Genomic DNA, 71,861 nt, shown 5'->3' with positions numbered 1-71,861 from the left:
ATGCAATAAGCAACCATATTCGGCCACATGACCAGCTATAAGGTAACCATTCACAAGCATATTCGGCCACATGAGCAGCATTGCCAAAGATCAGTCACACAACAATCAACAGGCATAGACCGTATCTGAGCAAGAAAGGAAAGCTCAATAACAAACCCCAGAGGCACCTCATCAGAAAAATAACCACAGCAGCAGCCCCATTAAAATAAACCACTCCGCTTATCTTAAACCTCTCAAAAGTAAGCCAATACCTATCACATAATATAGGGTCATCCACCAAGTTGTACGAAAAAACTTCTATCATTACTTTCTAAGCTAAAAAAACCACAAGGCAACCATTATCCTGCATTGAAGAAAGGATACAACCTTTCAATGTATTTCAGTGCTCATATACACACGTGAGACATATATTGAAAGAATTTCCAAAATTGAAAAGGAGAGTAAAAAACCAGTGCCACAAATACCAAAGGGTACTCATATGCACGCCTATGATATCTCAGTAGACATATATTGAAAGAATTCCCTAAACTCAAAAGGAGAGTAAAAAATCAATGCTACAGATACCAAAGGGTCAGTAGAAGTTTTCAACCATATAACATTCATACTTTGACTTAGTATAGCCAAGACATGCATGAGTTCTACATCAAAAGTGAATCACAATACATCCATGAAGCTCGGATAGTAGTTCCATAGCAATATATCTTAAGTCACATGAGATTGAGTTGGAGCAGCCAGCTCCACAATGCTTGCTAGAGCCAAACACTCTAACAATACACACCCTTGCCGGAAAACCCTCACAATCAAAAGATAGAGGCAATCCTTCACTAGTACACACACACACACACCATAGAAGCACATAGGTACCAATGCTAAGTGAGCATGGAAGCGCACCTTTTATAGGGTACAGTGCTAGTAGCCAAATTCCTTCCACAGCAGTATGGCGGGCTCGATCTTCATGAGGGAGAAGAACCATCGGCGCTGCCTCGTACACACACACACAGCTATAGAGCAGACGCCGCCAAGAGGGAGCCACCGCGTCATCAAGAGGATGAGGATAAGGTATACAGAGTCACGCCAGCCAGCTCAAATCCCACTATCCCACTTAACTCCTAAAGTGTTAGGTACCATACATTAAGAATCCACCCACTAATTTCCCATTTAGAAATCTACCTAGTAAATTCAAACCATTATTCACAAGATATTTCCCAAGCCAATACTAGTTACTGAGACCAGTCCCCAGCTAATTATACATAGGAAGTGGCAACAAGCCACTCCTATATACCACAAGGAGTTAAACTACGTATAAACAACATGTGTGTGTGTGTGTGTGCGCGCGCACGCGCATGTGTGTGCGCGCGCACGCGCATGTGTGCGCTCGTCCTAACCTAGGCACCATACTGAATGAGTCGGCAATAGGCCCATTGAGTATGGGCCTACTGCCTCATCAAGTTGATGAGAATAGAATAGTCAAGTCTGAAGCCAAAGAGTTGTATCATATCAAAAAATCCATGAGTCTCATCGAAGCTATAAGTGACAATGTTAACATAGAGGATTATACTCTAGTCGGAGTTTTTAGGCTTTGTTAGCCAGTAGAGAATAATATGGATGTGTTGGGGTATAAAGCCCAATGTGGTCGTGCTCTTCTTCTCGCACTCTCTCTCGCGTCGCACTTCCGCTCGTACTCCTTCAACTGGTATCAAAGCTCAGATCGAGGCTCGGGGCAGCACTGCAGGAGGCTAGAGTCACCAACTCAGATTGGAGTGAAATTCGACAGGCGAAGACACGGCCCCAAATTTCATTCTGAAGTCATGTGAGTTTCATTCTGCTGTCAGAATTTCATTCTGAGGTCATCTCGGCCACCGTTCGGCTTCGACAAAGGTCTACGCAGGCCATTTTCGACTACGTGGTCTCGACGGGTGCAGATCCGACTCTGCAAATTTGGGGTTTTCGGCCTACGACTGCAGGTGCTGAGGATATCGACACTCCCAAAGTGTTGATTTGTGGATGTCTACACATCGAAGGACGGCTCACAGTTCTTGGAGGCATGTCACATACGACACGGACGCATCTACACACAGACTGTAGGCGACATCCACTAGTTCATCAGGTAGCTTGTGTTTGCTGCTTGATATTCCAGATTTCATCCTGACATTGCAGGTACTTCCACATGGGATGTATTGTCAGAGATGATGTATGTTTGTTGAGGGTTTGCTGGCTGTGAGTCACGCAGCAAACAACCGCCGCAGCGGTTACAGCATACAGTGGAAAATTTGTGGATGTATGACTTTGTGGGAAGTCTATGTATTGTCAGATTTACTGCAGCCTTTGTTGAGGGTCGAGTGAGGTTTTACTGAGCTAGGGGATTCTCGAATGTTGAGATCCTTTCGGTGATACAGGTCTTGGAGCGATCCCTCGAGCACCCTTAGATAGGCAACTAGGATGTATTGACTGTGAGTTAGACAGTTGGGATTGCATCTTTGCTTTACTACCGTTGAGGCATTGTTGCAGTCTATGCTTACAGGACAGTGACAGAACAGTCAGAGACAGTACAGGTGAAGGACAGGTTTACCCACAGCTTACAGTGTCAGAGAGACAGTGTTTTTGAGCTGTTTTTTGGTCTGTTTTTTAGTACACCAGAGCCATTTTACAAAGGAGACTCTGCCGAAATTTATGCAGAATCTGAAGCTTTCTTAGTTCATTTGACAAGTTGATATTGGTTCAGAGGTCAGTTTACAAGGGAAACTCTGCCGAATTTTTCCCAGGATCACAGGACACTGCTCTTTACAATATCAAGAAGCTGGATGGAACCAATTTCCCATTGTGGAAGAAGCAGATTTGGCACGTGTTGGTACAAAAGAAGCAGATAAAACCTATAAAGCTCAAGGGGATAAAACCAGAAGATATGGACGAAGATGAATGGAGCGAAATGGATGAATTGGCACTTTCTACCATTATGCTGACTTTGGCAGAAAGCGTTTACTTCAATGTAGCAGACGAGATGTCGGCTTATCAAGCATGGTTAAAGCTGAGTGATCTTTATGAGAAGCAGAGTGCAGCTTCACAGGTATACTGGCTTAAGAAGCTTGTTGACTTGAAGATGAAAGAAGGGACACCTATGTCCAATCATCTGAATGAATTCAACACAATCTATAGTCAGTTGTCAGCTCAAGGTGTCAAGTTTGATGAACCTGTTAGAGCTATGTTCCTGTTGATCACATTGCCGGAAAGTTGGGACACTTTTCGCACAGCTTTGAGTAATTCTGCACCTCCAAATGGTTTGAACATAGCAGGTGTAGAAGGAAGTCTGCTTACTGAAGAAACCAATAGAAAGACAATGGACAAAGGCAAAGGAACAGCCTTAGTTGTCAGGGGAAGGACCAAAGAAAAGTACAAAGGTGGAAAGAGAAATCAGTCTCGTAGCAAGTCCCTCAGTGCAAAAAGCAAGAGTGACATAGAATGCTACCACTGTGGCAAGAAGGGTCACATGAAAAGAGACTGCAGAGAATGGAAAGCAGAAAAAGGCAAAGAGAAAGCTGAAGACCATGGTGAGAAGAACAAGTCCTCAGTGAAGATTCAAGAAATAAATGTGACAAACACTGTTGCAGAGGATGACAGTCTAGTGTCAGGAGACATCTACTTCTTGAAGAATACAATGGACTCAGCTCTTCTTACAGCATCTGATGGAAATGCACTGACTGACTGGATTATAGACTCAGGAGCATCACTTCATGTGTCTCCAAACAAGGAGTGGTTTACCTCTTATGTGACCACTAAAGATCATGTTCGGCTAGGCAATGGGCAGACATGTGAGATCTTAGGTGTTGGAGATGTTCAATTGAAGTTTCAGAATGGCTCTTCTTTCACGCTGAAGAATGTGAGACATGTTCCCGCAATTACAAAGAGCTTGATCAGCACAGGTTTACTTGATGATTCTGGCTACGTCACCACTTTTGGACAGAACATGTGGAAGATATCCAAGGGTTCTATGAGAGTAGCACATGGAGTAAAGTCTGGAGGACTTTACATGATTTATGTATCAAATGTCTCTAAAAATGTAATCAATGTAACCGAGCAGCCGAACGTTTCTTTGTGGCATAGCCGGTTAGGACATATGTCCAAGAAGGGAATGGAAATCTTGTCTCGTTCTGGTTATTTGCCTGGCTTTTCATTTAATGATTTTTAATTCTGTGAACATTGTCTGTATGGTAAGCAAACACAGCAGCCACATAAGCATAGAAGCAGTAGAAGAGATACACAGTTGGCACTTGTTCATAGTGATTTGTGTGGACCTATGCCTAACCTATCTCTAGGGGGAGCTTCTTACTTTATGACATTTATAGATGATTACTCGAGGAAAGTATGGGTTTACTTTCTCAAGCACAAGGATGAAGCGTTTAGTGTTTTCAAAACGTTTGTGACACTTGTGGAGAATCAGAGTGGCAAGAAGCTTAAATGCTTACGCATTGACAATCGTGGAGAGTATGTTTCAAAGGCCTTTCAGGAATTTTGTGAGTCAAAAGGTATAAAACGTGAACTTACTGCTCCTTACAATCCTCCTCAAAAATGGTGTTGCTGAGAGGATGAATAGGACCATACAAGAGAAGGTCAGAAGTATGTTGTCTAATGCACAGCTGCCAAATGGGTTTTGGGGTGAAGCTGTATCAACAGTTGTTCATCTTGTAAATAGATCTCCTAGCAAGGTTTTGCAGAAGGATTCAGTGCCAGAGATGGTATGGTCAGGCAAAATGCCCTCATACAAGCATCTCAGAGTCTTTGGCTGTGAGGCATATACTCACGTTCCAAAGGAATTTAGGAACAAACTTGAGCCAAAGAGTAGAAAGTGCATCTTTCTAGGCTATGGTAATTCTGGTGAGATGGGGTACAGACTTTGGGATCCCGAATCCAGAAAGGTTGTCCGCAGCAATGATGTTCACTTTAATGAATCCAAATATCATTCTAAACCAGAGAGGGTTGAGGAGATTAGAAGAGTTGTTTTGCAAGAAGATGGACCTGCACGTGCAAGACAAAATGTCAGGGCTCAAGAGGAGCAAGGACAGGATAGAGTGGAACCACAGGTTGTGGCTGAGCCTGAGCCACCTATTGTGCGTAGATCTGGACGTGTCACGCGATCTCCTGATAGGTTTGTTCCATCTATGAACTATGTCATGTTGACTGATTGCAATGAGCCTTCATGTTACAAGGAAGCAGTGCAAATGAAGGACTCCGGGAATTGGGAATTGGCCATGCAGTCAGAGATGACAGCTCTGCATAAAAACCAGACATGGAAGCTAGTTAAATTACCACGGGGCAAAAAGGCTCTACCTTGTAAATGGGTTTACAGGTATAAGATCACCGCTCATGATAGTCAGCCAAAGTACAAAGCAAGGCTTGTTGCCAAGGGCTTTAAGCAAGAACAAGGCATTGACTTTGATGAAGTCTTCTCTCCGGTGGTCAAGATGACTACATTGAGATGCTTTCTTGCATTGGTTGCCATATTAGATTTGGTGTTGCACCAAATGGATGTCAAGACAGCGTTCTTGCATGGTGATTTAGATGTGGAAATTTACATGCAGGAGCCAGAAGGGTTTGTTGAGAAAGGCAAGGAAGATTGGGTATGCCAGTTGTTAAAGAGTCTTTATGGCTTAAAACAATCACCGAGGGCATGGTACCATAAATTCCACAAGTTTATGCTTTCTCAAGGCTACAAACGTAGTGAGTTCAATCACTGTCTATATACAAAGAAGGCTAAGCATGGTAGTTGGCTGATCCTTATTTTGTATGTGGATGACATGTTGATTGCTAGCAAGCACTTGGAAGAAATTTCAGCTTTGAAGTCAAAGATGGCAAAATCGTTTGACATGAAAGACATGGGTGAGGCAAGTCATATACTTGGTATGCGCATTGAGAGAGACAGATCAAAGAAGTTGATTTGGTTATCTCAAACAGAGTATATTGACAAGGTTTTGCAACGTTTCAATATGGAGAAGGGAAAGGCATTGAGTGTTCCATTGCCACCATATGTGAAACTTAGCAAACAAGATTGTCCTGTGTCTGAGGAAGAACAGGCTGAAATGGATAAGATTCCATATGCGTCTGCAGTGGGTAGTTTGATGCATGCAATTATTGCTACTCGCCCAGACATTGCATTTGCAATGGGAGTAGTAAGTCGATACATGTCAAACCCAGGCAAGAAACATTGGGAGGCAGTGAAAGGAATATTGAGGTACCTGAAAGCTACAAAGAGTATGTGTATATGCTATGGGAGTCAGGAGCTAAGTGTAAAGGGTTTTACAGACTCAGATTATGCAGGTGACTTAGACAACCAAAGGTCTACGTCAGGGTATGTCTTTACATTGGCTGGTGGAGCAGTATCATGGCGTTCTAGATTACAAGATTGTGTTACTCAGTCTACTACAGAGGCTGAATATGTTGCAGCATCAAAGGCATGAAAAGAATCAATTTGGCTTAATCGACTAGTAACAGATTTGGGAATCAAAGAAGAGATGCCTGTGTTATATTGTGATAGTCAAAGTGCTATACAATTGGCTCGCAATCCAGTTTATCACTCAAAGACAAAGCATGTGGATGTGAAGTATCATTTCATCAGGGAAATGCTCGAGGATAAGCAACTTCAGCTTGTCAAAGTTCACACCACAGAAAATCCTGCTGATCTACTTACAAAAGGACTTCCCTCAGAGAGCTTTGCGCATTTTCGGAAGCAGTTAGGTGTAGGGTAGTACATCACTTCTCTACATCTCTTGTATATTATCTTGTATAGTAGCTTCTGTCACACTTAAAGTACCACATTGGACTTTAAGTTGTTGGGGTATAAAGCCCAATGTGGTCGCCCAAGTAAGTGGGCGGGCCGCCAGGTATGTACACATATTCTTTTGTAAAAACCTAATAAGAACTCACTATGCTCTACACATTACAGTAGAGCGAGTTCACCATATCGTCGTGCTCTTCTTCTCTCACTCTCTCTCGCGTCGCACTTCCGCTCGTACTCCTTCAGGATGTCGTTCATAGTCAGTAGTAGAAGTTTTTCATGCTTTAACTAGTTTATATGGATAGTCCTCAAACGAACCGTCCATCAAAGAGTAGTTCGTTTATAGGTAAAATGTTCCTGGAATCATAAAAATCGAAATAATTACACAAGGGTAATGATTTTGGATTAACCTGCAACCTAAAACCATCAGATTCAAAGACTACAATAGCTGTGAGCAGGAATCTAATCTATAGACATGGAAAGACCACCTAACACATGTCGACCTAACAAGGAATTATAGATAGTGTGTCCATCAAAGCCTACAGACAAAAATCTCCAAAGCCACCGTCCTTGTTTTCCAGCTTTCTATGAGAACTTTGTATTTAGGACATGTGTGTTGCTATTTTTAGACAATTCAAAAGATAGTTGGCTTTAGACAAAGGACAATGATTAGCACGAAAACAACTCAGTCTTTGATTCATTTTGTACATAATAGTGAGAATGAGGTATCATTCTAGTGTTTTGTATATAAAATAGTCAAGAACAACTTATTTTGAAGTGAAAGAGGCCAGGTTCGACAATGATGAACAACAACTAAGCCAAAAAGATCCTAAGTAAAGATAGAGTCTTCACATGCCTCCATATAAACAAGACAACAAATTCATTAGCCTTGAATATGTATTACACGTGCCAACAAACCTATCAGTTGTTATCCATGTCCTACTTAAAGCCTTTTTAACTTACACCTAACATCCATGTAGTGTTAAATATCAGCAAGTATCCATTCTCAAAACAGTAAGCCACAGATAAAGGTGATGTGTGTGTGTGTGTGTGTGTGTGTGTGTGTGTGTGTGTGTGTGTGTGAGTGTGTGTGTGTGTGTGTGTGTGTGTGTGTGTGTGTGTGTGAGAGAGAGAGAGAGAGAGAGAGAGAGAGAGAGAGCTCCTTGAGGACTTCGAGCATCATATTACGAAAGTGGATAAAATCGATCTGCACTAAAACCAAATTATGGGCTTGTCTTTCAAGCCAAGAGCAAACTAAAGACAAGTGAAAACTGTAACTAATGGAGCTTGTAGTAGTACTAAAGAAGCAAGGTTAATCTGCATAACTTCTTTAAGAAATTTGTTGATTTTTCACATGAAGATGAGAAAGTGACTAGTGATTAGGTGTGAATTTTTGGAGAAGTGACTAGTGATTAGGTGTGAATTTTTGGAGAAGTGAAAGTCTGCATAACTTCTTTAAAGAATTTGTTCGTTCTACACCTGAAGATGAGAAAGTGGCTAGTGATTAGGTGTGAATTTTTGGAGAAGTGAAAGTTACTTCAAATCACCTTCAAGAAGTTTGAGACCGTCTTTTTTATTCTTGACAAGAGCTACTAGGAGTTTAATCCAATCGATGAAGGAGAGAAATTAGAGTAGAGAACCTTGAAGATACACTTCTACATTATTAGAATTGATAGTGAGGTTAGATCCATTTGCATCTTCAATGAACACTTTCTTTAGAGGAGGTGAGCTCGAGGGCAATTCTAGCCCAAGGACTAAAGAACATTTTGAAAATCAAAACCCATTTGATATAGAGTGGTCAATAAACTTTCATTTTTTCTTACTTGCCCTTTCAAGAAAGGGTCTGCTATATTTTATTGGATAGAGAGGAGATTTTTTTAAGGTGTTGCTTGTTAAATTTGGCTAAATCCATTCTAAGTTTTTCATGAATGACCGCCATTTTTGTTGAGTCACTAATGGTCCACATTCAGGCAATGTACTTGCCATGGCAAGGATCCTAAGAAACAAAGGAGAGAGTGAGATGGTAACACCAAGTTCCTTGAATCGATCAATCTGAAGATATTATGACTATGAGTCGGTACCCCTATTAGAGATTTAGGTCAGACAGCTAACCTAAACTTCTAATAATCAAATGCCTTTGCCAATCTCCATGTTCTATTTTGACAAGTCAATTTTGAACCTTGTGCCTATATGTGTGTGTTTTACACATTTACATAAATTACCCACAATTTGAACCTAAATATTTAAAAAGAGATTCAACAGAGGCTAGTATAAATGGATATATCTTCAAAATGAAAGAGGTATTGTAGCTACAACACGTGGTTTCTACATAAGATATTGACCGATCGTTGAATCCAAAGATAAAAGAAGCCAAAGTCCTTACCTGCAACCATCATGCAAACAAAAAAAAAAAAACATGAACGTTTTTATTTAAACATAGAATGCACGTATATAGTGGATCCAACAGTTGTCATCCACTTGTATGATCATGGCTAGTATATTAGAGCAGACATAAAGAGGCCCTTAAGCACAAGAGATTTAGTTCATCCTTGTAAATTACACTAGCTTGAAGATAGATAAGACACTAGCACTTAGGAAGCAGTGTCTCACATTTGGAGTTGAAAAAATTAGAAGGGGAAAATTCATTTTTTGGGATAGATCAAACCAATCCCCCAAGTGGAAGCTCCATGCGATAGTTAGAGATCATGATGAAGTAGCTTTTCTAAATGTCCACATGTATTGTATGTGTTACAAATGCTGAGAATATTACACTTGGCACCCCATGGATATGGACTTATAACAAGGTAGCTTGAATTGCGATTCGAACTCCGTACAACTACAAACTTGAAAAGGAACAATGGTAGTTCCTTTTGGTCCAGTGATTTCCCATACACATCACAAGAGCTCTCTCCTACTTTGATCGCTTATGTTTTGCCACGCTTACATCAGCTAGTTTTAATTTTTTCCTATGTTGCCCTTAGGTGTACAAATATAAAGAAGAGAATTTTCACACATTGATCGCTCATGTTTTGCCACGCTTACATCAGCTAGTGTGTAATTTTTTCCTATGTTGCCCTTAGGTGTACAAATATAAAAGAAGAGATTTTTCAAATGAGTTTTGAATGTTCAATGTCATAGTGAAAACATTCAGAGTGCCTACTTTATTTTGCAAACTAATAGTATGCCTCCTATTTGTTGAGTATAAAGGCTTGGGAGCAGAATGGTGTAACTGTATTGAAGCCACGCCCCAACAAAATTAAGAAAAAGGGAGATTTAAAGCATGTATACCTACTATAATTTACTAAATTTGACGTTGTTTCAACTTGGCCATACAATCTTGTCTTAGCCTAAATACACACTAAATGCATGCCTCCCTTTCACTTTTGGGATGGACACACATGCATCACACTACTATATGTCTAATTTTTTAAAACAAGGTCTACGTCAAATGGTGCTTGTAGCCTATTGGTTAAATGCCACTCTGTGCATGAGCTGGTTGGCGATCAATCCCCGCCCAAACTTGGATAGGGGGTCGAGGCTACCTTTTCATGCCCGCTACCCATTTTGCGCTCCCAACCAACTTCTGTTGGTTGGTTTCCACGTCTACATGCCCAAGCTTTTTTGTAAAAGAGTACAATAATCTCTTATCAACGCTATGCAACTTCAATTCAATTGCTGCGCATGAGAATGGAGGAGACTTGTGCTCTCAAACAGCAAGCATAGCTGCAAATGGTGTAGCACAAGGCTTCTTCAGTGCATTCGGCCACACACTTTTTTTTTAAAGTATGGCCGTAAGAGTGTTGAGAGAAAATGTTTGCAAAACCTCCTTTGCCTTTTTAAGTGAAGAAAAAAAAGGGTCCAACGTATTTTAACCGGTTGAAATTGTTGTCCTGGCTAGATTTTGAGCTTGTCTTTAAGAAAACTATGAAATTCACTCATTTTAGTGTAATAACCGGTAAAAGCTTCGAGTTTTGACCTGTGCAGCAACATGACTTTTAGCCTACAAGCATGCGTCCATGCAGCTGAAGGCAAAACAAGGTTTTATCTTGCATGAGCACTGGGCTACATGGCAAATATGAGCCAAAATTAGTACCTTCTTGGAGTTCAATGTCCACCTCGTGCCTCATAGTATGGCTCTCCAAACAATAAACATCTGTCCTTTTTGTTAAACTTGTGTAAATGAGATTAAACTTTCATTGTTTTGATGGGTTTTGTTTACTATATTATGAGATGGACAAACACATGTCGACACACCCAACGTTCGATTTCGACCTAGAAGATAGATGGGCTCAAAAGGACTCTATGTGTCCACCACCTCAACAAAGCTGTATAGTAAAAAGTTTAGAATAGATCCCTATCCAACCCTCTAAAAGATGCTCAATCTCTTTGTGTTATATTACGTTGCTTGATCCTATACTCGATTACATCTTATTTGTGTGAATTGTACATGGTTTCAAAAACCACACACTACAAGAGTTTTAAAGAAAAACTTTGTTGAAAAAACAAAGCCCAAATTATGGATAGAAGTGCAAAAAAAATCTTGATAGGTTGCTACCTCTAGGCGCCCATTACAAAAACAACTAATTATTTATTCTTGATTGTATGAATCTGTATGGTTTCAAATATCACACGACATTGAAGTCTCAAAGAACGTTGCAAAACCCAAATGTGGATATAAATCTTGACAGGTAAATACTTTTCAAGACACTTGTCTCATTACAGAACTAGTGTTCATTGATTGAAGCTACTGATATGGAACGTAACAAGCAGGAAGCATCACTAAACAAGCTTACACCCACGCACCTGCCTTCGCATAAAAATAGAGAAACAAAGACAAAATCTTGGGTGACAACCAAGATTATAACTATGTGATACAAGCACCAACACGGATTGTTAACCACAGAGTTGAACATCTCACCATATTGTGTGTAGGCTATACTACATAGGCAGACCTAAACCTCAATAGTTCAACATGGATACACTTGAAAGCAATAATGAAAAACTTAAGAGCCCAGGTCTTACACGGTCTCAGTTTTATACCAATTAAATGCTGAGGGACCAGACAAACTTACTTGGGGGTGTATGTCCAAAATTAAATTGGATTGAGATGATGCATTAGCAGCAAGAATCACTAGATTTAAGGAAGAATTTATACTAAAAAAAGGCATCTACAATGCCTGCAACAACAAAAAGGACACAGTAAACTAAGAAAAGACAACATGAAAGCAACAATGGACAGAGGAAATTTGCACACGGCGAGATTAGCACTAGAAGAGATTTATATGCAACATCATAGTATGAAGCAGGCGTACAGTACCCTTGGCATGGGTAAAGCTTTGTCAAAAGAAACTGCATACATATCTAGACTACAGGTGTAAGTTTTTAAAAAAAACAGACCCTTGAAAAGCACACAATTTGGAAGAAAAGCCATCATCCAACTGAAGTCCTCTTCAGGGAGCATCCAGAACTCCTTCAGTGTAGCTACATTTCTTCAAGGCTACCAAACCTGTACCTGCGGTTTATTCCCCTCCAAGAAAATTGAGTTTATTATCTACGCTTTTCAACAATTTGGTAAACAAAACTGGGTTTACCATTTTCTCCTCCTTCTCACGACCAGATTCATCCTCCAGGGTTCCACACATTGCTGCTCAAATATCTGAGGGCCAGCAGAAGCTCGTATGCAGCTATAATGCAAGAGGCAGCTTGCACTGGACTAAGAAGTTCAAAGAGAACTCTCAAAGTATGTAGACGCAGGTTATCTGCTTTTTCAAGAAGAGACTGTAGCTCCTTAAGCTTGGCATCTATCAGCATCTGAAACTCCACAATGTCGGTCATTTCGAGTTCGCATGTTTCTCCAAGTCTCAATGCAGCAACAGTATTTTGCTCAACCAAAAGCATCTGCATAAAAGGGACTTTTTGTCGAGCTACAAACAGAGGTGTGGCACAATAACGCACCAGCAGAAGCTTTCTAACTTGCAACAACTCGACCATCATATGCTCATTCATGGTAGAAAGGGAACGAGCGAGCGAGCGTGCATGTGTATTTTGAAATGAAATGTTCATTTACCTCTGCAAAAGGCTTAAAAGACCTATGAGGTAGGCCAAACAAATAGATAAGTAGAGCCAGCTAGTAGCATATCTTCCAAAGCCTGATCCAAGTAGGTTGTCACTAAAGGTACCATCACATGAACTCTCTCATGAACTGTTGCATCATGGCATCTGTTACTCTGTGAAGAATGTCATAGGAGGCCTCGACACCCTCGTTCCTCTAGCAAATAGCATCAACGGTATACTTATCATCATGGCTGCTTGATGCCGCTCAAAATCTGAGCTCAATGCCCCGATGGTAAAAAAGCTGTTGATGCGATTTGCAAGAGGAACGAGGGTGTCAAGATCTACCAATGTCAGTAGCTCTATTCAAGAGAGTCCCATGTCTTGCACACTAACATATCATGTGGTCTACTGATGGGAGTTGCTCTGTAAGGAATCTATGACCTGTCTCTGAACGGACCTTCTACTAGAGCCTGCCGAGCTTTGTAATAATTTGACTTCAGCACCCTCCCTTTCTAGGAATGGTCTTCACTAGGCAGCAAGCCGGGCAGTAGCAGCGGAAACCTCTCAGCAACAACAGGTTAATCTAGCAATGACAGTCTGCAACTATGAAGAAGAAGACACTTCAACATTAAAGCAAAGCCAGTCCCATTACAGTCCGGCTCATGACCATGCAATTCACATTTCAACATTGTAGAGAAGTATTGAGCCTGCCCGGAAGAGCTTGAAGCAACAACTAATGCATCACCATCCAGCCCAGAAATTCCAAAGTTTATCATTCTCTTGAGGATTTTTTATTGTGCTCCCAAAGTAAACACACATTAAAAACGTGACAGTAGCCCCCTTCACCTTAAGATTGTAAAAGAACAAGCGTGCAATTGATCAGAGGATTTTAATAGGAAATACTGTTTATTAATCATAACATGTCCACAGCAAAGAAATTGGCCCTCCCATTGTAGTTACCGGCGGATACAGCATTTTTGTGATGGCACCATTGTGTAGCAAACAGCGAGAAAATTTATACTTCCGAAAAATGTCACGTGTAGCTACTTCCAACGAGTTGGTCGGAACTGTAAAACTTGAATCGTCTTTAAAAAGTGAACAATTCAATCAAACAAAAGAGTGAAGGGAGATGGAGAAGCGGTGGAGCAAAATGCTCCCCCACAAAAGAGTTAGTGGATTTCAACCACCAATGTCAGTCCCCCCTGGCTTGATATTTGTTTATTGATTGAGTACACTGAGCAGCAAGAAGCTCAAGTCCCCTTTAGTATGTGTCCTCAGCTTTAATGCACCAAAGGTAAAATCTGTGAGTCAAGTGCCTACTCTATGGCCCTTACATAGACTCTAGCCTCAAAAACCTAGAATAAAAGCAATTATGTAACCTCTTCAGGTGAGTGCTTTGTAAGAGTGTGCGTGTGCGGGAGAGAGAGAGAGAGAGAGAGAGATGGTGAAGAGGGGGCAATCAGCCCCCCATGACTACCATGAGAAGAAGACCCAATACACAATAACCAGATGATGGAAGTGGGTACCCCCCTACCCCCATAAATAGGTGCCCAAGGGGAGATAGGGCAATGCCAGATAAAATCCCCCACGACCCAGCAAGAAAAGAGATATATGAGGGCGCCCGGACAAGGTGGGCGCCCGGACAGTGCAGAGAAAATGCATATGTAAAGGGGTGGGAAGCCCGGAGGCACGCTAGTACATGCATGCCCTAGACCTATGAAACAGCAGAGTGGTGTAAGTCTAACACCCCCTTGTCACGTGACACATCCAACCCTATGTGTCCGTGGACAAGCTACAGCACGACAAGGGTTCAGTCAGTCCAGTCAGTCTAGATTAGCAAGTGTTCTGGCACTTTAGTGAGTCTGTTCGTAGAACGTGCATGTCCAGACACTTAGATTAGATGCATATCCTCTAGTTGCACACAGCATGATCATCAGCATTCCCATTAGAATCCATCAGGGGAATTTTCCAGTGCATTTAACCTATTTTCCCTATTTTTGACATTTTTCACTTATTATTTTTAAGTGACTTTTGTTGGAAAGTAGGTAGGGCAAATTTGCTACGTTTGTATATATAGAAACCTAGCGCTAGCACTTTCTGGCAGAAGAGGTAGTAGGAGCACACGCTCAACAGGCAACTTCTCAGCAGAACCCCCAAGAGGCCTAGCGTTTTTGCTCCACAGCATCAACCTAGCGTTTTGGACCAGATCAGCCAACGTGTTTTATTCTTGCAGATTCCTGGCGATAGCAAGAAGCAGAAGCCCCAGCGTTAGCAGTTTCTATAGCAGTTAGCAGATTTCCACCGCAAAAGATCATTTTCAGCCCTTGCGTTTTTGCATCTGCAAGACACTTCAACGTTTTTGCATATCTTCGCGACGGAACCCCCACAAGCATCAGCGTTTTCAGTTTTCAGCAGTCAGTACCCGCAGTAGAACCCCTGAACCTCGCAGATCTCACCTTCCCGCAATAGATCCTCGCCGCACGGTCAATTTCCACAAGGTTTACAGTTTCAGCCCGGAAAACGCAGATTTCAGCATCTGCGTTTTCAACGCTCGTCGTCGCATCGTTCCCATCGACATCGACATCGACATCGACATAGAGTCAAAATTCAGCAGATAAAGATTTGTAGATTTCAGCCATTAGCATTTTCAGATTTCAGCCCGTCTCGTCGTCGTCGACATCGTCGGCAAGTCCAAGCATTGTAGAGATTTGTGCAATCATAAGTAGACCACTCTCGCCACAGAGAGTGGGGCCTTTGGAGGAGGGTTTTACAACGTCTCTGGTGTCGTATTCTCTTCTCTATCTGTCACCAACCAGTGGCAATTCCATTTTTGTTTATTTTCTCTTTCTTTGGGGAATTTCGTTTGTTTTACCTTTTGGAAACACCCCTATGGAAATCTAACTGCCCTGCATTGCATAGCCAGTGTGGAACTGTTCAGAGAGAGTCCAGGCTTGAGGGCTAAAGAGCACTAAGGTTGGACAAGGACTATGGTTAGCCAAAGTGGGGTCATTGGCCAGCCAAAGCGGAATCCTTTGCTACATAGGCTACATTTCAGTTCTAGGTGTGGCTGGAGTGTACAAAGAGGGTCAGATGACCTAGAAGAATGTAATGGCAGAAACTCCTAAATTTTAGGGACTGCTATTTTTGGACGGCAAAATGTCTTCGCGTCATTACATGCAGTTTGACATGGGGATCATTTTGTTACTCTGTGGCCAAGTCAACAGAGGCTGCAAGTGAGATATTTTTAGACCCGAGGGTCTAAAGCGGGAAAATGCACAAATGAGTGACACTCGGTACTCTGAGGCCAGTTTACTACTTAAAGAGAAGGCAAAAACGTGATTTTCAGCTACGAGCTCGTTTTTGAGTGCTGTTACAGGTGAGAGAGCTTCAATGGAGTGCTGGCTTTCCCTCTTATGTACAGTGCGGTGCTAGGAGTAATGCCCTGCACGCTACGCACTGCCCTCTCTCTCCCCTATGGCAGTATGTTATGCCCCTCTAGTGGGCTTTTCAATTGACCAATGTACAGTTGTGTGGGTTCATGCACGATTGCCGAGGCAAGAGCCTCTTGCACAGGTACTGGATTAGCTAGCGGCTAATCCCCCGCAGGTATAGGTGAATTCGGAGAGGTTTCACGTGCGAAATCCCGTCCGATTCAAAGGGCAAGTAGCCCTACAGGTGCGGGAGCTCGAGGACTTGCTATGGATGCGACCGGCACGCGAACCCGAGCCCGAAACAGTGAATTACAGCCTGCTGTGTATTTTTGCAGGTTTAGGGTTTCGGCCCTAAACGGACCCTAATACCCCCAGGAGGTTCGGGGACACGAGGGGACCGCTGTACAGGTGATCTGGCGCATTTTCAGGGCAGAAAACAGAGAATTCAGCGTGCTGCAGATTCTTGCCAGGTTTTGCAAAGTGTCCGTAAAAGTCATCTAATGCGTGGGGATACTGACTGTGAAGGGTCCTAGTACAGTTATGCTGTCGAAATTGGGCCAGAACATAAGAAATTTAGCCTAGATTGTGCGGGGCAACTTGTAGGGAACCACAGCTTTTATTCCCTCTTTTAAAGAATAAAGAAATACCGAAAGGGGCGCCTATTTAGGGGCCAATCTGGTGTCTGACTCGCATACAGATGCATTCTAGCATCTGTATCCCATTCCCCTCTCTTGTGTCATTATAGCACAGGTAGAATAGACGACTAATAATGGGTGAAAGCTAAATCAAGGTTTGAAGTAAAGGCTACCGTCCTTTTTGAAGTTAACAGACCGGTTACATGGTTCCATCGACGGGATTAAATCACTTTTTCCTCAAAAAGTGAGCCTTGGTCAATTTGGGTTAAAGACAGAGAGTTTGGGATGACCTTGAAAACACAGAGAGTTTGAAAGTAGATCGAGTGGATTTACAGGTGAGAAAGGCTACGAGAGTCTTTCTTTGGATACAGGTGAGAAAGGCTACAAGTCTTTCTTTGGATTTACAGGTGAGAAAGGCTGCGAGAGTCTTTCTTTGGATACAGGTGAGAAAGGCTACGAGTCTTTCTTTGGATACATGATGGATGGCAACAAGGAAGAGGGTTTCTCTTCAGAGGATAGACAGCCTATTCCAACTGCACATGAAATTGGCGAGAGTTCAGGCCAAGCAGAGAAAGCTTTGCAGGTTGTTACTGTTGTGACCATGTTCAAGCAATTGATGGAGAATCCAAGATTTATGGAGTTCATACAATCTTCATCAATAGCACATCAAGTTCAAGGCAGTTTTGGCATGCCAGGAACAATGTTTAGGGGTATGCAAGGCATGGTGCCCAACCCCATGTATGCAAACATTGGTTTGCACCCAAGATTTCAAGGCACACAAGGTCAGTTTGGGGTGTCACAAGGCAACTTGGGTATGGCTGGTTTTTCAATCCCATCAGTGAATATGACACCTGGACATCAACATGTTACTGGCCAGGGAGTACAGATGGCTCCCACAGGTGTACCCATTATGCAAACTGTCTCTTTTGACAATTTGGAGTCAATGGATAAGCTAAAGCCATACAAAGAAGATGATCAGTGAGTCCATGGACACATTCAATGGCTTTGATGAGAGGACAAAGGTTTGTCCTCTCATCAATGGCTTTGATGAGAGGACAAAGGTTTTCTCTTTCCTCGAACAGTTTGACAAAGCATTTGTTGGAAGGAGCATTTAAAGTCAGGAAAGCTGTCACTTTTCTGGAAAAAAAAAAAATGCAAGTCAGTGGTGGAATACACTGTTGTTACAAGGACAGACTCCTTCCACTTGGAATGATTTCATACAGGTACCGAATTAGCTAAAGGCTAATTCAAAACAGATACAGGATGATTTAACAAGATTTCTTGCGAGAAATCGTGTGTAAATCAAAGGACAAGTAGTCCTACTGATGCAGAAGATCAAAGGCTACGAATTGGTGCGATTGGCACACAAAACAGAGCCCGAAAGAAGAAAATACAGCTTGCTGTATTTTTCTGCAGATTTAGGGTTTTGACCCTATTTTATGCCTTTTTGTCCCAAGAGCTTCGGGGAAGCTAGAGGACAGTAATACAAGTGATCTGGAGTATTTTAGGAGCTAAAAACAGAGAATTCAGCGTGCTGAATTTCCAGGACAGGTTTGCAAAGTGCTCTATTATGCGTGGATAATCACTTGGATATGTGGATTTTTGGTTGTGAAGGTTTCTACTACAATTATGTTGCCAAAATTGGGTCAAAAAGAGAATTCTCAGCCCAATAAAAGTGACAGCATAAGGGTAGATCACAGGTTAATCTCCAAAGATCAAGATGAAGAGCAGAGAAAGATTGTTTTCGATGCTCAGTATGCAAATCAGTGATATTGCATAAAGGTTGAAATTGCCTGAGAGTTGGAAGATTCACGATGCGTTTCACGCGAGTCTTCTCAGACCCTGTGTGGGTGATGTGCCAGAAGATATGTCAGCTGAAGATCAGCCGGAAGTCGAGGAACTTGAGGAGATCTTGGTTCGGGAACAGATTTTGGCACATAAAGAAAGAAAAGAAAAGGCAAGGTTGCAAGGTGCTGTTTGGTAAAGTTCAAAAGCTATACACCTCTGGATGTCAAGTGGATGGAAAAAAGTGTACTTGCAGAGTCACTCAAAGTATGGGAACTTAAAACCTTGGTTTACAACCTACCTTGACCCCTTGAGATTCAGAGCTACATGGATTGTCAGTGTGACAATGGCTTCTGAAAGAAATGATGTACATGTTACTTAGACTCAGCTCAAATGAAGTGCATGTTATATGAATGTTAGAGCTGTACACATTGTCAGTTTGACAATTGCTCTTATGGAATGTCCAAAAGTTTGTTTAGTGCTATAGAAGTGAGTATTTCTTGTCAATTTGTCAAGGGTACAGCAATTATTTCTATTGAAGAGTACATGTGTAACTGCATTCTTAAACTGTCGGTTTGGGTATGCTCGAAAGGTTACTGGATCCAACGTGTACTAAAAGACAGTGGCAAAATGTGACGCTTCCATTTTGTCATTGGAAAGTTATGGACTCAAAGCAATGGCAGAGTGTGACGCTTCCACTATGTCATTGGGACAGGGTTCACACGCAGGCAATACATGTGTCAACGAGGTGTTGACTGTGAGCATCTATGTGTCGTACATGTGTCGACACGGTGTCCGAACACCCGAGTGCTGACTGTAAGTATGTACGACATAGGTGCAAACGAGGACGTTTGAGATTTTAAGAGGGGGGTATGTCACCAACCAGTGGCAATTCCATTTTTGTTTGTTTTCTCTTTCTTTGGGGAATTTCATTTGTTTTACCTTTTGGAAACACCCCTATGGAAATCTAACTGCCCTGCATTGCATAAACAGTGTGAAACTGTTTAGAGAGAGTCCAGGCTTGAGGACTAAAGAGCACTAAGGTTGGACAAGGACTAAGGTTAGCCAAAGTGGGATCATTGGCCAGCCAAAGCGGAATCCTTTGCTACATAGGCTACATTTCAGTTATGGGTGTGGCTGGAGTGTACAAAGAGGGTCAGATGACCTAGAAGAATGTAATGGCAAAAACTCCTAAATTTTAGGGACTGCTATTTTTGGACGGCAAAATGTCTTCGCGTCATTACGTGCAGTTTGACATGGGGATCATTTTGTTACTTTGTGGCCAAGTCAACAGAGGCTGTAGGTGAGATATTTTTAGACCCGAGGGTCTAAAGCGGGAAAATGCACAAATGAGTGACACTCGGCACTCTGAGGCCAGTTTACTACTTAAAGAGAAGGCAAAAACGTGATTTTCAGCTGTGAGCTCGTTTTTGAGTGCTGTCACAGGCAGGAGAGCTTCAATGGCGTGTTGGCTTTCCCTCTTATGTACAGTGCGGTGCTAGGAGTGATGCCCTACACGCTACGCACTGCCATCTCTCTCCCCTATGGCAATATGTTATGCCCCTCTAGTGGGCTTTTCAATTGACCAATGTACAGTTGTGTGGGTTCATGCGCGATTGCCGAGGCAAGAGCCTCTTGCATAGGTACTGGATTAGCTAGCGGCTAATCCCCCGCAGGTACAGGTGAATTCGGAGAGGTTTCACGTGCAAAATCTCGTCCGATTCAAAGGGCAAGTAGCCCTACAGGTGCGGGAGCTCGAGGACTTGCTACGGATGCGACCGGCACGCGAAACGGAGCCGGAAACAGTGAATTACAGCCTGCTGTGTATTTTTGCAGGTTTAGGGTTTCAGCCCTAAACGGACCCTAATACCCCCAGGAGGTTCGGGGACGCGAGGGGACCGTTGTACAGGTGATCTGGCGCATTTTCAGGGCAGAAAACAGAGAATTCAGCGTGCTGCAGATTCTTGCCAGGTTTTGCAAAGTGTCCGTATGCGTCGGGAAAGTCATCTAATGCGTGGGGATACTGGTCCTAGTACAGTTATGCTGCCGAAATCGGGCCAGAACACAAGAAATTCAGCCCAGATTGTGCAGGGCAGCTTGTAGGGAACCACAGCTTTTATTCCCTCTATTAAAGAATAAAGAAATACCGAAAGGGGCGCCTATTTAGGGGCCAATCTGGTGTCTGACTCGCATACAGATGCATTCTAGCACCTGTATCCCATTCCCCTCTCTTGTGTCATTATAGCACAGGTAGAATAGACGACTAATAATGGGTGAAAGCTAAATCAAGGTTTGAAGTAAAGTCTACCGCCCTTTTTGAAGTTAACAGGCCGGTTACACTATCTCTCAGTCTCATGCACCTTCATTCACAGTGTCCATTCACTTTGTTTGTGTCCATTGCACTCTCTCACTAAAGGAACGGAAGGCTCTCCCTTCCGTAAGTAAAAGGAACCTTGAGCACAGTTCGGAGCACTCATCTTGAGCAAAGTTCAAACATTCATTCTGCTGCACCTTATATTGGTATCAGAGCTTTGCCAGTGTTTTGTATCACTCAAGGAAAGAACCACAAGAATATCACAAGAATTTTTTTTGCTTGTTGAGGTCGCACGAACCCAAGTTCACTTGGGCGTGTTGATTCCTAATCGTGTTTTTGAAGAGTGACAGGAATCACAGGAAAGAAGGGCTTGTCCAGCCTCCCCTTGTGCCTCTTTTCACTCATTGAGAGCGGACCGTGCACTTAGCAGCCAGCCAATCGACGTGAGGTGGGAAAAAGAAACCTTGGTGTGAGCGCAAGGCCGCCAAGGGGTGCGCCCGCGGAAAAGAGCAAAACTCGGGTGAAGAGAAGATCCTTCTCTAACACAGATTGCAAGCGAAAGAAGAACCTCAAGACCCGCAAGAACCTCAAGAACTCAAGACCCGCAAGAACCCAAGTTTCTCGTGAACTTAAGAACTCAAGACCACAAGAACCCGCAAGAACCCACGACTTCAGTGGATGGTCATCACGCGAAGTGGAATGGATACTTCGCTTGGAGGTGATGAGCATGAGAGAGGCGAAGAAGAGTTTTCCCCACCAGGAGGTTTTTCCGACCCTCCCCCTTCCCCATCTACGCCAAGGATTGCACTAACTCCTATGGAGGCTTTCGACAAGAGGATGATGGACAGGAAGTTAGAAAGCGAAGAAAGAATAGCAGCCATAGAGCGCAAATACCAACAAAGAATGACAGCCATAACGCGTGAGAGCGAGCAAGCACGCTTGGAAGCCAAAGAAAGACAAGCCAAATTTGATCGCAAGAACAACGAAAGACAAGCAGAATATGACCGCGAGAACAAAGCAAGACAAGAGAAGAGCGATCAACACATGAAAGAGTTGTGGGGACTTTTTTCTCAAGTACAGGTGCACTTTGCACAGAATCAGGAAAAGGAGACTCTCTCAGTCTCTACTTCTTCAAAGCAAGACACACATGATTTTGCATGATGATTTCAATGACAATGATTTGCATGATGATTTGAATGATAATGATGAGCATGATGATTTGGATGACAATGACAAGCATGATGATTTGCATGATCAAGATGTGATTTCTCACAAACATGATGATTTGCATGAAGATGACGTGATTGTTCACAAGGATGATGAGTTAGTTGATGCTTTTTCTAGCGAAGCTAACCTCGTTGCAGATTCAATCAATCACGAAGGATCGATCTTGGCTCTCGAGCATAGGTCCAAAGCACCCCTTCAAGAAGAACCGATCTTGGCTCTCAAGCCTAGGTCCAAAGAACCCATACAGGAAGTACTATTGTTCGAATGATTTGTCAGCACGCATTGTACAAGTCTTTCATTCGTGATCGTTTCTTGTATTTTAGTCAGCGCCTTTATGTGATCCCTATGACATATTGTACGTTGAGCACGTTTCACTCATGAATGAGCACGGATGTATGCGGATTTTTCATGAAAAGCTGAAAAGTATGCATTCAAGGAAGTCACATTCCATGTCTCTTCCTTGGCACGACACAGTTATAGAATGAGCACATGAAAGTATGCGCACCAAGCATGGGCATTTCTGTTGTGAATTGCCACAGTCCATTGCTTTAGATCCGAAGAGAAAGATTCGATTTCATTGTTTGCGTGTGTGTGGTGAACGGTTTCGCACTCCGTCTCTTTGTTCATCTACATTGCATGCACCGTCTTTTAAAAGACGAGATTTTTTCCAGTCACTTTACATGGAACAGGTATGTTCATGGTTTTGTGTTGGAAATGGTTTCACGAATTTTCAGCCATGGAGATTCTTGAAGAAGAAAGAAGATGAATCTGGACAAAGTTGAAGCATCGAAGGAGCCACAAGAGACTTTGTGTCGATTTCGGCGCGGCCCAAAGAAGGAAGTGTTGCAGACCTTTATGAAGTTCAAGTACCGCACGACCCACACATCAGAGTGGGCCGGTAAAGAGTCCCTTCCAGGATTCCGGATGCTATTGGCGATCTCCCTCGACGCCATACAGTTCGGTACCAATACCTCACTTTGAAAAAGAGGAGATGTCACGTGACACATCCAACCCTATGTATCCGTGGACAAGCTACAGCACGACAAGGGTTCAATCAATCCAGTCGGTCTAGATTAGCAAGTGTTCTGGCACTTTTGTGAGTCTGTTCGCAGACCGTGCATGCCCAGTCACTTAGATTAGATGCATATCCTCTAGTTGCACACAACATGATCATCAGAATCCATCAGTAGGTAGGGTAATCCAAGATGAGGGGAAAGCCAGACTTAATAGTCTACGATGTGAAGGGCCTCTGAGAAGAGGTGTGGTCAGACCAAGCTCTCTGAACCGTAATCATCATGTAGAGGTAGGGAAGCCAGACTGAGCAGTATGCACTGTGAATATCGTCTGAGAAGAGGAAAGGACAGACCAATCTGTCTGCGCCGTCTTGCCTGTATCTCCTCCCTTCAATCCTCCGGTGTTAACCAAAACATAATCCACGCCAACAACGCCACTAAACCACATCTCGGTGTGGCTCTCAATGTAAATGAGCTGGGAGTGGCCTACTGCCAAGGTCAAGCGATAAGTCTGTCGTAAGGTTACTGAGGGTGAGTGTAAGCAACTCTGAAGGTAGCAATCCAAATGATCAGGAGTGTAGAAGAGCAACTACACTACCATCCAAGCCAAGCTCCGGTTGACTCCGAGTGTAGTCGCGGGATGCCTGATCTCCCGCAACCCGCGCGTATCTCGCGGGTAAACTCTCCAAGAGAGTCCAAAGCACTGAAGTCCCACTTCAGTCTGTAGATCCAAGCAATGAACATGTCCAAGGAGAGATCCAAGATCCTCTCCCCGAGTCCATGTAGATGCTCCTGTGTTAGCAAGTGATCTGACGTGTCCAGGTCAAGTGGTAAGTGTCTGTCCACCCAAGATGGTGGTGTCTTCTCTGGGAATGTCATGATCCGACGGCCATATCTCGTGTGTACTCTAATGAGTGCATAGGTGTGTCCATAGCAAACCGCAAGTCACCACTCCCTCAAGAGTGTGCAACCACCGAATGATGGCTGGAATGAATGGATCTCCCAAGAATCGTACGCTCGTAGATGATCAAGCCGATGTTGAAACTACCGTGTACGGCAGCAGTCACTGAAAGACCGCACGAACCACCATCGGATGGTGTCCCGACAAGAGGTAGCTTCATCCTCTATGAAAAACGCAAGCCAAGAGGCTGCTGTCCACGCAAAAACGCAACTGCGAGGTGATGAAAACGCTGTTGTCCAGCAATTTTCAGCGAGCTCCTACACGGCATGGTCCGAAGCGGTGCAGAGGGTGTAGGGAGGGTCTATCTCCGTGTGCACGGGCTCTGATACGCTGAAAACAGAGCAAACAGCAGTGGATGCTGGCTGAAATCTGTAGCAGATGTAGAGGAATTTCGACGGCGAGGCACCAGATGCCGAGCTGTGTAGGAATAGCAAGTCCAATGGGCAAGGCCCAGCACTGTCCCCTATGCTGAAAAAACACTGCTTCATCAGCCCCAAAAACGCAGGTGCTGCTGTCCAAAAAAAAACGCAGATCTGCTGTGCATCTGTAACAGACTTGGACACTCTAAGTCAAGAATCAATCGCGACAGTACCAAATAACCACTTCAAAACAATTCACAGATCACAATAGATTTGCAATGGCCCGGCGGAGTTCCGTGCCTAGAGATATTGGCCCCAAAGACTGGCGCCCCTTTCGGTATTTCTTTTTGTATTAATCAGTTCAAAGTACAAGAGAGTGGCTCGGGTTTCACTCTCAGACTCTGCGTCCAGATGCTCTCAGAAGTGAGGCCCTCACCACCAATTTAAAGGTTACAAGGGATGCATGTCACCAGGAGGTGTATTTTTCCTGTTGCCTTTCGTAAATAAGTACTATATATTTTTATTTATTTTATTTTTACTTGTTTTCCCCGAAACCCTTGAAAAGGTGCAAGTGGACATTGCATTGCCAGTGTGAAACGGCTACAGCCGAATAGGTTTCTCACAGCGAGAGTCTAGGTCGGTCAGTCTGGGACTAGTCGGGCCAGTTAGCACTGAATTCTGATGAGTATGGAAGCCTGTGTGTGCCAAATGAAGTCTGGGCAACTCGAAAAGTCACTTATAACTTTATAAGTCAGTGGGAACTAGAGAATTAACTCAAAAGGGGCAAACTGGACACATGGCGGCTCCAGGCAGTTTTGCCACTTCCAGCATGAAGAGGGGGCACCCAATTTGAGAGAGGAGGCTGATTTGACTCATAAGTGAGCTACAGTGTGTGTGTGAGTAGTGGGTGCAGGTCTACAACTTTAATGGAAAGCTTGCCTTCTCCTCTATCTCATGTAGCGCGATGATTTGCTCTCGTGCATCTCTCTCTCCCCTTTGGCACATATGGTAATGCCCCACTAGTTGGGCTACTCAGATGAACATGTACAGTTATGGGGGTTTATGCGCGTTTGCCAAGGCAAGAGCCTTCTAAACAGGAACCGGATTAGCTAATTGCTAATCCCCCACAGGTATGAACAGTTCCATCGCGAAAGATTGCGAGTTTGGAGAGTTTTCTCGCGTGAAAACTCGTCCAATTCACAGGGGAACTGTCCCATTGTGTGCGGGAGCCCTTGGGACACGCGTAGGCGTGTTCGCTCCGCTAAAAACGATCCGAAACAGCAAATTACAGCCTGCTGTGTTTTTCTGCAGGTTTAGGGTTTCGCACCTAAACTGCAAGGGAACACCGAGGAAGCCTCGTGAGAGCCTTGGGATGCGTGTACAGGCTTTTGGGCAACCGGCAGTGAAAAACAGGAAATTACAGCCCGCTGAAATTCTGTGACAGCTCACCAAAAAGCTTCCAGATAGCGAGGGAACCCGTCCTAGACAGGTGCTTTTGACCTACAGGGGTTTTTGCGCCGTTATGCTGCCAAAATCAAGTCGAAAACCTGCGTTTTCAGCCCTCGCCAGGTTTGGACAGCTTTGTGAAAGCTTGTGCGAAGTGGTCAGATCGTCTACCTTAATTTGAATAAAGAAATACCGAAAGGGGCGCCAGTCTTTGGGGCCTACAGGGTGTCGGTCTCGTGTGCGCAGTGACATTCTAGTCGCTGGACGCAACTGTGTTCTCTTCCCTTCTCAGTGCTCTGTGTAAAGTTAACAGGTAATTGAAATAGTACCGCCTCTACATATGGTTCCATCGACGGGATAGTCACTTTTTCTTCAAAAAGTGCAGCGTGGATTGTTGTGGGTGAAAGCAACACAGAGCTTGTCGTTATGGCAGAGAAGAGAGACCAAGTACCTGAAGAGGGATCTTCCTCACATGGCACGGAGAAAGTTCCTTCAACTCTTCAAGAAGAGGACAGGTTGTTTAGAACTCAACTGCGTTGCTGCATGGACATGTTTCAGCAGTTGGCTAACAACCCAAGGATCCAGGAGTTCTTACAGGCTCCGACACAGGGTTTTAGCCTCCTACACAGGGCATGACTGAGCCATTGCAGGAAAAGGAGATTTCCAATGCGCAGAGGACTCATGATGCTCGAGGGAAAGCCCATGTGGTTGAGCAACTAGCGGTGTCCAATGATCCAAAGCAGCTTGCTTTAGCTGGACAAGAACCGTTTGTGAATGGTCAAGGGAGTAATGAACACACTATGCGTCAGACCCTTCCATTACCTAATACTTATCCTGGTTATTTTGGAGGTGGTTCAGTGTTTCAAGCTATGGCTGGACCTTCCACAGGTTATATGCCAGGGAATGTGTTCGGGACAATGCAAACAGGCATGGGTAACCCTATGTACGCGAACATGGATGTCCAACCACGTTTCCACGGTGCCTACGGCCAGTTTCGAGTGCCTGGAACACAATTTGGTATGGCTGGTTTTTCGCAGCCATACGTACCAAATGCAGATATGACAGGTAAAACAGTTGATGCGAGTGCTGGAATGAACACTCATGGAGCACCACTGTTACAGGCACCTATTTATGATAATGTGGCTCCTTTGAATCAGCTTAAGGATTACAAGGAAGGTGGGCAGGGAGTGAAGTTTGAAACTTTCAGAGGAACTGAGGATCAATTGAAGGCTTTGACCTTCATCCAGCAGTTCGATGCAGCTTATGCTAGAGGAAACTTCACCGAATCTTTAAAGATACGCAAGGGTGCCACCTTCTTGAAAGGGAATGCGCTTCAATGGTGGACCGCATTGTTGAACCAGGGTCAAGCCCCAACAACGTGGGTCCAATTCAAACAGCTTTTTGCGCCTGCATGGTTGACGAACACTTTTGAAGTGGATGTGATGACAGAATGGCACGAGTTGAATGCTAAACACTGTGCGAACTTGGAAGAGTACAATAAAAAGTTTTGGGCCGCGCTGTTGCCAGTCACCTCTTACAGGTTTGTGCCATTGTCAGAACAGATTGACAAGTACTGTTGCGGATTGCCCAAGAAAATCAGGGACTACTGCACAAAGACTATTGTCATGAATATGTTTCAATTGATAGAGAATGCAAGAGTGGCCAGCAATTTGTCGAAAGGAGATTCCGATGGATTTAATAGCCACAAGAAAGGGTCCCAGGGCAAACAGTTTTCAGCCAAGGGCAATGTTGCAGCAAAGCCTGCCCTCCACTGAAGAAGGTGATACGTCCAAGAAGCAGTCTAAGTCTTCTTCGGGACGAGGACAAGGACAAAAAAGGCATTTTTCTGGCAAAACCTTTGAAGAAAGGAAAGCTCTTAGGGAGGCCAAGAAATGCTACATTTGTGAACAGGAAGGACATTTTGCAAATGAATGCCCACAGAAGAAGTCACAGGATAAGGATGACAAGTCAGACCATAAAGGGAAGAAGCCAAAGCCAAGTGCAGGACTTGTTCCAGATTTGGTTGGAGACCAGCCAAACACAGATGCCACGGAGCTGTGCAGAGCTTGGGGCAAAGTTAGAGACCAGACAGTGCTGGTTTTCTTTGATCCAAGAGCCCGTGCAAATTTCATATCACCAGAATTGGCATCAAAGTTGGGCATTCGTGCAGAGGAGATGGGTATGACAGGGGAAGCAGGTTTGGCATGCCCAGGTCATTCAGAGCCCGTTACTCCCATTTTGGGGAAGCTTCGTCTGCACATTCAGAGTTATGTGGATGCAGAAGAGTTTCATATTATGCCACTTGAGGGCTGTGATGTGTTATAGGTTGCATGCTATGGTGGATACTTACAACAAAAAGATTACCCTTGTACATAGAGGAAAGACTCATGTCCTTGATGTAAAGCTTAAAGGCGAGTTTGTTCCAGTTGTTTCTGCTTCTGCTATTTCATCTGTAATAAAGAATCATCTTTCTGCGTACTTGATCTTTGCAAAAGAAGTACCTCAAGTTGTATCCAATTTGTCTACCTTAGATAAAGACAGGTCAACTTTTTTGAGTGGTTTCAGTGATTGTTTTTCGGACTCTTTGCCAGGGGAGTTACCTCCTGAGAGACCTAAGGATCATACTATAGATCTTGTGCCAGGTTCTAGTCCACCGAATAGACCACCATACAGGGTTAGTGCAGCCCAGCAAAAAGAGATTATGAGTCAGGTCAACGAGCTTTTAGAGAAGGGGCTGATTCAGCCCAGTTCATCCCCTTTTTGTTCGCCTATACTCTTAGTGCAGAAGAAGGATGGTTCATGGCGCATGTGCATTGACTATCGCGCCTTGAATAAGAATACTATCAAGAACAGGTTCCCCATACCGAGGATAAATGACATTCTTGATCGGCTTGAGGGAGCGTCATTGTTTACAAGAATAGACCTAAAGAGTGGCTACCATCAGATACGCATTAGGCCAAAAGATGTCCATAAGACTGCGTTCAAGACAACATTTGGTCTCTCTGAGTTTCTTGTTATGCCATTTGGTCTCACAAATGCTTCGGCCACGTTTAATAGAATGATGGACAGAATTTTTAGACCACATAGAAACTTCGTGGGTACCTTCTTTGATGACATGATTGTCTATTCGAAGTCCGAAGAGGAGCATAGGGATCACTTGACTGCAGTTTTCAATGAGTTACATAAGAACAGACTACTCATTAATGCGAAGAAGAGTGAATTCTTTTTGCAAGAGATTCACTTCCTTGGGCACATTGTTTCAAAGGATGGGGTACGCATGGATCCCGCTAAAGTGGAAGCAATTAGGTCATGGCCAGACTTGAAGTCCGTACATGACATTCGAAGCTTTCTAGGCTTATGTTCCTACTACAAGAGGTTCATCCGAAATTTTGCTGAGATTGCTTCTCCACCCCATGCACTACAAGGAAAAGGAGTTACTGTCAAGTGGACAGCCAAGGAAATTTTAGCGTTCAAACACTTGAAAGAGAAGTTGACTTCAGATCCGGTAATCATTTTGCTAGATCTTTCGAAACCTTTTGTGGTTCAGTGTGATGCGTGTGGCCATAGTCTTGGTGCAGTTCTAATGCAGAATGGCCAAGTAGTCGCATATGAGAGCAGAATTCTTTTGAAGACTGAAAGAAACTTGCAAGTCTATGAAAAAGAATTGCTGGCAGTAATTCATGCTCTCACTAATTGGAAACACTATCTGCTAGGGGCTGATTTTGTTGTCCAAACGGATCATCAAACCTTGCAATATTTTCTCACACAGACGAAGTTGTCTGAGAAGCACATGCAATGGGCAAACATCTTGTCAATGTTCCATTTTCAGATTGTGCATGCGCAAGGGAAAAAAAACGTGGTGGCTGATGCGTTGTCACGAAAGCCCCAAATTTCAGCAGTGTCAATTCCGTACCATTGTGAACTAGACGAAATGAAGACACAATATGCTAAAGATTCAGATTTTGCAAGGATTTATGACCAGCTTGTTGATGGGCAACATCATGAGCACTATATGCTTAAGAATGACTTTCTCATGATGCATGGAAAGTTATGCATTACTAAACAGTTACGGCCAAAGATTTTGATGGAAAGTCATGCTCCACCTTATGCTGGGCATCGTGGAATTGATGCGACAGTGAAAGGGGTTGAGGCATTCTTCTATTGGCCAGCTTTGCGTCAAGATGTTGACACATTTGTAAGATCATGCTTAGTATGCCAAAAAAGTCAAATTTGACAGACAAAAGCAACCGGGATTGTTGCAGCCATTGCCGATCAATGGACTTTATCTTTGATCTTCCAAGGACGCAAACAGGCAATGATGGGATTTGGACTATCATTTGTAGGTTCAGTAAGCAGGCCCATTTCATTCCTGTGAGGAAGAAGATAAAGCCATAACACATGGTCAAGATATTTATGAGCAATATCTTTAAATATCACGGGATGCCTCAGTCAATTGTCAGTGACAGGGATCCACGTATGACGAGTCTTTTCTGGAAGGCATTGTTTGAGAACATGGGCACTACGCTAAAGTTCTCTTCTTCGTTTCATCCGCAAACTGATGGACAGTCAGAAGAGGCAAATTCTACTGTTTTGGACCTGCTCAAATGTTATGTGTCAGAGCACAAGGCAACTTGGGAACACCATCTTCCATTGGTTGAATATGCTTACAATAACACTGTGCATACATCAACAGGTAAGGCACCATTTGAGATAGTGGAAGGAGGGAAGAAAGTCCCGCCCATTTTGCAGACTAAGGACAAGATTTTTGAGGCAGACAAGTATGTGCAAGATATGGATGAAACATACAGGAAGATAAAAATTGCTCTTGAGAAGACTCGGGCTAAGCAAAAGAAAGCTGCTGATCGTCACCGTCATGAACTTGTATTTTCACTTGGTGATTGGGTGCTTTTGCGCTTTGAAAAGGCCAGGTTAAGGAAAACGAAAGGCAAGGAACGCTTGTTTCCTAAGCTCAGTATGCGATATTATGGTCCTTTTCAGATTTCAGAAAAGATCAGCGATGTAGCTTACAGGTTAAAGCTACCAGAAGGCTGGAAAATACATAATGCTTTTCATGTCAGCCTTCTAAGACCCTTTGTCGGTGATGTGCCAGAGAATATGCTTGATGAGGAACAACCCGAAGTGGAAGAATTGGATGAAATCCTTGTTCCTGAACATATATTGGCACATAAAGAAAGAAAGGTTAGAGGAAAGGTTGCAAGACGCTACTAGGTGAAGTTCAAGAACTATCCATCGTTGGATGCCAAATGGATGGAAGAGTCTGAATTGATTGATTCACCTCAGCTATTGCAATTGTATCTTGAAGCCTTTCAGATGGAACCCACAATGACTTGATGTAGATTTTTTGGAGCAAGGCAAGAGCATGGTTCATGATGCTCAAGAGAGTAGTTAAGCAATTGTATCTACTCTTTCCATACAGAATTTAGCTAGAGAAGTTTGTGCTTGAGAGTACACTAGAAGACTTCTATGCTTGATATATGTGTCGTAGCCAGGTTGGTGGGATTGTTTAATCGTCCAACGCTACATTTCCGGAAGCATGTATATCTTGGATTCCCATCATAGAATATATGTGATATCAGGAGATACTGCATGTATTATTGGCATGCAAGCGAGGTCGCTTGTAGTATTTCAAGGGTGGGGTGTGTCACCAAGAGGTGTATTTTTCCTGTTGCCTTTCGTAAATAAGTACTAGATATTTTTATTTATTTTATTTTTACTTGTTTTCCCCGCAACCCTTGAAAAGGTGCAAGTGGACATTGCATGGCCAGTGTGAAACGGCTACAGCCGAATAGGTTTCTCACAGCGAGAGTCTAGGTCGGTCAGTCTGGGACTAGTCGGGCCAGTTAGCACTGAATTCTGATGAGTATGGAAGCTTGTGTGCGCCAAATGAAGTCTGGGCAACTCGGAAAGTCACTTATAACTTTATAAGTCAGTGGGAACTAGAGAATTAACTCAAAAGGGGCAAACTCGACACATGGCGGCTCCAGGCAGTTTTGCCACTTCCAACATGAAGAGGGGGCGCCCAATTTGAGAGAGGAGGCTGATTTGACTCATAAGTGAGCTACAGTGTGTGTGTGAGTAGTGGGTGCAGGTCTACAGCTTTAATGGAAAGCTTGCCTTCTCCTCTGTCTCATGTAGCGCGATGATTTGCTCTCGTGCATCTCTCTCCCCCCTTTGGCACATATGGTAATGCCCCACTAGTTGGGCTACTCAGATGAACATGTACAGTTATGGGGGTTTATGCGCGTTTGCCAAGGCAAGAGCCTTCTGAACAAGAACCGGATTAGCTAATTGCTAATCCCCCACAGGTACACACAGTTCCATCGCGAAAGATTGCGAGTTTGGAGAGTTTTCTCGCATGAAAACTCGTCCAATTCACAAGGGAACTGTCCCATTGTGTGCAGGAGCCCTTGGGACACGTGTAGGCGTGTTCGCTCCGCTAAAAACGATCCGAAACAGCGAATTACAGCCTGCTGTGTTTTTCTGCAGGTTTAGGGTTTCGCACCTAAACTGCAAGGGAATACTACGCACAAACTCTTCCACATCCTTTTTGAGTCTCGACCAAAAGTACCCCTTCATGGTGGTAGCAATGCCGCGGTGACCCGTAAAAGGTGGACAGTGGCATTCAGTCATAACCTTTTCCCGGAACGGCTGTGTAACGCACAACATAGTCTTTCTCATCAAGTAGCCTTCCCGAAGGGAGTATCCAGCTACTGTCTCCCCATCCCGTATCCATGTGAAAATATCTGCAAAATCTGTATCTGTGGCATATTGATCAACCATATCCTCGAAGCTCCTATGATGTAGACGATGTGGGTTCTGCAGGTTCTTTCGCTTCTTTGGTTGCTTTCTGAGCACAATCTCTTTTCATATGACCTTTAGGCTTTCGTGTGACATTCAAAACATCTTTTGTCTCGTGCATATTCGGCTCGTTCTTCAATAGTTAGCCAACCTCCTAAAATTCCTTAAGCAGATTTTTTATCTGGCGTCAATTTAGGGTTTTCTCGACTTTTAGCTTTTCCTTTTCCCTTAGGTTCATTGTGAGAATTCTGTGCTTGAGAAATAGAGGAAGATTGATTAGGAGAATTATCGTTGTTCTTACCGTTCTTGCCATTCTGTGGGTTCTGAGAATACTGAGAGGTACTATGAAAAGACTTGTTCTTCTTAGGCTTACCTTTGTTGTGCTTCATCTCCTGCGCGACAGCAATCGCTACCGCCTTCCTTGTTGAGATCTATTGGGTCGAGGACTTCGACATCGAACTTGATATACTCGTCCAACCCGAAAAGGAATGCCTCTTTGCCCTCTTCATCAGATTTGCGTAGTTGGGTGCCGAGCTGCAAAACACGGTTAGAAAAAGACATAATTGGCATACCATTTTGCTTGAGATTGCGCCAATCTTCTTTCAACCGCACTAGGTACTGAGGTGGCATGAACCGCGCCTTGAGCTTGTCTTGGAAATCAGCCCAACTGAAAGAAAGGGGCACGCCTTCCTCGGCTTCCTCTAGGTGCGCGGCCAAATGTGCCTCTTGCCATGCATGATACCAATTAATGGCATCATCGGCAAGATACATGGCTGCCGTCAAAACTTTGCTATTCCTTGTTTTCTTAGTTGTTGCAAAGTAAGCATTAAATTGGTGCAACCAAGAATGAATAACGGTAGCATCCATCTTATTGTCATACTTACTGACGTCATACTTACTGGACGCCAACTTCTCAGTGACTCGGTTGTTGGAGTCTGCATCTCTACCTGTGCTACCTGATGAATCGCCAATGTCCTTGACCGGCTCGAATTTCGAGGTGAGTACCTATAGGACTAACTCTTGCATGCGTTGGTCTCTCTGCGCCTCACGCTCTAATTCCATAGCCGCTCGCTTTTCTTCGACCGCTATGCGGAGAGCTTCGCGCGCTTGCTCGCACTCAAGCTCCATAGTCGCCTTTCTTTCTTCGGCCGCTATGCATTAGGCTTCACGCGCTTACTCGCACTCAAGCGCGATAGCTGCCCTTCTTTCTTTGCGGTCGCAATCCATGGCGGCGCGTTGCACCTCTTGTTGTAGCATCATATCCATCATTGACTTGACCAAAGCCTCCATAAGATTTGGTGCAATCAATGGCGTAGATGGCGATGGGGGAGGATCGGGGAACAATCCTCGTGGTGTAGAAACTTCTTCTCCTCCAACTCTACTCTCATCACCTTCACGCAAAGTATCCATTCCGCTTCGGGTGATGACCATACACTCAGATCTTGGGTACCTGGGTTCTTGAGGGACTTAGGTTCTCGAGGTTCTTGGGTTCTGAGCTTGCAATCGGTGTTTGAGAAGGCTTTTCTCTTACCGGAGCTCGACTCTTCCTTGCAGGTGCACCCCTTGGCGGCCTTGCGCTCACACCAAAGTTGCTTATTCCCACGTCTCGTCGATACACTGAGATCTTGGGTACCTGGGTTCTTGAGGGACTTAGGTTCTTGAGGTTCTTGGGTTCTAAGCTTGCAATCGGTGTTTGAGAAGGCTTTTCTCTTACCGGAGCTCGACTCTTCCCTGCAGGTGCACCCCTTGGCGGACTTGCGCTCACACCATAGTTGCTTTTTCCCACGTCACGTCAATTGGCCGACCACTAAGTGCACGGTCCGCTCTCAATGAGTGAAAAGAGGAACAAGAGGAGGCAAGGCCGCTGAACAAGCCCTTCTTTCTTGGGTTACCTGTCACTCTTCAAAAATGCGATTAGGAATCGACACGCCCAAGTGGACTTGGGTTACGTGCGGCCGCAACAAGCAAAGTAAAAATCTTATGGTTCTTCTCTTTAGTGATATAGAACACTGCCCCAAAAAGCTTTGATACCAATGAAAGGTGCAACGGAAGTGAATGTTGATAGTGCTCAGGATGAGTGCTCCCAACTATGCTCAAGGGTTCCTTTTACTTACGGAAGGAAGAGCCTTCCGTTCTTAGAGAGAGAGAGAGAGAGAGAGAGAGAGAGAGAGAGAGTGCAAGTGCAATGATCACAAAGAAAGTGAATGAGAATGTTGAGAATGAGAGAGAGAGAGAGAGATACGACACCATATGGTTCTCAAACCCCCCTCCAAGAGCCCCGGCCCCCCCTCTATGGCGAGAGAGGTCTGCTATAGATTACACAAATTTGGTACAATGGTCTAGACGTTGTGGTACTTGATGATGACAATGTCAACGACGATGGAGACTATGATGATGACCACAATGGTGTCGTCGTCAAGTCCGAGATCTGCGACGATGGCGACAAAGGTGTCGTTGTCAAGATAGGGATCTACGATGACGATGACGAAGGTAACGTCATCGTCGAGATAGGGACTGTGATGACGATGTCGTCGACGACGACGGTGTCAATGGCTGAAAACTGAAAACGCTAGATGCTCTACTTGGGATCTGCTCTGTTGTGGCAGTACTGTGGCTTGAAACTGCAACTGCTTCGACGGACTAGGGCTGAAATGCAAAAACAATGGCTGATCTGGCTGAAATCTGAAAACGCTGGCTGGTCTGCTGAATTCTGAAAACACTAGGCTGATCTGGTACTAGGGGATGCGGATTCTCACGAGGCTAAGGGCTGAAAACTGAAAACGCTGGCAGAACTTGCTGAATAGGCTGATCTGCAGAGAAAACGCTGGGCAAGTTGTCTGGTTGCACTCTACACTTGTGCACTGAGCATGTCTTCTGTTTTCTGCTTCTACTGAGTACCCACTGGGTTTCTTTTGTAACTCCTTAGCAATTTTCCCTACCTACTTTTCCAACAAAAGTCGCTTACTAATAAATAAGTGAAAAATGTGTACTTTGGCAAAAAGGATTCTATGCTCTAAAAATGCTCATGATGGGTAATGAGTGTCATGCTAAAGATCCTGTTGTGTGCAATCAGAGGGTATGCAACTATTCTAAGTGCTTGGACATGCACGACCTGCACACAGGCTCACAAGGGTGCCATAACACTTCCTAGGCTAACCTGAACCCTAGAATTGGGATAACTTGTCCACATGCACATAGGGTTAGATGTGCACGTGACAGAAAGCATAGCAATGTACTTAATTTTTTATCTTCCGAAGACTCAGAGTGGACATAATGGCATATGGACAGTCATGGACACATTCAGTAAGCAGGCTCACTTCATCCCGGTAAAGAAGACACTTAAGCCCGATCATTTAGCAAATTGTTTCTCTCGTAGATTTTCCGATTACATGGTATGCCCGAGTCTATTGTTTCTGACAGAGATTCCCGATTCACAAGTTTGTTTTGGAGGGCAATCTGGGAGAGCATTGGCTCGCGGTTGCAGTTCACGTCCTCGATCCACCCACAGACTAACGGGCAATCTGAGCCAATTTAATGGTTTTGTGTCACAATCGAGAGCGCACACAAATAATCAACAAGCTGAAAATAAATAAACTTTCAAACTCAAAAGAGATGAGGGAGAAGATCGACACAGTATTTGGGACCAAAAGATGGGTTGGTCCCACAAAAACCGGAGTGACCCCCCGTTCTAAATCTTCAGACTCAATCATCAATTTCTTCCCATGCGAGAAATTCCCGAGAGACGAGCTCTCAAATCTATTTCCATCTATTCCTGGAGCATGAAATCCGACAAATTGTTCTTGATTCCATTCCTCGAATATCTGAGCATAGACTGAGGCCTCGTTGCTCCTTCTCCGTGATGGAGTACCTGCAAAAGCACAAACACGAAACAACTCGTATCCCGAATTCACAATTGGTACGTGTTGCTCTGAGTGCTGCTTTTATAGGTTCCCCCACCCGGTAGAAATAGCCGAAGCTGAGCCGCCAGACAAGAGAGAGACATCGCTTTTATTTCAGCCAACGCTGGTTTTTTTCTTTTAAGCCTTGGTTTTATTTAAAGAGGGCTGCCCACTTATTAAGTGGACGACCGGTCTTTTTTTTTTTAAATGTGAACCTAAACAAAACTCAATAAAACTGAGTGAGGTGAAAATTGATGCTATAAGATCACATTCTAAGCCTCCCCGGATGCAGTTCTTAGGCACAGATGCAATGCAGACACAGAATCCTAGCGGGGAAGCGTCTGCTTTTCCTAAAAAACACTTAGAAATATTTCGCTTTTTAAAAAAAGCTTCTCAGAACCCATCTTTATTCTTGTGCTTGCGTCTTTACGCGTATTCCTTTTTCCAATTCGGGTTTCCTGCCAAACCAATGGAATAGTTCTTTTTGATGTTCCCGTCACCCATCACATGACACATCAAGAATATCCGTTTCCCGTTCTCTCCTACCAAACTAACGGTACAACCCCTTCGGGATGCTTAATGTCACCCATCATATGACATATCAGAGTTGTCCATCCTTGATGGCTTTTAATAATTCCAGTAGATCTACAGTTCCTAACCTTACGGTTTAAGTGCACACATTTAAATATCCTAATTTCAATTAAAAAAAAATACTCACCAAAATAAGATAATAGTCCACTTAGCAACATCCCTATGGCTTCTAAACAGTTGTCCTCAAATGTAGTGCTTGTACATATCCTTCCAAACTCTCGAAATAAGATGCTAATTCCTGCTCACTTATCCCTTGAGCATCCAAAGTGTAATCTTTTTTCAGACTTAATAGTCCGGTCCTAATATGGATGGTTTGCTCCGGTTAAGGTATCTCTTTTGTAGTTAAGAGTGTAGGTCCTCAACAATGATTGTTGACTCCATCATCCTCTGAAGGGTATTATGAGGATACACCTTCATGCTCTTACGAGGCTGTGGTTGGAGGCCGGCTTCGAACTTTCGCATGATTTCGTCGTCGGAAATCTTCATGAAGGGTGTAACCTTCAGAAAAACCGACCAATACTTGTCAACATAAGCTGTGACTTTCTCATGTTCCTTCTGGGCGAGCCAATCCCATTCCTTCCAAATGTCCTTCTCGACGTCGATAGGAAAAAATTGTTCATAAAACTTAGTTTTGAATTGAGTCCACGTTCTAGCTTGTGTACCTTCCAGAACCTTGGCCAACCACCAATTGCTTGTCGTCTCCTTGAGATACATCCCAACATGACGCAACTTGGATTTTTTGGTGAAGTTTCCGTTGGCAAAAGCAACTTCAAACTGTCTGATGAAAGACAGTGCCTCGGAGATGTCTCTTCGTCCTTAGTAACTATCAAACTTGACATCCTTGTCAACGGATTTGAAAACCCGCATCTTGTGGTGATGCTTGCGGGATCCTTCTTGAACTTATGCTTCTCTTCAGTATTACATAGGGAAGAAGTAGTTCTCTTCTTTGAAGAAGACTTAGATATTGTATGAGAAGTAGATGTAGTAGTATAATCAGGAGAGTATGATGGAGAAGAGAATCGAGATAGAGACATCCTTGCTTTCATTAAGGAGAGAAAGTTCTTTTTCCTGGCCCTTGCTCTTCGAAATCCGTTTCTCCTAATCCGGAGATCCCTTGTGCGCTTCGACACCTCTTTCCGCATCCTCCTCCTACGGATTGCTACCACCAGCATGATTTTCCTAACGCCCATCCGCATCCGTTACTTGCAGCTTCTTAATTCCTTCCAAACCTTTCAGACAGCCCGTAGCAAAATAAGCTACTGCAATTCTGCGAGTTGAACTCGTACTTGCTGAAATTCGTCTTCAACGGTTATTCTATGGCCCCCTCTTCCCTATAATGGAAAGTAATAAAAATGCCCACGTCAAATAAATGGGAACATGAATGGTTAAAAACATAAAAATGGGGCGCCAACGAAAAAGGCCACAAGTGGCACACCGAAGAAAATTTGGGAAAAATCCCCCATGATGCCTAGACTCTTGAAAAGCCTCACGAGGCCGGGCGGCGGGCACATCCACAAAGAAGCCGTCACTCGCAAGATCTAGACGGGGAAACCCACGAGATGACCTCCAAATCTCTAACCCCAAATCACTCTATCCAATGCATCTTGGCAAAGGTTGAACAACCTTGTCATTTTGGATAACAAGAGCCTCATTTAATCCAACCTCACTCTCAAAACCTCACAACAACCATCACAAAAGGCTGCCAATGAATCTGAGATAATACGTGTCAAAATTCCTTGAAAATGCAAACATGCACCACCCAAACGTATAATGGTGGTATTCACGAAGAACATGGGGAGAAAAATCCAACTCGACAATGGCCCAAGGCAGCCAAACCTCTTGCAATAGTGGCCCACTCCTCTAGAGTTCAGCATCCTTCAATAGGTTATCCATTGAGAATTTCATTATAATTACACCATCAAACAAGATCACAAAAAAAATAACTTGGAATCCCTTATATTGCATGCAATGGCCTACCGTGTGCCACAAGCATTAGAAACTGACTCACCTATAATCTATCCCAAAAGCTTGGTCCACAACCAGGTTATCCTCTCATACGCCTCATCCACACAAGCTTGTTGTCCTTTGATAAAGCATTTTTAACTTGCTTTTATTCAGCTCTCATTTTAGACAGCACCTGTTCTCCTCAACCTTATAGCCTTACTTCTACAAAGAGCTTTTTATTCATGGAGCAGCGTTTTTGCTTTCTTGAAGTGTAAAGGCTAGTTGAAAGCATCTTATTAAAAAGACCGATGAAAATCTGACAATACCTAGAATACATGATGAATGGAAAGCCAAGGAGTTATCAAATACTCCCACATGCCCTTCAAAAATTTGATAGTTGATAGAAGCCTACCTACCCAAAAACGCCTATGACAAGGCCTCTAATTTATCAGGCCGAAGATTCAACTTCACAATGCAACTTCTTGACCACCACCTATCTTCTCTATCGAGCATGCATGATCAGCCCACTGCAAGAGCAATGCCATAAGACCACGAGCACAATGTTTTACTACGGGATCTGAGTTTTGAGAACCAATAATCTTGACATGACGAAAGGCGAAACATTCAGTCGAAAAAAGTTCTCATCTGACCAAACACTAACTTAAATCTTCTTCCAAAGATGAGCGTGTGGACAATGTGGGCTGGTATTGCTAAAAAAAAGTTAACAAACCAGAAAAACTTACTTGTATCATTGCCAACTGCTGTGAAATATCAGCTTCTGCGTCTGAAGCATACTTTTGAAGTGTACTCAACGCAGAGAGTTGTTTTTCATTTAAAGGGTTAGATTGCGGGAAGCCTTTATTCAGAAGGTCCCCAAACTCCTTGCTCACCCCCTTTAAATCCACACCCATAGTCGAATAGACAAGAACAACAGCAGATGTTGGTCTCCATCTTCCCATCCACATAAAGGCAATTTCCAGTGCAGAACACCCATAGCCTGTACGCCGAAGTAGTAAAAATATAGTCAATTTTGCATGCTACTGACCCTATTTACTCACGTGAGTTACTTTGATAAACTTTTGCCCACCCAGAGTCGATACACCAGTCCAGCTATTAAATGTAAACATGCTTGCCTGAAATTATTGTGAGCGCCTCATCAATAGTAGATACAGAAAGCTGGTCTTCATACTTGCTGCGACACTCAGCCAAAAGGCTGTGAAAGTCCTTATCCATGCATTTTGACTTGATTGCTGCCCATATCTGATTCACAAACGGCTCCCACTCAGCCCAACGACTACTTTCAGTTGACTGTGAACTACTCATTGCAACATCACAACTGCTTGCAGTGCACATATTATCCGAGCATGTTGACTTCAATCTGCTGCAAAACAACATCGCACATAAAACACTAGCAAAGACTGCAATCTCGTCCATCACTTTACGTAACCCTTTTTCCTCTTTTTTTTTCTATCTCTGTGTCTCTCACAAATGAGGGCATGTGAAATAAATCCATTAATTTCCTCATCTTTTTTTACCACATAAACCACGCCTGTTTGTGGAAATCCATTCCCCTAAGTTTGCCAGCTTCTAAAAGCAACCCAACAATGGACACACTACAAACCACGACATCACAGAGAAGCTCACAATGTATAGATATTGTTTCGCAAGTTTGGAAAATAAAATTTTCCAGCTAAATTACCTCACGGTGGAAGGGCACAAACAAGGGGCTCTCAGGTCTAAAGCATCGAGCCCCAGGTAACTCTGTGTTGCTTCCTGCATAAGCAAAATGGGAGTAGTGCGACTCTTCGCGTAGCAAGCAGAGGCGTTTCGCTGGGCCTCTCTCTCTCTCTCTCTCTCTCTCTCTCTCTCTCTCTCTCACTCACCCACAATCGTATTTCCCTTTCCTTCCCCTGTGGTCTGCCTCCTTCACCACCATTTCGCGATGTGCAAAGTCCCACTGACGCTATTTTATCAGCTTAACCCAACTCGTGCAAGCTCGGCGACAAAGTTAGACCGAGGCACACCATCGGCTGCGTTCACACACGCCCCACATAATCAATAGCATTCAGCTCATTGGTAAGGAAGATTGTCCAAATCTCGCACCCAATATCAAATTTTGTTTGCACCAAATTTAACTATGTGCCTACTATGGCAGGTTTCATATTTTATTCAATTGTTTCTAGATTCCTCCTCATCTCATCCATACCTCCTATGACTACATCTCTCACCCTCAAAAAATTATCATGAAGATTCGAATCATCGCCCGCAAGAGTCGCGGTAACTTACCAAAGGCTTCCTGTAACCCTACGAACAGCCACATGTTGTTGCAAGGACATTCAACCCACACAATTAAAAATATAGACTACTTCCACCTCTACACCCTTGTATGGAACAGGAAGACTTGGCAGTTGTACAGCCCTCAGTCTTTGTGTGTCCCCCTCCTCGTTTGCCCCTCACCTCACGTGTCTGCAGGTAGAGCCAGTTTCTCAACACCCGACATGCTTTTGGGGAGAGAGAGAGAGAGAGAGAGAGAGAAGGGGGGGGGGGGGGATGTTGTCTTAGGGCTGCAGCTGAGAAAATAGAGAGAGTGCATCTCCCTTCCCCTACTCACTACTCCCTTGCCCTGCGCATGCATGGCAAAGCAACACCCGCTGCCCTTTTTGTTGCTTTTTGTTGGCTTTCCCACATCAGCATCGCAAAAGATTTTGTTTAATTCGGATTTTTTTTTAATCATAGGGACATACTAGACCCACTTGCAAGAGTTACAAGGGTTTGGACTCAAGCACTCGATGCTACAAATCTTCAAAAAATACACCTATCCACCAACGAGTTATTGCCTCGTTTCACCTACTTCTGCCCAAAAAGCGCCATGCACGTACACATCGTTGCAACAAGGGCATTCAACCCTCCTTCGTCATCTTAGAGTGCCCCCCTCCCCCTCCTTCAAATGACCTTCCACAAAAGGTCATTTGAGAATAGGGCCTTTCATTACTTGAGCTTTCTTAAAGTGGAAAGTGTCTCCATACACAGTAGTATGCAAGGGTTCATATTTCATTGTGTCAGAAAGTAGTGAATGAGAGTGAATCCAAATGTCGAGCATGCCACCACCATTTAAAAGCCGCTTCTCTCAAGCCACTTTTTTTCTGTAGGTCCGCCTAATAGCACCTTCTAAATAAAGGTGACATGTTGAAAGTCGGGTAGTTTGCTCCACTCTCATGCTATCCTCACTCCTTTTTTACTAGATAGCACCTCTATAGGTCTATGGGAGGGCCCTCTTATTCCTTGAATAGATCGATTTGGTCGAGTTAAAAATGTTGGGGTTAGGCGTCTGTGCCTTGCCCGGCCGCCCAGAGTCTGGGCGCCCACTGACTTGTATACCTTATACATAGCATAAGTGTATAGGGGGCTGCTCACTCTTGGAGTCTCCCCACCCATATCTGTGTGTCGTGTGTCTCCTTCTCTCTCTCACTCTCCGTCTGTGGTGCTCCCCGATCCCCTTCAACTGGTATCAGAGCGTAAGTGCGGAGGGAGCGCGTGTGTGCACAGTCACGACGACAGTGAAGAGCCAGTTTCATTCCCGAAATCGCGTCCGCGCGCGTGCTCTCTTTCAAGAGTGCAAACAGGGTTTCGACTTCGGCATCGGCAAATTCAACTTTTCGAGAGCATTTCCATCAGGTGTCCTGGCGTTTTACCCCGCTCTCAAAGCCATTTGAGCCATCAGAAACCTCATTCGAGCTACGGTTGAGGAGATGCATTTTCAGCCCTCTTTTGGCAGTTTATGCTGCGTTTTTGGGTCGAAACGGAGGTTTTTGGCATAGCTTTCACACCCAGACTCGGATACATGTGATCCAGGAGTCTACCTTGGGGTTTTGGCACACTCCGGACGCGCTCGTCATATCAGAATTTTAAAATTTTGAACGCTGAATTTTCTGCAACAGCAGTTGTTTATTGTGTGTCGAGGATTCCACACATGGTTTGCTCTCAAATGTGAGAGTGATATTTGCTGCAAGTTTCCTCACAGGTGGAAGGATACGATGTATGCCTTATGTGGTTTGATGCTCAGGGAGACTAATGTGATTGCATTTTGAGCTCGGCAATGTATGCCTCGAGCATGTTTTTTGGCAGTCACAGGTAGAGCAGATATTTGTGTACTAGATTTGCAGGTGTTTGCAATGATGTATGCAAAGTGTGGAGATTGGTGCATGCATTTGGAGTGCGGTTTGATGTGCTTTGGTTGCTCATGGTTTTGAGCGTGCAGTCAGTTTGGTTACTGGTTTTGTGGCCGTTTTACTGACGAAACTCCGGTGAAATTTTCCCAAGAGTTTTATGCGCATCATTTATGCGATCTAGGTAGAGATTACGGGTTGCACTCAGCATTTGCGTGCGGTGTTCTCTGCAGGTGGAGATTTGTGCGTGTGTATGCATCGATACCGCACATTGTGGACTTGGTGATTAGCTCACGGGTTTGACAGTATGCATCGATACCGCACATTGTGGGCTTGGTGATTAGCTCATGGGTTTGACAGGCGTACAGTTATCTTGGCACACTCACAGGAGTGAATGTTGTGATGTATGCTTGTGTGGCTACAAGCTAGGTAGCCGGATTCGAGCACTAATGGCTTGAGGTTTTTTAGTAGGTTTCAGCTACAGGTTTACAAGTTTACAGGCAGGTTTGAGGGCTTATTTGGGTGTTGAATTTTCAGCCGTTGTTTCCTCTTTGCAGGTGTCCATGTATGACTCATTTGTAGGCTGATATGGGACACGTTTGTGACTTGTTTATGCAGATGTTTAAGAGCTGAATTTTGGGGCTGTTTTGGGGCTGCTTTGCAGCCATATTTTACAACCATATTTGCACACTTTTGTTGATGCGATTCGAGCCAGTTTAGGGCTGATTTGGTTGACATTTGCTACTCATTGTTGGTTGCTCTTTTGCGAGCATTATGGCTGATTTTTCATTTGACTTCCAGCGTTATGGTCTGACACAGTTTGATGGTGCAGATTTTGTTGCTTGGAAGGAGCATATGCTTGTTGCATTGGCGGATTTGGGGCAGGATAAACCCTTGTGTGGTTTATCGGCGAAGCCCAAGTCTATGCGTGATGATGATTGGCAGGATCTTGATGAGTTAGCAATGTCTACGATTCGTTTGCATCTGGTTGAGTCTCTTGACTGGCAGGTCTCGAGGGAGACTACAACTCATGCTTTATGGCAGAGTTTACATGCTATGTACGCGACATCCATGTCTACATGGAAGTCTAGTCCCACTTTTATGTCCATGGGAGAGATTGGTCCCACACGCAAGTCTCGACGGCATAGAGACTTGACATGTTGGCATTGTGGACATAGAGGGCACATTAGGCGTCGATGTTTCAGGCGTTTGAGACAACGGAGGCGACAGATGCGTGATGCAGATTTGGGCATGACACATGCTAGTGAGATCAGTACGGTGGTTACTGGGTATGCTTGTGACAGCGATGTCACATTTACATCTAGCTTGTCTTCAGACGATCTTATGTCTACGGATTGCATATCGGATTGCACATTGTCTTCATATTGGTTACTAGATTCATATGCTACTTTCCATGTCACGTCGCATTGTGAGTGGTTTAGCACGTTTTCTAGTGGGAGACTTGGTTGTGTGCACATGGCTGATGGTGCTGTGTATGACATTGAGGGTGCAGGAGACGTATGTTTGTCCTTGCCCATTGGTACGAGATTTACCCTGCATCATGTGCGTTATGTGCCAGATCTGAGACGGGATTTGATCTCAGTCAGACAATTACGGGATAGTGGATGTCGGGTATCGCTGCTTGAGCGATCTTTTGCGTTGCATTTGGGTTCGCTAGTGATTGCGAGAGGTGCCAGGAGTGGTACAGGTTACCCATTGCATGTGGATCACGAGAGAGATGGTGTTGTCTCTATGATCATGCAGCCAGGTAGAGAGCGAGAGAGCAGGCGAGTCTCTTTTGCTCATGGGTTGCAGGGTACTTTGCATGGAGTGCAGAGTAGTGAGCTCGTTGTGCACACAGTTGGGGCACGACTTGAGCAGTCACACAGAGAGGTGACAGAGTCAGACATGCATGCTTTGCTAGTGACTGAGCAAAGCAGAGAGTCAGTTGTGCGAGATACTTCTATGCAGGATAGGCAGGTAGAGCGGTCTTGCTCTAGTGAGTCACGACAGGAGGACGTTGTGCAAGAGTCTATGCATACGGAGTTAGAGCATGAGAGCTCTAGTGAGTCATAGCAGATTGAGTGGTCATGTTTGCAGTGGATGATTGCAGAGGAGACTGAGATGTCAGCGATTATGCAATCATTCCTTTCTATGCTCGACAATGAGCATGGGGATATAGTTGTGCAGGATATGTCTTCTAGCAGACACCTAGAGCAGCTGGTTTGCTCTGAGGTTGCACGACAGGTTGATGCGTCTTTTGTGGACAGTCAGGAGATGCATGTGGCTGACACGCCTCGTCAATCAGAGATGCCTATTGCCAGGGATATATATGTTGATGCATGCTCCGTAGAGCTAGCAGGGCCCGCTAGCATTGCATTGGCATTCAGTGGTCTCATGTATGAGATGTTGATCTTGAGACCGGATATCGCAGCTGCAGTGGGAGCATTTGCAGTTGGGGTTGTCAGTTGTTTGTTGACTGATGATGGCATAGTGCACGAGTGAGATATGCAGGTATTGCATACATACTTGCAGTACGTGTGCAGTACGTCTGGTGGTGTATGGACTTACACGGGAGCAGGACAGCCGGATGCACACGATCACAGCCAGCCAGTGGGTATCGATTGAGAGCGGTTTTCTCTCACCTTTTGTAGTCTTTAGACTAGGTTCCCTTGCTTAAAGGCACAGTCGCCTTTAAGTGGGAGGTTGTTGGGGTATAGGCGTCTGTGCCTTGCCCGGCCGCCCAGAGTCTGGGCGCCCACTAACTTGTATACCTTATACATAGCATAAGTGTATAGGGGGATGCTCACTCTTGGAGTCTCCCCACCCATATCTGTGTGTCGTGTGTCTCCTTCTCTCTCTCACTCTCCGTCTGTGGTGCTCCCCGATCCCCTTCAAAAAAATGCTACATTTACCCCGTTGGTGAGTACTATCTCAATTTCTCAACAATGGCGAATCAGCAAGAAGTTCATAGGTTTTCTCTTCCAACCTCCACCTTGGCAGCAAGCGTGCCAATTTTCCATATTATGGTATCCAAATTGGAGTAATTTTTAGGTGCCACAAGTAAACAACTTCTCTAGGTTAATTGTTTTGGAGAGATGATAAGCAAAAGAGAAGCTCTTAATGATCTATCGCCACTAAAAGTGAAACACAGAGGGTAGGTGAGTCGTGTATGAACGTATTTGATGCTTTGATTTGCGTATATATTGTTGTCATTGTTTATGACTTAGATCCTTAAACACACACAAAAGAAGATAGTCTTTAAGCTAAAAATGTTACCATGTATATGGTAGTGATATGTGGGAACACATTTAGGACCACACTTTTTTCCCTCACCACTAGGAGGCCTTTTTCCTCGCGCTTTGTATATATGCCCATATCTCTAGGGCTATCTTTTCTTGTATTGGCACACCAAATAGTACATTCTCTTTTGTGTGCCTTAAGCTTCCTCTCCATCTCCAAGCTATGTGTGCATTCCTACAACCCTAACTCCAACAATTGATATCAGAGTAGGTTGTGTCCTCTCAGGCATAGTCGCCAACACCCCCCACCCCCCCGACTCACTTTCTTCAATTGGGTGAGCTTTGATAAGCACATCAGGAAGTCGATAAATACTTTGGGAAAGTTCATAGAGCTTGATGTGCTCTGAATTTTGATTCGGGCTCATTTTGACCTTCGTTTCCACTATTATAGGTACTACGTAGGCAAATTTTTCATTTTGTGTAGAATTTCTTCCACAATAAGTTTTGCAAAATAGGTATTTGACAGTCTACTATGGATTGTGCTATATACCACGGACAGTTTTCCTTCAGTTTCTACTCAGTTTAAGCATTTGTAAATCTGGTTCAATCTTTAACTATGGTTGAGAGCAATGACGTTCTCAAGATGTTGTGTGTTGATGACAAACTAGATGGAGACAACTATACATTATGGTCCTACATGATGTTGCATGTACGTGTTTCCAAGGGTGTGTGGAATATTGTTGAAAGTTCTGATGTACGTACAAATTTTGTGGATCCAATTTTTATGGAGAATGTGCAGGTTCTAAGAGTGCTGCTCCTACTACTCATGTTGTTTTACCCTTAGGTGAACACGCTCTTTGGGATAGTAGAGAAGCACAAGCACATGCACTGATTGCGCTCTATCGTTCGCACCATTATTCGTCACATTCGTTTAACAAAAATAGAAAAATAGACTAGGGCCATTCTAGTTGGATTTGTATGTAGGTCATGATGAGGCAAAAATAGCATATCTACACAAACAACTAGAATCAAAGATCATGCACGAGGAAAATGAAATAGACGTTTTTCTTGTTAAAATCAAAGATATCAATGAGCAACTTACTGTAGAACAGAATTCATTCCTTACCATTCACTTGTGCACGGGGCAATGATGTTGTTAAGTCTGATGGGTTGGTCACTTTGTTGTTACAAGAGGCTATGTCAAGAAAAAACAAGGCAAAACATTGTGATGTTGATGCACAACGAAGAGATTTGCTAAGGTTCCTACTTCGGTGGTACACCATCTGTGAAAAATGCCTCCCATAAAAGCAATGCATCTTGAAAATCTGTTGAAAAAGGAAAGAAAAAGTTGCATTGTAGCTATTGCAAAGCTTTTGATCATCAGATAAAGCAATAACCTAAGCTAAAGGTGTTAGGGTTAATGGCCATGTGGCCGACTGCCCATCACTAACTGCTACTAACCCTAAGTGTACAACTATACACTTGTGTGAGCCACTAACACTAAGTAGAGTGTGTATTGTGCCTAAGTGCATAAGATAGAGAAGAAGGAAAGGGGGCACACAATGTGTGTTGGCTCTCCCCCTCCAACCTGTGTGTGTGGCTATGGTGGTGTGTGTGTGAGTATGTGTGCGTAATCCTCTTCCTCTTCCGCTGATCCTCTCCTTCATCTGGTATCAGAGTTGTTTCATTTCCAAAATCGTTCGCGTACGTGCTCTTTTAAGAGTGCAAACAGGGTTTCGACTTCGTCATCGGCAAATTCAGCATTCCCAGAGCATTTCCAGCAGGTGTCTTGTGGTTTTACCCCCCTTTTGGAGCCATTCGTGCCATCAGAAACCTAATTCGAGCTACAGTTGAGGAGCTGCATTTTTCAGCTCTCTTTTGGTAGTTTGTGCTACAGAGCTTCCATAGCCATTACAGGTACCATTGTTGCAGTCTCTTCCATCTACGAGAGGCCACGGCTCATTCAAGAGTGTGTAGCCTCTTTTGGAGTGGCCTCATACACACACATAGAGTGGGAGTTTGACGGCATTGTCTTCTTTGACTACAAGTACAGATACAGGTACATAGAGCGGCTTGGTTAGCTTCCTCTGTGCTTCTCGGCCTTGATTTCGGCTTCGGCTACGACATCGACATCGACTCATAGGCTACAAGTTTCAGTGCTTGCGATATTCTGGTTCTAGTGGGAGCAGTTTTTATGCGTACATGCATATGTTGGCACATTTGACAGTGTTTGAGCTCTTTTGAGAGCGGTTTGACTCCCCGCAGGCATATTTCTTTGCATGCACATGCTTTTGGTGCATGTTTGACCGCGTAACAGACTTCTACGTCTTTGTGGATACTGCCATTGTACACTTTTGTGGAGCCATCTTTTGGCTAGTTGGCAATCCCAACCATTTCTAAGACTTGGTCCGGATCATAGCCATTTCTGAGACTTGGCTATACATTTTGCTGCATAACCTACGTTGTTGAGGGTCAATAGCGTGAGGTTTTCATTGAGCTGAGGTATTCTCAAATGTGGAGATACCTTCGGTGATACAGATAGGTGGAGCATCCCTTACGAGGCGTTACCATAGGACATGTATAGAGTGGTATAGGTGCTTTTGATGCCGAGTTGGTTGTTAGTTTGACAGTTTATGCGCCTCAGTTGGTCTCTATACAATGTGCTTGTGAGAGGCATTGCCCCTTTTATGCTTTGTGAGTGACATACTTGGTCATTTTGTCTCGTATTTTGGTTGACATAGTCCCAAATACAAAGGAGACTCTGCCAAAATTTTCCCAGAATCTTTTGGTAGTTTTGTCACCATGTCTACTAGCAAAAGACTGTGACATTTATGACATAAAGAAGTTCGATGGCACTAATTTTCAGCTTTGGAAGAATCAAATGCATGATGTGCTTGTCCAAAAGAAGCAAAAGTTGCATATTGCTTATGCGGCAAGAATTGAAGATATGCACGTGACTTAGTTTTGGTGGGAGGAGCTTGATGAGCTACGCAGGTCTACGATTAGACTGCACCTTGGTGATTTGGTGTACTTTTCAGTGTTAGAATGCAAGACTGCTCATGCTTTATGGTAGAAATTACGTGACACTTACAAAAAGGATACGGCTATCAATAAGGTTTTCATGATGCGAAAACTTTTCAACCTTTGTATGAAGGAGTTAGCTAGCATTGCCAGCCATATCAATGATTTTGATTCTCTTTTTGCCCAAATTCATGCACAACGCATGACCATTGATGATGAGATGAAAGCAATCTTTTTGCTTTGTTCGTTGCCACCCTCTTGGGATATCTTTTGCACAGCCGTTAGTAACTCTGCTCTTAATGGTACGCTAAAATACGATGATGCTACTAGTGCACTTTCGTCATAGGAGATGTGTCGGAAGACCATGACTAGCTTGCATTATGGCGAAGCTCATTATGTGCAAAGGGATGATAAGCAACGTAAGGGCCGTTCTTCACAACATGAGTCCAAGAAAGAGGGAAATAGAGATGCATCAAAGGGTAGATCAAACTCTTGTGGTCGCCACAGTGTTCAATGCCATTTTTGTGATAAGCTTGGTCACATAAAGAAGGATTGTTATGCTTGGAAGCATGACAAAGAGAAGGGCAAAGGTAAAGGCAAAGATCATGATGATAAAGAGGAGAAACCAAAGAGTTCGGTTAAGATTGAAGAACTGAACATAGTTAAGGATGACAGTGATGCGCAAGACATTAATATTTTGACTGAAAATAATGATGTCTTTTATGATGCACGGGAAACTCTATCTTTGGAGAGTTTTATGCCAGTTGTACTGCTTGTTAGTGGTGAATTATCCCATACATGGATTCTTGATTTGGGTGCTTCGTTGCATGTCACACCTCATAGGCATTGGTTTACTACATATGAGGAAAACATTGGCTCTGTTACACTTGGTGACAGTTACTATTGTGACATTGTTGGCATAGGTGATATTGCCATGGTTATGGCAAATGGGGTGAAGTTTATCATCCATAATGTGTGTCATGTTCCAGCCTTGACACACAATTTGATTTCGGTTGGATGTCTTGATGACTTGGGTTACAAAGTCACTTTTCATCAGCAGTCTTGGCGTGTTGCGAAGGGTCATCTTATTATAGCCCATGGTTCTAAAGTTGGTTCACTTTATCCTCTTTATGTATCTAATAAAAACAGTGTTCTTTCTGTAATTGAGCTGCCAACCGTTGCTTTGTGGCATAGCCGGTCAGGTCATATGTCAAAGAAGGGAATGGAGACACTCTCTCGTTTGGGCTACTTACCGTCTTTGTCATTTTTTTATTTTCCCTTTTATGAGCACTGTCAATATGGAAAGCAAACACGGACACATCGTACATATTGTTTTGACAAAGAAATAAAACCCTTAGAGCTTGTGCACAGTGATTTATGTGGGCCTATGCCTTTCTAAATCCCATGGTGGTGCGTCCTATTATGTTACATTCATTGACGACGCAACATGACATGTTTGGATTTATGCCATGAAGTCTAAAGATGAGACCTTTTCTTGCTTGAAGAAGTTCTTATCTAGTGTTGAAAATCGGTCGAACATAAGTTGAAAGCTTTGCACTCAGACAATGGTGGAGAATATTTCTCCAAAGAGTTTACAGACTTCTGTTCAAGTAGAGGACTTAAGCGTGAGTTTACAACTCCTTATACCCTTGCACAAAATGGTGTTGCGAAACGAATGAATAGGACCATCCAAGAGCGGATTATGTCTATGCTATCACATTCTAATTTATTGCAAGCGTCTTGGGATGAAGCATTATACATAGCCGTGTACTTGATCAATAGATCCCCACATGCTTCATTACAGTTTTGTGTCCCTTTGGAGTTATGGTCAGGATATAAATTGTCTTATGAAAAACTCCAGACATTTGGTTGTGAAGCTTATGCACATGTACCCAAGGAGTTGCGTGCTAAGCTAGATCCTAAGTTTAGGAAATGCATCTTCATTGGATATGGTGAGATGGTCAATTTGGCTATCATTTATGGGATCCGAAAAGTCGATCAATGATCCGTAGCAGTGATGTTGTCTTTAATGAGACTAAGATGCATAGACCGTCGGTGAAAGAGGTTGAATTCCAAAAAGTGACGTTTTTTGATGTATCACCTCCTGTCCAGACAGCTCTTGAGCCAATTACTAAACATGCTAGTATGAGTTCTGATCAGCCATGGAGACCTCAAAGAGTCTCACATCCGCCAGAACATTTTGTTCCAAGCGTGGATTTTGTTTTGCTGACAGATAGTGGTGAACCTTCTTGTTACAAAGAGACTATGCTAGCCAATGGTAAGGTTCAGTGGGAACATGCTATGAAGAGGGAGTTGTCCAGTATTGCAAAGAACACAACATGGGAACTTGCTCCATTGCCAAAAGGTATGAAAGCATTGCCTTGTAAATGGGTTTACAAGAAGAAGATTGACAATTACAAAGCTTGTTTAGTGGCCAAAGGTTTCAAGCAGGAATATGGTGTCGATTTTCAGGAAATCTTTTCTCCAATGGTTAAGATAACTGAGAATGTTGCTTGCTTTGGTTGCCACTAAAGATATGGAGCTTGATCAAATGGATGTCATTACAACTTTCTTACATGGTGACCTCAAGGAAGAGATTTATATGTAGCAACCTGAAGGGCTTGTGCTAAAGGAACATTTGGTATGTAAGCTTCTAAAAAGTCTCTATGGCTTGAAGCAATCATCCAGACAATGGTATCAAAAGTTTGATGCATTTATGCGTTCCCTAAGCTATAAGCGCAGTAATGAGGATTCATGTCTTTACATGAAAAGACAACCCAATGGACAACTTATTATGCTTATCCTTTATGTGATGACGTGCTTATTGTTGGTCATTCCAAGAAGGACATTGCTGACTTGAAAACCAAGCTAAAAAGTCAATATGACATGAAAGATTTGGGTGAAGCCAATCACATTTTGGGTATGCGCATTACGCGTGACCGTAAGAAGAGGTTGTTGTACCTTTCTCAAAAAGAGTATGTGCAGAAGGTTCTTAATCGTTTCAACATGGAGAAGGGGAAGGCTTTGAGTACTCCATTATCTACATATTTAAAACTTAGCAAGAACGACTGTCCCAAATCTACTGAGGCAAAAACTACGATGGCTAAGGTTCCTTATGCTTCAGTTTGTGGTAGTCTCATGTATGCCATGGTGGCTACAAGACCTGACATTGCACATGCAGTGAGAGTTGTCAACAGATTTATTTCTAATCCTGGTAAAAAGCATTGGGATGTTGTCAAGGCGATTCTCATATACTTGAGTGGCACTGCAGATAGATAGTTATGCTATGGTTGTGGAAAGTCATCCATTCAAGGATTTGTAGACAGTGATTATGCAGGCTGTGTTCACAGTCGTAAATCAACAACATGTTGGATTTACACATTTGCTGGTTTTGCTATTTCTTGGAGATCCGTTCTTCAAGACTGTATATCCATTTCTACCACAGAGGCAGAGTATGTTGCATTGAGTGAGGCATGCAAAGAAGTTATTTGGCTTGCTCTCCTAGTGAAAGATCTTGGATTGGAGCAGTGTACACCAGTTCTTTATTGTGACAGTCAGAGTGCTATTGCCTTGGCTAACAATCCAGTGTTTCATTCTAGAACAAAACACACTGATGAGCATTATCACTTCAGTCGTGAATGCGTGGCAAACAAGAATCTTGATTTAGTGAAGATTCTTACATCAGAGAACACAACAGATGCACTCATTAAAAGTCTCTCCAGCCATCAGTTTGAGCACTATCGTGAGTTGATGGGCATTGGGTGAAGAGTGGTTCTCTTCCATTCTTGTGGTCTCCTACATTGGCCATCAAGTGGGAGAATGTTAGGTTTAATGGCCACGTGGTCGACCGCCCATCACTAACTGCTACTAATTCTAAGTGTACAACTATACACTTGTATGAGCCACTAACACTAAGTAGAGTGTGTATTTTGCCTCAGTGCATAAATAGAGAAGAAAGAAGGGGGGCACACAGTGTGTGTTGGCTCTCCCCCTCCAACCTCTGTGTCTTAGTGTGTGTGCATATTCCTCTTCCTCTTCCGATGTGCTCCTGGCCCCTCTCCTTCAAAAGGCTAAAGAGGCACATAAGAAAGAAAGCGATGTCTTCATATGCAGCCATTGCAGAATTTGCAAAGTCTATTGTTGATGTAGATTGGGCTTTTAGTGTGCGGTGTCAATATGACCCTTTTGTCCATGATGCGTGCATGATTGACGATGTCAAGTCACATGTGTGGTATTTTGCCACTGGTGCTACAAAGCACATTACATCTCATGGTGACTTATTCATTTCTCTTGATGATCTCCCCAATGGGAATGCTATCACTTGCGCCAACAATGCCTCTTATCATGTTCAAGGAATTGGAAAGGTTATACTCACTAACAATAAATGGTAGTTCCTCCACAGTTTTTGATGTACTTTTTGTGCTTGGAATCGAGAAGAATCTGTTTTCTGTTTTTGCATTAAGAAGACTTGTTGAGGACTTGGTCTTGCTGTTAAGTTTGTGGATGATAGATGCATTGTTCAATGATCTTATGTCAAGTGATACTAACATGGCATCAAGTACCTTGTCTCGTGGGTTGTAGAAGCTTAGTTCTTATGAAAAGTGGGTGGAAACTTTGAAAATGCATTAATAGATTCTGAAGTTGTTTCAAATGTTAATCTATGGCATGGACGTTTTGGACATCTAGGGTTTGTTGGTTTGATGTGTTTGCCAAAATTTGCTATAGTTGCCTCATTGCCCGCTTTGGAGGCGCCATCTGTGAAGGCTGTATTTTAGGGAAAAATGCAACGTTCTAGGTTTCCAAAAGATTTTTCACTTCTAGCCACTCACAAGTTGTAGCTTGCTTATAGTGATGTTTGTGGCTCGATGCACACTCCTTGTTTTAGTAACAATTTGTAATTTGTGACTTTCATTGATGGTTACTCAAGGCATACATGGGTAAATCCACTTAGGCTAAGTCCAAAGTGTTTATTTCCTTCAAATATTTTTTTCTATGACTAAATATATATGTAGTCAATTGTATGGTAGGCACCTTTCGTTTCTGATCAAGGAGGGGAGTATATTTCAAAAGAATTAGATGCATTTCTGGCTGGTTGTGGAATAAAACACCAATGTACAATGCCTTATACACCTCAACAAAATGGTGTTGCCAAAAGAAAAAATAGGTCACTTATGGAGATGGCATGATGTATGGTCAAAATCCAAGCTTTGCCACATATTTTTAGGCTAGAGAATGTCATGTGTGTTGCCTACATACTTAACATGTGTTCCATCGAAGCTCTGCAATCTATGACTCCATATGAGGCATGGCATCATAAGAAGCCATCTATAGGTCACTTGCGTGTTTTATGTTGATTGGCTTATGCTCTAGTGCCACAACAACAACTTAGGAAATTGGATGATGAGGCTGTCAAATGCATCTTTTTTGGTTATAGTGTTGAAAACAAGGGTTACAAGCTATATCATTCGAAATCAAAACATATCCTGACTTTTCGAGAAGTTGTTTTTGTGGAAGATGTAGTTCAATTCTTATTGTCATGTACTCAAGAGACACGTGTAAGTGTACATGACATTTTTGATACCTTGTTGCCTATTTTCAATGGTGGGAAAGTCCAAATGAGACAAATATATAGCCTACATAGGTTCCAAGTGATGTCACAGATTAACCTATCTCTCATGCAAATCTAAAGGATTCACTTGATGAGGAGAAGGCTGAAAATGAGGAAGCTAGAGGTATACCAAAATGGCAAGTGCATACTTTGGATGATAGCAAAATTGGATGCACCTTCATCTATTCATACTCATTCAAATTCTCGTCGTGCTTCTTGTGCGTTAGATTGTTATGCTTTGGTTGTGTCAAGTATGTGTGACGACGATGGACCTCTTTGGTTTGACAAGGCACAAAATAGAGAATCTATAATGAAAATGGCCTATAAACTTGGATAATAGCGGAATTAAGAGAATTAGAGTGAGCCTTTTTGTGAGATTACTCTGAGAACATAGAGGATGAACTTAATTAGTGGTAGCAACATAACCATAGTACTTAATTAACTTAGCATGAACAATACTTTTGCAAGAGAGAGAGTTTAGAGAACTTTACAATAGTTGAGGACCAGATTTATGTGGAGCCGATCCCCCCTCCAATAGGCTTTTGTATTATAGATTCTCCCATCAAGAGAGACTTGGTACAATACAATATTTGTGTTTCTTGTGACCTAGGTGATGCAATGAAGATGGAAAGCTTCATGCATCACGAACATAACATAGACTTTGAAAGCATTAACCATCCCTGGCCTTAGTCCCAAGGCCTCAAACACCTCAAAGGTGGAAAGAGTTAGACGGGAATGAGGGTAGGGAAGAGGAAGAAGAGACATTCATAGGAGAAAGAAATAGTTCCTCACTTATCATCACTCTTCTTGCTTAACATTCCATAGCCAAGAGTGTTGGTGTAGGCTTTCAACTTCTCTACAAGCTTGGAGAAGGAGATGGAGCTCTTGCAATTTGGAACTCACACAATCAGAGTGTGTGTGTGTGTGTGTGGGGGGGGGGGGGGGGGGGGGGGGGGGGGAGTATACCCCCCAAGCTAGCCCCCTCCTTGCTTTGGTCGACCCCCTCTTCTAGTTCAAGATGGAAGCTCACTGGACCCCTGCAAGCCTGTCCAATCACATGAAGAGTGCTTATCAAGAAAGCATGCTAGCCTTGGGACAAGTGTTCCCCTTTCCCCTTTGATATATAGGACTTGATAAATGCATAAAAATTTAATTTAACTAACTAAATTATCATTGGACCCCTTGGGAGGCCAACTAATAGGATCTAGGCACAACATGAGGGCAACATGAAGAGGAGCTTGAAAAGTGTCCTAATTACTTTCTTTGTACCAAGCTTGCCTTGTGTGAGGGTGTGTGTGTTCTCTTCTAGCTCCTACAAAGAGAGCTAGGGCTTTGCTTGAGGTGGGAACCGGGCCCAAGCTTGAGGTGCTTGTCATGCTTGCTGACTAAGATGCCTGTCGTGCTTGCTAACTAAGGTGCTTAATGAATAAGGTGCTAAGGTGCTCATGACTAAGGTCAAAGGACTTTTACTACTAACCATTGGAGGTCTTTAATGAAGCTAACCCTAAGGTCTTTAAGCTCCATTAGCTAGCCTTGCTCTTTGACAGATCATCTCATTTGGACCCCTTTAACCTTGGCTCCGTGTTGAGCTAGATCCATAAGAACATGTTTATATTCTAACCCTTGTTCCCGTCTATTCTCCCACATTAAATGATCATTTAATATGAGAAAATTATTTGGGTTGGTTAGATATTAGATTTTATGACATTACCTCTCTCTTGAAATCATAGTCATCCTCGACTATGAGGTAAAAGAGATAAAGTTTTAGTCATTAGTCAATGTTTCTTAGCGGGTAGAGGATCCTTTTTACCATACGACATTATTCCAAAAAGGATGACCAATCCATTTGGTGCTCGGGAGGCGTAGCTGCCGCAAGCATGTCTGCTTTTTAGTCCATTTCATTATCCCAAAGTAGAGTGACAAATTCTACTTGGTGTTTGAGAGACGCCATCATCACAAACATGATTAAAAGCATGCATGCTATTTAAATTTGTGCACAATAAAAAGAGAATCAATGTTAGAAGACAAAAACATTGCGGCTTTGGAGACGAGGGCTTCATGGAGTCCTCCAAGCTACGCCATGTAGCTATGCACTTCCAAAAATCTGCTTGTCAATGGTGGCTAGCCTTCGTGGTGGCAACGCGAAGCCCCAAAGACATGGAAAACTCTACGAGTTTCCATCATGAAGCAATTCCTTGCAAGCGATGCAAGGGACAAAGTGCTCATAGAATGCGGAGTTTGAAACTTCTCTCCCATGAATCTATCCACAACTATGTGGACAAACTTTAGGATTTATGTCATAATAATCAATATCTAATTCTCCTAAATGATTTTCTCATATTAAACTGATCATTTAATGTGGGGAAGTGCAAGGGGAGAAAAAGCTAGAATATTGGTTAAGCTAGCAGACCGGCCACAGTAGGGATCCAAAGGGGGAGCCATCTGCAAAAGAGCCATGTGCAACAATGGGCTAAAAAGACCCTAAGGTTCAGCCCATTAAGACTTCCAAAATGCTAAGGTTCCAAAATTCAAAGGTTGTGTCCAAAGGTCAACCCTAGGGGAAATTGGATGCTTTGTGTGTGACCAAAAAAGTCTTGCATATCCCTACATAGGAGGGGGCGAGCCTAGCAAGTAGGGGATGAGAGAGAAAGTCACACACACACACACACAGGTCCCCTTTACACAAAGGGAATTAGGGACACATGTCAGCTCCCTAGCCCAAATGCCCACAAGGTGTATCCAATTCCTATTGGATGACCCTTGAAGTGGACCAATGAGAATTAGGCTAGAGTAAATTTAGCCTAATTAATTTTAAAACACTTAATAAAAAGAACCAATGAAAATTAAGTCTCCTGGATGATTATTGGATAGCCTGTGAAGGGGTCCAATAGGAATTGAGCAGCCCAATGGGCTACTTAATTCCTATTGGTCAGAATGGGGAAAGGTCCAATGGGGATTTAATTCATTTAAATCAATTAAGTTTAATTGATTAAGCTCTCACAAAAGGGGAAAGGGGGACACATGTCAGAAGGCTATCACTTATGCTGCTTAATAGCCATTGGCTTGACTTGGGGAGGTCCACTGGGGAGCCTGCAAGAGCAAATAGCAAGAGGGCTCGCCCAAGAGAGAGAGGAGGCTGATTTTTGCATGGCATTATCACCACACACTCACACAATCTCATGTGTGAAGAAAGAGAAGACTATCTCTTCCCAAGCTTTAATGGAGAGCTCATCACCTACTCCAAGCTTGTGAGATAGAAGCCTACATCAACACACTCTTGGCATGTGGATGCAAATCCAACCAAGAGCCAAGCTTCAATGCATGCTCATCTCCTCTACCAAGCTAATTACTAAGCTAAGCTATGCTAATATGAGTGATTATGTGAGGAGATGTACATCTTTCTCGTAAGATACTCCTTCTTCCTCTCAATCTACTCTCATACCCTGCTAGCTCTCACCATCTTCGAAGGTGTGTGAGGTCTTGGGTCTGAGAACGGGGATAATTAAAGTTGTGTTTGCTAAGTGTTTTGCTTAGTGCATGAAGCTTTCATCTTCATTGCACTAGCTAGTCTTGAAGGAACACAAAGAATTGTATTGTACAATGTCTCTCTTGATGGGAGAAACCATAATACAAAGCCTTTTCGAGGGGGGATTGGCTCCATGCAAATCCGGTCCTCAACTGTTGTCAATAGCTTAATTTCTCTCTCTTTTGAAAGTATTGTTGATGCTATCTAACTAGGTGTTATGCTTTTTGTTGCTCTCTCCACCCAAGCACTCTTGTAATTCTCATTAGGAATCTATTCTAATGAAATGCCCACTACGTTCATGCTAATTTCCGCTACACACAAGTTTTTAGGCCATTAAATGTTACAATTTACATCTCAAATGTATTGTCTTTCAAAAGATAGACTTCTTTGAGCAAAGGCAACAATTCTGTGTGGGATTACCTGAAGAGATGGTTGAGTACGTCAACTCCCAACGGCCTGGTTCTATCACCGAAGTAATCCACAACATTATGGTTGCTTCGCGCATCAATTTCCAACAAGGGGCTAGAAGGAATATCAAGCCCATGGAAAACAAAGACAAAAGTGATGCAAAGGGGAAAACCAATGCCCAAAATTCTTCTTAAGGAAATTCCAACAACAACAACAACAATCGGTCCAAGGATAAGGGAGTTTACAAAGGTAAAAAATAAACTCTCTCTTGAAGAGCTTGAAGCTTTTTGCAAGGACCGCAAATGCTTTAAGTGTGGGGAGAAAGGACATGGCTATCGTTCTTGCCTAAAGAGAAATGCCCGCAATGAGACTCCTAGAGCTTCCACTATCAAAGCTCCAAAAGAGGATGCTCATTGCAAAGGATCACCTCTCTTCTATGTTTGGGGAAAGGTAAGGGAGCATGATGCCTTCATCTTGTTGGACCTTGGCTCTACTCACAACTTCATATCAACGGAGTTGGCCACCAAGTTGGGCATTCAAGCTTTCGAGATGGGAGATACTGTAACTGCCGATACAGCTTTCAAAGGACAGCAAGCCTTCGTTACTCCCTTGATTGGGAAGTTGAGGATTAATGTCCAAAGCTACGTCGACAAAGAAGACTTTTTGATCTATCCCCTCAAACATGAGGATGTTATCCTAGGGGTACCATGGTTCAACCGCATGGCTGCCAACATAAAGTTCCCTGAAAGGAGAATCTATTTCACCTACAAGGAAAAGAGAATGTATATAGATGCTAGTGAGTCTAGTCATACTATACCACTTGTAAATCCTCCTGCTTTTGATACATAAATGAAAAGTTAATTTCTACGTACATGAATTTTGTCAAAGAGTCCCTAAAAGGTCCTAATGTTTCATCAAATGTAAATGGTAGTAATCAAGAAAAGTTAACTTGTCTAATTTTCTAAATGGATTCTAAGATGTGTTTATCGATGATATCCCTATGGATTTACCTCCAAAACGAGGGGATGATGACCATTGAATTGAGCTCCTACCAGGAAGCTCACCGCCTAACAAGTCTCCGTACAACATTTGGTCTTTATGATTATCTAGTCATGCCTTTTGGCTTGACTAATGCACCAGCCATGTTCAATCATTTAATGGAGAAAATCTTTAGACCCTATCGCAAATTCACTGGAGTGTTCTTTAATGATATCATCATCTACTCCAAGTCATTAGTGGAACACAAGCAACATCTCCATGTGATTTTTCAAGCGTTGAGGGAGAACAAGCTTTTTATCAATCAAAAGAAAAGCGAATTTAACTTAGGTTATATTATCTCTCGAGATGGTATCCGTATGGATCCATCAAAGTTGGAGGTAATAAAAGCATGGCCTAACCCAAGGAATCTATAGGAGCTAAGAAGCTTCATTGGTATGTGTGCATACTATAGACGCTTCATAGCAAAATTCTCTCAAATAGCAGGACCATTACATGACTTAACAAAAAAGAACGTTAAGTACTCGTGGACTGCTAAGGAGAAAAGTTCTTTTTGACAACCTCAAAGAGAAGCTTACTTCCCAACCAATCCTTATGCTTCCTGATAAAGCCATTCAAGGTCCAATGTGATGCTTGTGGTGATTGCCTTGGAGCAGTCTTGCTTAAAGAAGAGCATGCCATAGCATATGAGAGCCGAAGGCTCAATGCCGATGAAAGAGCCTTGGGCATATAAGAAAAAGAGCTTTTAGTTGTTCTACATGTCCTAGACACATGGAAGCACTATCTATTGGGGACTCCATTTATTTTGCGAACCGACCACCAAAGTCTCACGTACTTCATAACGCAAACCAAGCTTTCCGACAAACAAATGAGGTGGGCAAATTTTCTTTTGCAATTTTCTTTTCATATTGCTCACATTGCTAGTAAGCACAATCAAGTGGCCGATGTACTTTCACGACGATCAAAAGTTAATGCGGTGTCTATAACAAGTCACAATGATCTTTTTCTATGATAGATGAGTATGCTACTGACCATGATTTTAAATACATAATGTCAACCCTTGCATTGCGAAAGAAAAAAGAACCATTCACCTTGCAGGATGGTTATCTTCTCCATGGCAATAGGCTATGTGTTACGCACTCCCTTCGTGAGAAAGTCATATATGAATCCCATGCTCCTCCCTATACGGGGCATAGAGGCATTCAACCTACTCTTCGTGGAGTAGAGACATACTTCTATTGGCCAACCATGAAAGTGGACATACAAGAGTATGTTTCAAAATGTGTGGTATGCCAAAAGACTAAGTATGATAGAGGGAAGAAACCTGGATTACTCTAGCCATTTTCGATCGCTAATTCAACATGGCAGAGTATATCCATGGATTTTATCTTTGGATTACCCAAGTCTATCCATGGGAATACGGGAATCTGGACAATAGTCGACAGGTTTAGCAAGCAAGCACACTTTATTCCTGTCAAAAAGACTATTAAGGCACACTAAATGGCAACTCTCTTTATATCTCAGATTTTCAAACACCATGGATTACCAACATCCATCATGTCAGATAGAGATCTTAGAATGACCAGTATTTTTTGGAAATGTCTCTTTGAAATCTAGGTACAAGATTATTGAATTTCTCTTCGGCCTATCACCCACAAAGGGATGGCCAAAGTGAGATAGGTAATCTTACGATACTCGATCTACTAAAGACTTATCTTACAGAAATAGATCAACACTCACAATGGGAAAAGTACTTACCCCTTGTACAGTATGCGTACAATAATACTGTCCATACTTCTACGAGAAAAGCACCTTTTGAAATCATACAGGGAAGACCTAAAAGTCCCTTGCTACTTAAAGTACATAAGAAGAACTTCGCTGCCAATAAGTATAGTCGTGACCTACAAGAATCTTTCCAAAAGATTAAGGAGGCTATATCCATCTCTCAACAAAGGCAAAAAGTTGTTGTTGACAAGAGCATAAGGGCCTTAACATTTAAAGAAAATGATTGGGTCTTACTTAAGTTTTCCAAGGCTCGATTGAGGCAAACAACGGGCAAAAATCCTACGGGCCATCAGAAGTATTATGCTAAACTAGCTAAAAGATACTATGGTCCTTTTCAAATTTTGAAGCCAATCAATGAGATGGCTTATCAACTCAAGCTGCCCAACCATTAGCTCATACACAATGCTTTTTATGTGAGCCTACTTAAGCCCTACAAAGGACCAAGTGAACCAACCAATTATTGAAGACCCTCCCGAAATCGAAGACGAAGAAGAGGTGCTACAACCCGAAAAGCTATCCTTCGGCATGACGACAAGTTACTACGACATGGTTATTAAGTTCAAAAATTATCCTTTTGAAGATGCTAGATGGATGCAAGGAATACACCTTAAGGGATAGTATGAACCTTGTCAATGCTTACAATGTTATATCAGAGTAAGCAAATGTACATATTTCTTTTAAATGAGAGAAGGCCAATACTTTGTCAGTAGCACCAAAGGTGCCATCATAGGTGAGAAACGAGATACTCTTTTCTCCCTCTTTGAACTTCTTGAGTTTTTGGGACCTTCGCCATGCAAGGTAAGATTTGTGATGTCCTCCCCTCTTATATTCTCTAGGAGAAAAGATATTGCTTTCATCGGAAAAGGAGGAAGGTGAAGAAGAGGGTGACCTCTTTCTTACCCTTTTCTTCCTTTGTTTGCTCTCTTCCCTTTTGGAGTGATGAGGAGAAGGACTGTGGGTTGACCATTTTCTCTTGGGAGGAGTTGGCGATTGTCTAGACCGCTGTCTTCGTGAAGCCACATCTTCAGAGGAACTTAGGGATTCACTTCTTTCTCGTTCTTTGGATTCCTTCTCTCTTATGGGAGAGAGTCTTATTTTGGGGGTCTCATCAAGAGGCCTCCTAAGCTCTCTCCTCTTGGAGAGGAAGGGAAATCCCATAAGCACGAAGGTGTTGAGTAACTTCAACTTACAAAACAGGGTTGCCCATAGCTTACTGCAACCTAGTAACAAGGTAGTTAACAAACATGGGGGCATCATCATTAGCACCTTCATGTGCAAAATCAAAGTTATCAATTGTACTCTCTTGGTTATCATCAGCCATGCTACTTATACTTACGTATAGAGTTACTTTTTGTGCTTTGGTACCCACAAAAACCTTAGTCGCTACTCTTCTTTACCTTTGAAAATCACTTCTCAAGCAACCACACCCGTGGTTTAGACACTATTGATTGCAAAGACTAGTGGAAAGGGTCTAACATTGATCGGTTGATTATGGTTCCTATTGAGCTGGCTCGAAGCTCAATAATGGTTAAGCCAAAGGCAAGCCCAGAGAGACTCCATTATTAAGACTATAGTTCCCAACGGTGTACCTCGAACTAAGTCCTTCTCAACCAAGATAATATATCCATGTCCCACTTACCCTATTGCAATAAATAGGCCTAACCTTTCATGGACAACTTAAAGACCTCTCTTCTTAAGCAAGAAAAGAAAAACCAATAGATTGATACCAATGTAATGAAAATGGCCTGTGAACTTTGAGAATAGCGGAATTAGAGTGAGCCTTTTTGTCAGACTACTTTGAGAACATAGAGGGTGAATTTAATTAGCGGTAGCAACATAACCATAGTACTTAATTAACTTGGCGTGAACAATAATTTTGCAAAGAGAGAGTTTAGAGAACTTGACAACAGTTGAGGATCGGATTTATGTGGAGCCGGTTCCCCCCTCCAATAGGCTTTTGTATTATAAATTCTCCCATCAAGAGAGACTTGGTACACTACAATCTTTGTGTTCCTTGTGACCTAGGTGATGCAATGAAGATGGAAAGCTTCATGCATCACGAGCATAACACAAACTTTGTAAGAAGCATTTACCATCCCCGGCCTTAGTCCCAAGGCCTCAAACACCTTCAAAGGTGGAGAGAGCTAGCGGGGAATAAGGGTAGGAAACATGAAGAAGAAACATTCATAGGAGAAAGAAATAGTTCCTCACTTTAACATCACTCTTCTTGCTTAGCATACATAATAGCACAGTAATGAAGATGGAGAAAATGGCAAGCTTACGCATTCGAGCATGGCTCTTGGTTGGATTTGCATTTCATAGCCAACAATGTTGGTGTAGGCTCTCAACTTCTCTACAAGCTTGGAGAAGGAGATGGAGATCTTGCACTTTGCAACTCACACAATCAGTGTGTGTGTGTGTGTGTGGGGGGGGGGGGGGGAGAGTATACCCCCCAAGCTAGCCCCCTCCTTGCTTTGGTAGACCCCCTCTTCTAGCTCAAGATGGAACTCATTGGACCCCTGCAAGCGTGGCCCATCACATGCAGAGTGTATATCAAGCAAGCATGCTATCCTTGTGACAAGTGTCCCCCTTTCCCCTTTGAGAGAGAGGACTTGATAAATGCATAAACAATTAATTTAATTAATTAAATTATCATTGGACCTCTTGGGAGGCCAACCATTAGGCTTAGGCACAACATTGGACCCCTTGGGAGGCCAACCATTAGGCTTAGGCACAACATGAGGGCAACATGAAGAGGACCTTAACTAAATTATCATTGGACCCCTTGGGAGGCCAACCATTAGGCTTAGGCACAACATGAGGGCAACATGAAGAGTAGCTTGACAAGTGTCCTAATTGCTTTCTTTATAGCAAGCTTGCCTTGTGTGAGGGTGTGTGTGTTCTCTCTCTAGCTCCTACAAAGAGGGCTCGCCTCCTCATGAGTAGGGATGTGCTTTGACTTTTGGACACCTTAACCCCTCAAGTACCTTAGTAATTAAGCACCTCAAGCACCTTAGTCAGCAAGCACGACAAGCACCTCAAGCTTGGGCCGGGTTCCCACCTCAAGCACAACCCTAGCTTGCCTAAGGTCAAAGGAATTTTAACACTAACCATTGGAGGTCTTTAATGAAGCTAACCCTAAGGTATTTAAACTCCATTAGCTAGCCTTGCTCTTTGACATATTATCTCTCATTTGGACCCCTTTAACCTTGGCCACGTGTTGAGATAGATCCATAAGCACATGTCTATATTCTAACCCTTGTTCCCGTCTATTCTCCCACATTAAATGATCAATTTAATATGAGAAAATTGGTAAGAATTTTGGACATTGGTTTTTCCCTTAGCATCACTCTAGTCTTTGTTTTCCATGGGCTTGACATTCCGTCTAGCCCCTTGTTGGAAATTGATGCTTGAAGCAACCACGGTGTGGTGGATTACTTCGGTGATAGAACCAGGCCGTTGACAGTTGACATATTCGGCCACCTCTTTAGGTAATCCCACACAAAAATTTTTCTTTTGCTCGGAGAAGTCTATCTTTTGAAAGACAGTATCCTTGAGGTGTAAATCCCAAAACTTGTCTACATACCTGTGGATACATACCTCTGGATAGACTCATGGGAGAGAAGCTTCAAACTCCACCATTCGATGAGCACTTTGTCCTTTGCATCGCTTATTGCAAGGAATTGCTTCATGATGGAAACTTGTAGTGAATTTTCCATGTCTTTGGGCTTTGTCGTTACCACGAAGGCTAGCCCACCATTGACAAGCAGATTTTTGGAAGTGCATAGCTACATGGTGTAGCTTGGATGACTCCATGAAGCCCTCATCTCCAAAGGCCGCATCAAATTGCTGGATGAAGGCCAATACTTTGTTGGTAGCACCAAAGGTGCCATCATAGGTGAGAAAAGAGATACTCTTTCCTTCCTTTTTGAACTTCTTGAGCTTTTGTGACCTTTGCCATGCGAGGTAAGGTTTGCAATGTCCTCCCCTCTTGTATCCTCTAGGAGAATAGCCATAGCTTTTGTTGAAAGAGGAGAAAGGTGAAGAAGAAGGAGAAGAGGATGACCTCTTTCTTGCCCTTTTCTTGCTTTGTTTCCTCTCTTCCCTTTTGGGGTGATGAGGAGAAGGATTGTGGGTTGATCGTTTCCTCTTGGGAGGAGTTGGCGATCGTCTAGACCACCGTCTTCGTGGAGCCATATCTTCAGAGTAACTTAAAGATTTAGTAATTTCTTGCTCTTTGGATTCCTCCTCTCCTATGGGAGAGAGTTTTCTTTTGGGGGTCTCATCAAGAGGCCTCCTAAGCTCTCTCTCCTCTTGGAGAGGAAGGTAAATCCCATAAGCACGAAGTTGTTGAGTAACTTCGGCTGGCAAATCAGGGTTGCCCATAGCTTGGTGCAACCTAGTAACAAGATAATTGACAAACATGGGGGCATCATCATTAGCACCTTCATGTGCAAAATCAAAGTTATCAATGTTCATTCTACTCTCTTGGTTATTGTCAGCTATGTTAACAAATTTGAGTACTCACTTAGTGTATGATTTTGCAATTCAGAACCTTAGTTGCTACTCCTCTTAGCCTTTGAAAATTGGCACTTAAGTATCTACACCCACGGCTCGAATTGGTTAATTATAGAGAGTAGTGGAGTCGGTCTAATATTGCAGAGTTGCCGAGGGCTAGCTCCTTTCGGACTTCTTATGGCTCAATAATGGTAAAGCCGTAGGCAAGTCTAAAAAGACCCCATTATTAAGACCAAAGCTCCCGAGGTGTGCACCATATCCCACATAGTGGACTCAACAAAATCGATAATAGATCCCAATCCCACTTACCCTAATATAGTTAACAAAATCAACCATTAATAGGCTACTTATGGACCTCTCTTCTTAAGCAAGAAAAGAGAAACCAAATGCTCTGATACCAATGTAATGGAAATGCCCTATGAACTTTGAGAGTAGCGGAACTAGGAGTTTAGAGAAAGCATTTTTGTGAGATTACTTTGTGAGCATAGAGGGTGAACTTAATTGAAGGTAGCAACATAAACATAGTACTTAGTTCTTGCATGAACAATACTTTTGCAAGAGAGAGAGTTTAGAGAACATGACAACAATTGAGGACCGGATTTATGTGGAGCGAGTCCCCCCTCCAATAGGCATTTGTATTATAGATTTTCCCATTAAGAGGGACTTGGTACAATACAATCTTTGTGTTCCTTGTGACCTAGGTGATATAATGAAGATGGAAAGCTTCATGCATCATGAGCATAACATAAACTTTGCAAAAAGCATTAACTATCCCAAGCCTCAGTCCCAAGGCCTCAAACACCTTCGAAGGTGGAGAGAGCTAGCGGGGAATGAGGGTAGGGAAGAGGAAGAAGAAACATTCCATGGAGAAAGAAGTAGTTCCTCAATTATCATCACTCTTCTTGCTAGCATCCATAATAACATAATAATGAATATGGAGAAGATGGCAAGATCAAGCATTGAAGCATGGCTCTTGGTTGAATTTGCATTCCATAGCCAAGAGTGTTGGTGTAGGCTCTCAACTTCTCTACTAGCTTCGAGAAGGAGATGGAGCTCTTACACTTTGCACATCACACAATGGAAGTGTGTGTGAGTGTGTGTGGGAGAGTATACCCCCCAAGCTAGCCCCCTTCTTGCTTTGGTCGACCCCCCCTTGTAGCTCATGCTTGAAGCTCATTGGACCCTTCCAGGCCTAGCCAATCACCTACAAGAAGCATATCAAGCAACAAGGGTAGGCTTGGGACAAGTGTCCCCCTTTCTCCGTTGAGAGAGAGGACTTGATAAATGAAAAAACAATAAATTAAATTAACTAATTTATCATTGGACCCCTTTGGAGGCCAACCAATAGGCTTTAGGCACACGATGAGAGCAACATGAGGAGGAGCTTGACAAGTGTCCTATTTTCTTTCTTTGTACCAAGCTTGCCTTTTGTGAGAGTGTGTGTGTTCTCTCTCTAGCCCCTCCTTGTAGGGACTTTCGTTGACTTTGTGGAACACCTTACCCTCAAGCACCTTAGTCATCAAGCATGACAAAGCACCTCAAGCTTGGGTATGTTCCCACAAGCATCTCAAGCTCCCTAGTCGGCAAACACGAGAAGCACCTCAAGCATCTTAGTCAACAAGCACGACAAGCACGTCAAGCACCTTAGTCATCAAGCATGACAAGCACCTTAGTCATCAAGCACAAAAAGCACCTCAAGCTTGGGTCGGGTTCCCACCTCAAGCTCAGTCCTAGCTTATCGAAGGTCAAAGGACTTTTAACACTAACCTTTGGAGGTCTTTAATGAAGCTAACCCTAAGGCCTTTTAAGCTCCATTGTTTAGCCTCGATGTTTGACATACCATCTCTCATTTGGACCCCTTTAACATTGGCTCTGTGTTGAGATAGATCTATAAGCACATGTCTATATTCTAACCCTTGTTCCCGTTTATTCTCCCACATTAAATGATCAGTTTAATACGAGAAAATCATTTGGGTTGGTTCGATATTAGATTTTATTACAGAATATATGTGATCCACGAGTCTATTCTGGGGTTTTGTATGTTCCACAAGCAATGGTCATATCAAAATTTTAAAATTCTGAGCGCTGAAGTTTCTGCATAAACCTCGACATATCAAAGCTTGGTAGTTTGATTCCTACATTGCAGAGCATTGTGCGGTTTCCATCTATGGCTATGTATGGCACACTGTGGTGCTATTTGAGAGGGAATTCACCTTGATTTTGTGTATAAAAGTGATGCTTTGGGATGTGAATTTCACACTTGTATACATACGGATGCGGTTTTGTATGCATTGTATGACTATGTGGGGCGTTCCAAAGTGTGGTTGTGGCGCGATTTTGTACAATTTATGCTATGTATGCTTTTGTAGATATAGCTTGAGCTAGGTATAGCTCGCAGGAACCATGTTGATAGATATACATGTGTTTCAGACAGGTGGAGTTGTCCATAGAACTACTTGTGTAGGAGTGAGCTCGGTTGCCATGCTTATGTACATGTATGCCATATGTGGATTTGTGATTGAGACGGATTGGTCTCAAAAAGGTTTATGTGCTTTTTTATTACGATCCTAATTTTGTCTTGCTTCTCTCCGTCGTGGTTGGAGAGTGCTTAGTTACTTTTGACTTGGTGTATGACATATGTGGCTGAGAGATCGAGTCTCTGTTTAGCACATTACTGAAACGACTCCATTGATGCATTTTCTACATTGTTTGTGTTGCCAATTGTTTATGGAGATGTTTTGAGTTTTTACTTAGTTTATAGGGGAAACTCTGCCAGATTTTTCTTAGATTCTTGCCATGTTTTATGCATGTTTGCAGTTTTTCTCTCTGATGGTTAATGGTCGAGTGTTTGACTCCCATTTTGGTAGATTTTGTTAGCCTTGTATACACTCTCCAATACAAGAGATACTTCACATTAGCGAGGCTCGTAGTGCGATGCTCAAAAGTTAAAATCCACAACGTCGCTATGGACATCGCTATTTTCTTTGTTGCATAGCGATGCCTGTAGAGATGTTCATAGCGACGCCGACATGGGTAAAAAATAAATCGAGAGCGCCAAAAACACAGATCTCATATCTGAGTTTCGACACTCTAGCTAAACAGGTAAACCCGCACTCTCCCTCTCTTTCTCTCTCTCTTCCCCACACATACACGAGGAGAGGAAGGAGATCCAGGTATGCTCCTTCTCTCTCCTCTCTCTCTTGTTCCCTTCCCCTCTTTCTCTCTCTCTCTCCCTCTCTCTCTCTCACACACACATTGTGTCTTTGAGAGAGAGAGAGAGAGAGAGAGAGAGAGAGAGAGAGAGAGAGTGTACACATATGTATAAACAAAAAACACATACACACACATGCATAAACAAAGAATGCATACACACACACATTGAGAGAGAGAGAGAGAGAGAGAGAGAGAGAGAGAGAACCAAAGAGAGAGAGAGGGGGGGAGAAGACGAAAAGAGAGAGGTAAGGGGAGGAAACAAAGAGAGAGAGAGAGAGAGAGAGAGAGAGAGAGAGAGAGAGAGAACCAAAGAGAGAGAGAGAGGGGGGGAGAAGACGAAAAGAGAGAGGTAAGGGGAGGAAACAAAGAGAGAGAGAGAGAGAGAGAGAGAGAGAGAGAGAGAGAGAGAGAGATAAAGTAGAGAAAATATGAAATGTTTAGGGTTAGGTTAGATTTAAAATTACATTCAAGATTACGTTAAATTAAGATCTAAGATTAAGTTAGATTACATTTAACTTATATTTAAAATTTATGCTAATTTAAAATTAGGTTAGCTTTAAATTAGATTTAAGATCAGGTTAGATTACATTTAGGTTTAGGTTAGATTTAAGTTTATGTTGAGTTTAAGATAAGATTAGATTTAGATTTACGTTAGATTAAATTAGGGCAAGATTTAAGATTAGCTAAGTTAGATTTAAGATTAGATTGGATTTAGATTGAAGTTAAATTACATTTAGGTTTAGGATTTAAGATTAGATTAGATTTAGGTTTATGTTGAGATTTAGATTTATGGTAGATTTAAGATTAAAGCAAGATTTATATTAGGTAAGTTAGATTTAAGATTAGATTAGATTTATATTTAAGTTAGATTACATTTAGGTTTAGGTTAAATTTTAAGATTAGATTAGATCTAGATTTATGTTAGATTTAAAATTAGATGAGATTGAATTTAGGTTAGATCTTGGGCATGTCAATGAAGGCTTTTCCCAAAGAGCAAACACTAGGTACACAACAATATGTATATTCATATCAAAATTTGACACCTATTAACTCACCCACTAATCATGTTCAATTAGCTCAGAATCACCATATCTTCAATTAGGTTAGATTTAAAATTAGATTTTGGATTTAGTTTTTATATTAAAGTCTACCTTTGGGATTACAAAAAAAGTTTAGAGTTAAGCGAACGGTGATCCCTCTCTTCCTCTCTATGGATGCGACCTTAAGTTGGAAAGCTTTCAACGGCATGATACTCAGATTGGAGGCCAACATGTAATGTGCTAAATAATCCCTCGAACAAGGATCTGTTGTGAAGAGATGTTAAGATGTTGTGAATTGCTATAGCTAGAGAAGAGGCAAAGGGGTTTTGTCCACTACATGCACTGTCATGTAGACGTGGGGTGTGTAGGTTTCTTGTACCCACAAATATAGGCATTGACCAATAAAGACGAGATTATAACCTGGTGGTTTTGATCTCCGTGCACCTCTAGATCGAGGTGTGCGGGGATTGGGCATGACTAGAGAATGTGAGGTAGTTTACAGTGTGAACAAAGAGAGAGAGAGAGAGAGAGAGAGAGAGAGAGAGAGAGAGAGAGAGAGAGAGAGAGAGAGAGATAAAAGACGGAGGATGCCAATAGAAGATAAATTTATCTCCAGTTTATAAGGTCTTTACATTCATTATGAGTAGTGACGATGATGTGGGACCGTCCAACCAAAACACCTATCTCACAACAAGGATCTTATGTCCTTGTAATCAATGCAAACATGTTGTGCGATGGACAAGACGCGTTTCTTTGCAGTACGTTCACGAATTTGGCGAGTTTGATTCATCTATTATAGATCGAGTTGTTGCCAATTATAACTCGTCGAACTCTGACACTGGCCAACAAGTAGCAATCTTACAACCCAATAGACGTGTTCGTAGGTGCTTTGGTCAAGCAGTATACGTGAGGCCACAAGATGTAGCTCTGACAGCTAGGAGGATGATCATGCACACCACATTCCCAACGAGGCAATGTTTGAGCCTAAGATCAGTGAAATGATTGAGACGATTATGGATTCAGAAAGGCTTATCGATGATGATATGAAAAGTGAAGCCGATACACTATTATATGATGGAGCACGTGTGTCTAGA

The 71,861-nt window shown here is 42.9% G+C and overlaps 1 protein-coding gene across 7 annotated transcripts; it reads right to left on the bottom strand.

Annotated features, from left to right (window-relative positions):
- Window positions 1-12,027: 12,027 nt before the first annotated feature.
- Window positions 12,028-41,282, bottom strand: LOC147441377 (bZIP transcription factor TGA10-like). 7 transcript variants are annotated; one of them, XM_086483037.1, is made up of 5 exons: window positions 41,128-41,184; window positions 40,944-41,017; window positions 40,378-40,622; window positions 39,988-40,241; window positions 12,028-12,664 (listed from the first exon to the last, which is right to left on the bottom strand). In XM_086483037.1, the coding sequence occupies exons 3-5, from the start codon at window positions 40,595-40,597 to the stop codon at window positions 12,386-12,388; spliced, it is 753 nt and encodes a 250-aa protein (XP_086339163.1). In that variant the 5' UTR covers window positions 40,598-40,622; window positions 40,944-41,017; window positions 41,128-41,184; the 3' UTR covers window positions 12,028-12,385. The 7 variants fall into 7 exon arrangements, with proteins under 7 accessions (XP_086339163.1, XP_086339158.1, XP_086339161.1 ...); XM_086483032.1 differs by lacking the exon at window positions 41,128-41,184 and having other exon boundaries at window positions 12,028-12,278; window positions 12,358-12,664; window positions 40,378-40,625; window positions 40,944-41,121; XM_086483035.1 differs by lacking the exon at window positions 40,944-41,017 and having other exon boundaries at window positions 41,128-41,282.
- Between the last annotated feature and the right edge of the window lie 30,579 nt (window positions 41,283-71,861).

Source organism: Adiantum capillus-veneris, chromosome 15 (genome assembly GCF_014529385.1).
Source record: "Adiantum capillus-veneris isolate H3 chromosome 15, ASM1452938v2, whole genome shotgun sequence".
Lineage (NCBI taxonomy): Eukaryota > Viridiplantae > Streptophyta > Polypodiopsida > Polypodiales > Pteridaceae > Adiantum > Adiantum capillus-veneris.
This window is presented reverse-complemented; position numbering and strand designations above follow the sequence as displayed.

Excerpts from the sequence above, each read along its gene's own strand:
- LOC147441377 (XM_086483031.1), bottom strand. The coding sequence starts at position 41,023 with ATGCAGGAAGCAACACAGAGTTACCTGGGGCTCGATGCTTTAGACCTG. Across the intron at positions 40,242-40,377 it reads GGCGCTCACAATAATTTCAG|GCTATGGGTGTTCTGCACTG; the intron begins GCAAGCATGTTT and ends TTCGGCGTACAG. Across the intron at positions 12,665-39,987 it reads AGCAGTTGGCAATGATACAA|ATGCTTTTGGTTGAGCAAAA; the intron begins GTAAGTTTTTCT and ends CCTTTTATGCAG.